This window comes from Zosterops lateralis (genome assembly GCF_965231275.1).
Source record: "Zosterops lateralis genome assembly, chromosome: 1".
Classification (NCBI taxonomy): Eukaryota; Metazoa; Chordata; class Aves; order Passeriformes; family Zosteropidae; genus Zosterops; species Zosterops lateralis.
The window spans coordinates 76,132,754-76,204,842 of NC_139762.1; positions in this window are offsets into that span (position 1 = coordinate 76,132,754).

Below are 72,089 nucleotides of genomic sequence, written 5' to 3' on the forward strand. Positions count from 1 at the left end.
CAAATGCTGATCAAGTGATCTGTATGATATCAACTGAAATAACTCCCAAAAAAGCACATAGTAGCCCTAAGTTTAATTGTTGTTCCAAGTCTTGTTACCCTTTTTTAAGAGCTGCAAACAATCCATATTTTGTGTTCCAAGGTAAAGTGCCAGAAAGTAATCCTAATAAGGAAATTCCCACAAGTCCACATAAGCTTACTCTGGTGTTTCATCTTCCAGAAACATGAGGAGCTGTAAGTGGCATCTGTAACTGTCTAACATCTAATTAGACAGATATAAATCTGTTAGAATTTACATGAGATGCTAATTAATTAGAAAATTAATAGAAGCAGCTCTAGAGAGCTGTGGCCAGATATATCACTGATTTGACTAAAAATCTGCACTAAGTACCTTTTTCACTGGAATTAAGGACACATATTGCAGTGAAAAAAAAAAAAAGAGAGAGATTATGGTGGAAGGATTATGAGATTATGCTCTTCTTACCTACTTGAAGAGCAGAGGCTAAAGAGCCTTGTTATTATTATTACATAATAATAATAATAATAAAGTACAGCACATTTCTCTCCTCACCTTTATAGATTTTAATCTGTTCTTTGAATATTTTTACAATAAAGCAATATTCAATTTTATCAAACATTTTTGACATGAAAATGCTCAACAGTAGAAACTTTTCAATCAGCTAGATCTCTTCATTGAAATGAAACACTGAGAAATACTAAAGCAAATCCAGTTTTCATTATAACATTAGCTCCATATAAAACCTAAAATTCTGATTTTTTTCAGCATAAGAATGTACAGACTCTAAATAGTAGAGGTAAAATTTGCATGTCAATTGATATCTTCCAAAATAAAGTCCTATGAGATGTACAATGTTAATGTCAGTATTTCTATTTATTTTTGCATCCCTTGAGAAATTTTAAGAGAAATGTTAGTATTGTGAGGGTGAAATTTCTATTGCAACATGAAATTTATAGTTGCTAGGCAGTAGGACCATATGAACTAATGCAGTAACAGTAATGGATGATAAAACTGCTAAAAGTTTCTGAAAAAAAGATGGTTTTGTGATAGTCAGATTTATTACTCTATTGGCAATTATTCTCATAAGTACTTACAAACGTTTTTAACAAAAGAAAATGATCATGGTCCCTGAATCAATGTTTTATATTCGCTGCAAAAGTCTGCACAATGAGCCACGAATATCACTGGCAATTTGACTGTGTTTTAACCCTGCTGATTAAAGCAGTTAGAACCAAATTTTGCTGGCTCACCAGCAAAAATGCAAAACTGTTTGCTGATGTATCCCCTAAGCCCAAAGAGAAAATCAGTAGCACTTAAGGCATAGTGCTTTACCCCTATCCATGCACATTATAGGAATTCCTTGCACCACAAATTGCCATTATTTATACACAATAAAAACTGAATCTACTACACTTAGACATTCCATATAGAGACTCCAGATCCAGATTTCTTGCTTTAAACAGCACTAGAAGAAATACAGTTCTGTAGATAGTGCAGGAATATAAGTAAACAAAATACATATATGAGATATATTGTCCTCTATGAAGTATATTTTTTTGCATCTGTGCCATAGAAAGAACTTTCTTTTCCCAACCTGGAAATGAAACTTGAGACAATTTTAGTAAGGAGGTAATATAAAAGAAGATTTTTATTTGTAGACCTTCAAGGGCAGTTATGAAAGATATCCACAAAAGCCCATCCCCTCCAGGGTTAGTAAATTTTCCTAGATTTTAGGAAATTAACATGATTTATAAAAAAGCACCAATTAGGAGAAGTGGTGATGCGATTTCCCCCCCAGGTCAAGCCCTTTCTCTGTAGTCCCCCACTCAGCACTACCTGCAGTACTTTGTCCATGAGAATGTATCTCCAAGAGCTGTTCTCAGCCTTGGTTCCCAGGAAGAACCAAGATTGCAATGGAGCCTTGTATTCCCTGGGGCTTGGAGCTCTGGAATTTGTACTTCTTCTTAGGAAAAGGCCATGGAAAATTACTGGGAAAACTAGGGACTAAAACAATAGGCTACACGCTACAATAACATGAGTGAAGAATACAGAGATCAGATAACAAGCAAAACCCAAAGTGGCATCAGCATGGCTTAAGGCCATGGAGTTAATTAAAACCCTGGAGCATCTATCATACAGGAAGAGGCTGAGAGATCTGGGATTGCTTAGCATCTGAAAGAGAAGGTTCAAAAAGGATCTCTGTGTATTTATTCAGGTCAGAATGGGAGAGACTGATTGGTACCCAGTGAAAGAACAAGATGTAACAGATACAAACTGAAATAACAGAGAACTGCATCTAAAAACAAAAGAATAGAAAAAACACACAGCTTTTGTCTTGATGTTGATCAAACACTGGAACAAATTGTCCAGAGAATTTGTGGATCACCATCCTTAGAGATAGTAAAAACCTGACTAGACAAAGTTCTGAACAACTGACTCTAGCTGACCCTGCCTTGGAGCAAGGGCAAGAATTAGATAAGGTGTCCTCCAGAAATCTCTGCATACCTCAGCTGTTTTGTGACTTTGCAAAATGTGTCTGAAGGTGCTCCCAGAGGAGCAACGCATAAATGAAAAACAAACTAAATAAATTTAGTTGCAGAACGTTGCAGAAGCCCTCTTACTAGAGGGTAAAAATGAGCCAGGCACAGACTTCTTGTTAAACACAGCATAAGAAGAGTCCTGGTTTATTCCTCTTCACAGCTTAGTCATCTTAACTTCAACTATTCAGTGACTCAGGCTGCAGCAAGCTCTTACTGTAGGTTTCCCTTGCAGCATCTGACTGCTGGTTATTTCCTGCTAAATTATGACTGCATATATTAGTTTGCAGACCCTGAACACAGGGTTTACCTTGCTGTACCTATAGCTAGACTATAACTGCAGACCCAACGGCATGCTCTAACTGCAGCAGTGATTCTCTCTCCCCAGGATCCTTCTTCATGATTCTCTCCTTCATGCTCCTCAAGGTTCCTCCTCCATGATTATCCTCCCCTTACCAGCTAATCCCTTCTTTTTTCTCACTCATCCTTATTGGACATATCTGTTACTCATCAGGGGCAAGGCTGTATTTGGTAATTAACACAGCTGTTACTTATCCTAGGTGAGGTCACCCGTATTCCCTTCTCCTACAGCAGAAGGCTGGTATAATATAATATTTTTCTGTATTTTTCCATCAAAAATATGTTCAGTATATTCCAAAATATGTTTTATATGTATTTCACAATACAAAAAGGCATTACTTTATTCATTGCCACAATCACATTGGGAGAAAGAGCTGGTTATAGTCACATTTTTATGTACCTTCTTAAATTATAGAACCACCAACATCTATGTAAGAGTGCAGTAATACCGTACAGCAATGAAGAAAACAATGTTTGAGGTTTTTTTGATAATCCAAAAAGGTATTTGAAAAGGTCTAGCCAGTTCAGTGGGAAAAGCAAGGCACAATGAAATTACATTTCTAGTTTTGTTTGTACATGGAAAAAGTAAAAATGTCACTTTGGCAAAGTTAAAAATGATTTCGCGTATTGTAAAAATGTTATCAAACCAAAAGAATAAAAAAAAGGTCAAGTTCATGACTGGATGCTTCACTGCATCTGTTTCCACATGGACTTGCCATTTTATTGAAAATACCAAGCACATAGATCAAAGTTCCATAGAAGTGAATTACTAGACCTGATAAGAAAAAAAAAATCTTAAAAAGTTTGAAGGTTGTTTCAACACAGGTTAATTGTTCCATTACCCATGAAAAAGGGCAACAACATCCATGGAATTTTCCCCTCAAAAAGCATTATTGAGAGCACTGAACAAAAAGGTGACTTGAAAGCCACACAGGAATATAGAGAAATACTCAGAAAAACAATAATAAAATGGAGCAGTGTCAAATACAACAGTTGTTTATAAATATCAACCCTTTGGCTTGGGATGTTTAATTAGTGTACTCAGACCTCATTAGATTTTGCTTCTTTGGCTTTTTTTCCAGCAATATGGCCTGAAGTCAGTGTAAATTAAGTACACTGAGTGCCCCACGAGATTGGGCTCATAATTATTTCTCACCTTAACATCATCTAGTTCAGCTCAAAACAACTAAAACATGGGAAAGAGAAGAACATGTTTTAAACAGTCCCATTTGAATGCATTAAAAGTTTTTTATGGGCATGCCTAAAGTGTCAGGCACCTGGCTCACAAGCTGTCAATAACATATGCTCGTTATGCATTGTATCAGAAGCTCAATATAAGATAAGGCAGAAAAAAGAAAATTATGTTTGCCAAGGGCTTTTGTGTATACCAAGACTCAAACTATGCAAATATTTAACAATTAGGGAATTTAAGGAAAATAGAGTTCTGTTTCAAAGCTTTTTTGATTTGGATTTTTTGGGGAGAGTATTTTTATTGTTATAGTACTAGTATTACTATTGGTATTGGTACGTTTTAGTATTAGAATTAGTGTCTATTAGTACTGGTATTTATTAGTATTACTATTAACTGCAGCAAGTTATCATACATCACAGAATTTAGTAAAGTCTAAATGCATACAAGGGAAGTTTAAAATATGCATTTCTGTTTCCTAAGTCACTGTATCTTGTAAGTAGTGCTTTGTTCATGTCTTACCCTCTTGGAATACAAATGATGTTACAATGTTTCTTATAGTTTTACTTGTTCATGTTCTGCTACAGCCACTATAAATTTAAACACATTTTATATATATTTTTTTCCTTCAAAACCTATACATCTAATCCAAAATGCTTGGTATACTACCAAGATTGAACATGAATAGAAGACATTAACCTTCTGTGTTGTAGAGTGGAAGATCATAAACCTTGAGTTTGCTTCCAGAAAAGCACCTCAAAACACTATTCCACTCCAAGTTATTCTAAATGGGAATAGCCTAGAATTTGTCTTTTGGGAATAAAAAGGCCAAAACAGGAAAAGGACGTTTATGCCCACTTGAACAAGATGCATGAACAACTCCAGGATATGAGAGTGAAACTTAACTCATCTCTTAAGTTGTCTCTTGACATCAGGGGGCCGGGTCACCACAGTCTCTAAATCAGATATGTCTACATCAGATACCATGCTTGGAAAAGGAGTAGAAGAAATGTATTGTCTTAGATGTTGACATTTATTCTCTGCAAGGACATCCTAGTCAAATTGCATCCAATCATATGCTGTTGTCTGCTGCTGTTTTTCAAGATAGCACAGATAGCCACGCTACTTCTTCATACAAATGCACAGGCTGTACTTGAGGTCCACAAAACAGCATCTAAAGTCTAGCAATAAGATTTTCCCACCCCAACAGTTTTTTCCAGTTAATGGAGAACACCCTGATTTGCTAAATCTTACCTTGAAAACCTGAATAAAAATGTGCCAAACGTAACTATTTTAAAGGAAGAGAATTGAGGAGGTTTTTATACCTGGGTTTCTCATAATGGGGACAAAACCATGGGAAAAACAAAGTTCTTTCTCCTAAAACAGAATATAGTATAACTTGTCAAGGGAATTACAGATGCAAGTCATGCCTGTATCAGTCACAGAAGCACGGGCCTTGATGACAGAAGTTTGCATTGCTTAAATATTTAAGGTAGGATAAGAAGGACATAATAGTGAGAGATTAAGATCCACTAAATTCATCAGGAATTTGGGACAGAACAGCTTACAGGATCAACTCACCACACTTGACATGAATTGCAAGTGTCAGTGACAATATTATTGGTCATATTTACATCTTCTACAGTTGAGAAAGGTCACCACAGGGGAAAGATGCTCTAATGCACAAGTTTAGGTGAATAATGGACACTTATTATTTCTGGCCCATAAGGTTTCAGTAGCAAAGTACAACCACTTAATGGTCACACAGTCTTGCTAAAGTTGCTGAGCTGGAAAGCTGCCAGCCTGGAGAGCTGCTGATAAACAATTAATAGAACCTTTATTTAATGAGTGCTATAAAATTAGAAAGAAAAAAAAAAAAAAGCCAAACGCACACCTTCAGAGAACAAAGCTATGAGCAAGTTTAGGCCATGCAAATGAAAAGCTCTGTTGAAAAATTAGCCAAACCAAGGTCAGAGAACTAACTAGTTTCCTCTATGCATGCATGAGGGCACACACGTACACACATAATTAAAAGAATGATGTTACTTACCAAAAATGAGGGAAGTGCTTCCCTGAGACTCTCTTAAATTAGTGAGATGAAAAAAAAACCAAAACAGTGGAGAGCATACTGAAACAATTTTGAAAATACAAATAATGGATTTGTTTTCCACTATGTGTAATTCCTCCTGTATACCACACTGCAGAAAAAGTAACTGCTTTTTATTGCAAAAACATAACTAGGTGACAAAGGGAGAAGGGAAATTCTTCACAATTATTTTTTCTTTTCTAAAGAAACAATAAAAGAAACCTTAAAATTCTTGCCTATCATTTGAGCTAGAAGTTTGCCAGCACATTTTCTGAGAAAACCCTAACAGTCATCCCGAAATAGCAGAAAACCCTTAATAAACACCAAAGTTTATCTCAGCTTTACTAGCTTCTGTCATAATGTATGATATATTTCTTGTATTACAGAGACTAGTGAATGTACAGAAAATTACTTACATTTCATTTTTATCTCTCTGTTTTGTCAACATTAATCACTAATGTCTCTGTATAAATCAATAATGGATTGTTAATAGCATGAAAATTTCTCAGGTTGTAGGATGCAAAGTTTTGTTACAAATAAAAATACTTTTTTTTTTGATAGAAATAAAAATATGCAAAAATAAGTTACAATATCATATTAAAAATCAATGTCAATTAATAGATTAAACTATTTTAATAGATTAAACTATTAAACTATTAACTATTTTAATAGATTAAACTATTTATTCTAAACTATTTTAACTGAAACATGGTTCATAAAATTTTTCTTGTACTGATAGCACTTGTCGCGGTGCACGTTACCACAGCCAGCCCTCGCGCACCTGACAGCACCACGTTGTGGGGCCTTGACCCACGCTCCACCCTGGCAAGGAATTGCCACAGTGGCGGACGAACAGAAGAGAGGGGACTCTTTTGAGGGCGGAACAAGGAACAGGCTTTATTCCAAGCCCAGTGCCTCAAAAGAGACACTGAGCAACAGTGACAGGGGTTTTTAACGTGGTCTCTTTTGGGCGTTACCAGGGGTGGGTACAACAAGTTCAACTTATGAAGAAAAACTGGGGAGTGGCATTATGTGTGACAGAACAAATCATGGCAAGTGGGGAGGAGAGAGTACAAGGGCCCAGCCAATCACCCTGCTCAGGCCTCAGGGTGATGGACATGGTGGGGATAGGGTGATGGACAGGAGGGAAGGCGGGAAAAGGCAGCCAATGGAGGGCTGTCTCCATGGCAGAGCAGACAAAGTGTAACAAGCAGGGAGCTAAAAATACTTGTGAGGGGACAAACAACAAGATGGAGAACAGGGTACAAAAACTTGAAAGCCATTTTGAATCAACATATTAAACTGTAAAACATACATAATAAATTGGGTCAAACTTAGAACACCCACAAGCACTGACAATTTAACCTTTACTTCAGAATACCACTCCAGAATAAATGCTCTAACATTTTTATATATACCAAAAAAATGAAGTAATAAAATTTTTTCTTGAATTCACCAATTAAAAAATCAGATGGTTGGACTTTTCCATGACATATAACCCAAAAATAATTGAGACCACCAACAAAGTACCTCAGACTCAAGTGAGAAGATAATTAGGAATGTTTTTGTTTCTAAAAGTCTAAGCTAATTTTTTAATTTCAATTTTTCTGTGAGCTGCATCCTATGCAGAGTTAAAAATGAACCTTAAGATTGACTTGTAAACAATCTATGAAAAGACATACCATAAGTACAAGTTATATGGCTAAATTAAGTATCATTTATATAACAGGAAAAAAAAATAACCCCCAAACAAATAAAATCTGGATAAATGAAAGTTTAGTGGATTTATTTGCATTGCTTTGATGGAATAGTTCCTGGTCCAGGCTGGAGACCTAACTTATCTATTCACATCAGCACCTGGGCAGAAGAAAAGGCAGAGCTGAATTTAATGTGGTTATCATGAAATGCAGACACGAGCATAATCCCTATGGATGTACATCCTGCATTGGAGAACTTGGCAACCTGGGCCTGGTCCAGCACAGCCACCTATATGGTAACACTACTTGTACACCACATAAGAAAGACTGGATTGTGTAAGACCTTACAAGGACCAGGCCCTTTATGGCTTGCTGTAAAGAGAGATGGGATTTCTAAGTGAGTCAGACTCATCCTGGGTCAGGTCCTCAGTAGATTTAACAAAACAAAAAAAAAAAAGCGCCATTAGCAAATTTCAATAAATAAGCTACTATTCATTTATTCACCTCTGAATTTTAGCAAATATCTTTAGTGATAATAACAAGTTTTTGGTATTTATAGACAAACAGAACTCCATAAATATTCAATTTTACTGTTTAGCATAAGTATCCCTAGTTCATATACAATACATGTAGCAGTCTGGCAATCACTAGACTGTTTTACAGTCAACAATGTTCAGAGAAACAGTTGTTTACCCATTAAAATGCAAGCAGCTAAACCTCTTTATATTTTATTCTTTACATCCTTCCAACATGTTAATAGAAGAACAAAAATTATTGGTTAATTCCAGTTCTAATTGGAGAATCAGATCACATTTAAGGGCAATAAAAATATTTTTAAATAACATTTCTCCATCACAAATTAACAGTAAGAGACTACCAGTCTCTTACAATAGGAAAGTAATTCAGCAAGAGACTGCCAGTTTCAGAATTTCATAATTAAGATTAAAAAAACATAGTTTTACTGTATGGCATCCAAAGGGAAAGGCTGGACTCCCTTTATAGTGAAGGAATTTCAGATCCTCAGCAGGACACTTCAGACCCTCAAGCCAGGAAACTGTCTCCTTCACCAATGACACCACAAGGAGTTCTCCTGCCTCCTTTAGGCTCCTAGGTAGCCAAAAGGAGGTACTTGAAAGTACCTTGAAAGAATTTGGTGCTTTCAAGGTATCTGAGAAATCAGATACCTTGAAAGTACCAAACCTACCAAAGCTAAAAATGTCCTTCTAGATAAACTAAGGGATGTCCACTCCTGGGCATCATTCAGCTGTCTCCTGAATTTGAATTCAAACTGAAAACTTCCCTTCAAGTGTTTTGGAAAAAAAAAAAAAAAAAAAAAAAAAAAAAAAAAAAATAAAAAAATAAAAAAAATAAAGGTTTGTTATGAAGCAAGATAGAGTATTTCACTAGAGTGTGTTAGACATTCATGCATTTGAAGATGATATATGAAACTACAACCACTATGTTCTTTGATACACATCACAAGAGACTACTGTGTAATAGAGAGTTGGTCTCTTAAATCATTAATTTCATTTCAGTCTAAATGAAACAATATTTGATTTGAGAGAAAACTCTGGAAGATTTTCTTCTCCTGTTGTTTCTTCCCCGATTTTTGAATTTAGTGAAACCAACTTAATTTACAACAGCCAAAGCCTGTAACATTAGAGACAAATAAAGGAGAATAAACTGCATTTTAAAATAGGAATATTTTCGTATTTGACAATAGAATTAAAAAAAAATCTTATATTTGCAGGAGCAAGAGATAAAGCTCTGAGTTTTTCTTTTAAAGAAATTTGTAATTTTATGACCTCCATTATAAGAAAGAAATATAAATGCAGCACGTTATATTTTTCTTGTAAATCTCTTGCCTTAAATAAAATCCCTATCTTCCAAGACACTATTGCTTTAGTGTAGATACAAAATATATGCAATAAAAGGTCTAGTTTATGGCACTGGATTACAGTAACTGGATTAGGTTTTCTGGTGAGCCAAAAAATAATACAAGGGTTGTTCTTTTTCACGATATGATTATCCAGTTTAAGCAATAATCCAAATCAAGCAAATAACACTAATTTTTCAGGATGAATAGCTTTCAGTGACATGAATAGCTATTTTCTAGTTGCATAACAATTGGCACAATCTAAAAAATACTGTTTGAAATAATATTGAGTTAGTTTCTTCCTATCTTGGTTTAAAATAGACCTCACTCTTTTCTGCTTCTTCAGTCTACAATTGAAAGAGGAAAACAGAGGAAAGAAATGCTGAAGCCCAAAGTGGTCAAGAAAACAAGGATTTTTAACAAATGGTTTTGGATTCATGTTGCTCATAGGTTTTTATTTTATAGAAATTTACATGTTTAGACAGAAGAATACCTGATATCACTTTGTTTTTACCCACTTAAAAGGCTTTGGTTTCAATTTTGAGCTACACTTTATACAAATGAACCCAAACATTGCATGGTTTGGAATTAAAATATTCTCCATTTTTCCTAGAAAAGTAGCCTCTCTCCTTCATTATGATATCAAGTATATTTAATCTCTTCAATATGTCAGGTTCTTAAAAGGCCAATGGCAGTTCCATGAAGAAAATAAAAAGCACCTATATTTCTGCATAAGAGTCAAATGATCACGTAGTAGGTGCCATTTTCCCCACAGTGAACACGCTGTTGTGATGGTTATGATCACAGAAGGAGCAAAGGTGGAGTGTGCCCTCCACAGAATCCTTAGTTTTTCCCTTCCACTCTCAGTGCAGACTTGCTTTACAGAACTGACAGCTAGTAGAAACAAAAGTCCAATCAATGAGCTGATTTCAGTTGTTCCCACACTTGAGAAAACTTTCATGTCTTCCATTTGTAATTTTAACTCCTTTGCTATGTTCTTCTCATGCAACTTGTCAACTGCACTGTCATCAGAAAATGATGAATTAGATACTGTGGGATACAGGACTTGAGGCCCAGTAAAGAAGTCTCTCTTGAAGAGCTGAATCTGTCACAAGAGTCCAGTCATTATCACAAACTCTCAAGTAAAATTTCATGACTCTTGTATTATATGGAAGAACACAAAATAAATGTGGTTAGGTGATCTATTTGTACTTAAAATTTCTGTTGAATTTTTGAATACTGGTGTTTTTATGCTTCTTACAGAAAAGAATTTTGAGTATTTTAAATGTGTCATTAATCTGAGGAAATACATATTGATATTTATCAAAAGCTGAAAAACAAGGAAATAACAAAATTTCTAGAGTACTACTTTAATCAGTGGTCTCACTGTGCACTGAATCACTGAAAATTAGACCTTTGTATGTAGTTTATCAGATGATCAAAGGCATATTTGCATTGAAAGAAAAAAAATTCAAAACATAACACTATACAAAACCATATTTCTTTTAGCAGCTTCAGAGGTGACATGCAAGCAACCATCAGACACAATGTAACATTTCAATGTTTTCCAAATGTGACTGGATGTGATGAAACCTTGCAGTCAGTTTACAATGTAGACCTCAGAAGATTTAGTACATATTTCAAAAGAAAAGAAGTTGCAAAGCTTAATAACAATGATCAAAAAAGAAAGGAAAGCTATAATTGAATTGGATATTATTTCCACTAAATCTAAGTATATATGACAAAGGTCCATTTTTCATGCCTACCTATATTTAGTGGAAACACACATGCCAAAATTTCAAAAAAGTCTTAATAGCATTGACGAGCATTATCAGCTTGTTGGGAACATATTATCCCCTCGTTTTCAGTTTTCCAGTGTGTAGTCATTAGCAGCAGACTTTCACATTCTTAATCTCTTAGTTCCTCAATTAGTCATCAAAATTTCCTGCCCAATTTCCTTCCCATGCTGACTCTTCCTATTAATTAACCTAATTTTCTTTCCTGATATAAATGCTGTGAAATAAATATTCCTACAGCATTTGCCTCCAAAAGAATTGAGCAAAAATTTCAGTATGGACTACATACCAAATGGCATGCATGTGTTTCTGAAAATAAATATATGAAATTGCAGAAGCTAAAAAAATTTCAAACATGAAAACCTTATCTTCCCGATGTTAAGAAAGTCATTTGGGTGGGTGTTTTTAGTTGGTGTATATTTGTTTGTGTTTGTAGGGGGTTTTTTTATGATACAGGAATATAAAAAAAGAAATCATTCATACCTCAGAAAATCATAGTACTTTCACAATACACGAAGAAAAATTTTAAAAATTACAGTTTAAAGAGCTTGATTTAGGTATTGTATTTAATCTTCTAAAAGCAACCTTGTTTTAATGTTCTTAAGGCACTTTTCAAAAACAGGATGAAAATTACAAAGATTATATATCGAAAAAGCTAAGTTAAAAGTTCTGTTCAATTTCAGTAGAGTTTTCTGCACTGCCTCTCACAGTATCCTTCTGGACAAAATATTATAGTAAATGGAGTTACATCAGGTTGGCTACTAGTAGGGTTCCACAGGGCTGATTTTAGGGCCAGGTCTCTTCAATATCTTAATCTGCAGTGGTCATAGCACCAGCCTGAGCTCAAGGAGCATTTGTACAGCAATGTCAGGCACATGATATGATCTTTGGGGTTGTCCTGTGCATGGTCAGGAGTTGAACTCTGATCTCTATGGATTTCCTTCAACTCAGAATATTCCATGATTCTATAATGGATTATGAGTTATATATGATCTCTGTAACAAAAAGCCCATTGATGAATTATTTGGAGCCAAATTCAAAGCTTGTGGCTCTGTTGAGAAATGATGAGAAAGTTTGTTTCCACTTTTCAATTGTTCTAATGTAGGTTTGCTATAGCCTTGTGGACTTGCTCATAACAAGCTTCCATTTCATATTCATCAGGCCACTTTGAAGAAAAAAAAAAAACAAAACAACTAAACGGCTTTTTAGCTACTCAGCATTCTGAACAACCACCTCTAATCTTTCATCCTTTTTTTATATTGACATATAGTAAGATAACATTTGTTGTGATAAACTATCCTTGCATAGTACTACTTTTGTGATTATAAAAAAAACTTCAGCATTTTATCACTAATAACAGTGATTTATTGTTCCCAGTACTCTAAGGGTGAAGTAATTCATGTAACAACACTAATGTCACTCCCCATCGTTTTAATTTAATCAGCTGTAAAATAGTAATAATAAATTATGTTGTCTTGCAGATTATAAGATTATGTATGTCCAACAGTCCATGAAAAATTCTAAGCAGTATATTTGGGTCTTTTCATTAACCATATAACACATTTATATTGTTAAATATTAATCCAGGAGACCAAAGCTCTATTTGCTTTACTCTGCAAGAACCTAGTTATAGCGATATAAAACTTAGCTATAATTAATGCAAACACAGCTTGAATGTTAAACAATTTCCTACTCCTTGTTCAGGAGAGAGTTTGTAGTCCTAAATTTCACTGGGATTTTTAACTTGCTAGTTAGAGATAAAAGGTTGCTTTGCTCTGCTTTCATCCTAATTTTTCCAAGAACAATGAGAGAAGGAAGAGAAAGACAGATTGTTCGAATACTTGTAAACCAATGAAAATCTAACACAGAAAATCTGTTAATATTAACAAACTTTTTTTACTTTAGGACAGCTGGCCATCCACCTCACACTAGTCACTAAGGAGTATTTACTAAATCAGGAACCTTGCTAATACTAATTATAACTTATAGCTACAAGGAGACAACAAATCAGAAAAATCCAAACATTTTTACTAGGGAAATGAAGATTAGGCAAACTCTATTAGGCATTAGCAAAATTCTGTAAAAATTCATATTACTCTTAAATAGTAAATATTCAGAGGCAGAAAAATCATATTCTAACAGCATCAACCACTTAAGAGAGGCCTTTACATTTCCACTCTTCTTTTTTGGGATAGTATCTATTTTCCATTCCAAGTTTAGCTGTAACAGTTCACTCACCTATTTGTCACATTTTACAGAGTTTTTCACCTTGCCAGTATTTCCCGACAAGTCCTTCCACCAGTGTTTCTAACTTACACATTTGATGTGCTCATTCAAAACCCTTCTCCTCCCATATCAAGGACAACAGTCTTAACTGTGTTTCCATGATAGAGACAACCACAGCAGTAACATTATGATGACATAACAATGCAATAAGGCAAGAGAGGGACAGATTTTAAGTTTTGTTATACTCGGATATCAGGTGTGTGTTTACAGCAAGACAAGTTATAATGAGCCATAGCTGAACTACCTGAGATGATCTTCCTTCCTCCTTATGGATGGCTATTTTTTATAAATCTAACTTAAAATAATTAGCAGCTATTTCCTTTTCTCTGAAGGAAAAATCCAATGTGTACCAAGGGCTTGCTATCAGTTTGAGTATTTGGTAGATGAGGTCAAAAAGGCTACACCTATTTCTAGGTCATCTGAATACAGTGAGTGGAGACTTTTATCTGTAGAAATGACAATACATGTTGAAAACAATTCCTGCACTGCCAGGCTATTTAAAGAATTTTGGATTAAAGTTTGTTGTATCATGCATCACATCACTTCATCTGCTTAAACTAAATAGTTGACCAGAATGTAGAAAAATACTCCTGAATTAAATGTGGCAACCAGTTTATTCCCATTTTTTTAGTTACAAAAAGATTTTATCAACATTGTAAAAGTCAACATTTTCTGTAATAGATGTATTGGTAAACTTGCATACAGTCAGCTATACACTCCAGAGCTGCTTGATAACCTTGTTCAAATGAACTGTGAACAACAGAAATATCCCCAATAGAAAATTGTGAAGTTATTTCAAGTGTATCACAAGAAAAATCTGCATTAATCTTCATTCATTTTTATGTTCAGGTGACTTATGTGGCAGGATCATTTTGAATTAATTAAAGCAGACAAAAATATGGCCTAAAACTCTGCACAGGTTCTCATTGAAAAGATTGAAAAGGCTTCTTCATGGTATCTCATATTTTCTTTATATGGTGTAAATATTTAAAGGTATCAAAAAACTACCCACACCAACAGCAGTAGATTTTTTTATTTAAAGGATCCTTCTTGATGGTCTGTGATGACTTTATTAGTCTGATCCAATAATAAGGGAGGTCTGGTAAAATTTGGATTCTGTCATAGGCAAGAACTCTAAATTCCTTGGATTTACATCGAGTGAAAACAGCAAGAACTAAGACATTATATACAGAATCCTTTTCCTAATAGACAAACCTAAGTGATTTTAAAAAAAATCTAGTGTAATATCTGAGTACAACTGCTATAATTTTGTGAATATCATTAAATCTTTTTATGTTAAATAAATAGCTGTCATACTATGCTCTCACTACACACTGTATCAATAGAAACTAAAATCCAGTTATATACTGATTAAATAAATCTAACAAAATTAAAAATGTTTTGATATTTATTATGAAGTTATATTTAGCTTTATGAAGCTCAGGATAAAACTCCCAAGATTTAGTGTATTTTTGAATGTGAAATTAATATTTCAGGTTCATTGAAGGTCAGAGTTCCTTCATGATACAGACTACTGTGATAGGAACCTGTGGCTCCTATGATATAGACTTCCATGATAGGAACTTGTGACTGTTCATCAAAGAGAACACTTTCTTTCACTTATTTGGCTTTAGCAGCCACTTTAACATTTCTTATCATACCCATAAATCTGAAGTGAATAGTTTATCTCTACAAATTAATTGTGCCTTGTCAAAGAATTTAATACTGAACTGTACATAGCAAGAAAAAAGATGGTTTGTAACTCTCAAGACATGGCAAAAAAAACCCCAAAAAGACAAAACTTTGAGTCTTCTTGCAATTACATCTTAATAAAATTTTTTGGGTCCTGCAGGACCTAAAAGAGAATTCTCTCAATTGCACTAATTATCTAAGAAATTAACGCTGCTTTTTCAAGTAAGTTCTTAAGTTGCCCAGATCATGTAATAGTGGCTGAGGTACTTCAATTTTCCTGGTAAGTTATTTGACAAATAAAATCACTATATTTATTCTTTGCTAGAATTTAGAAACAAATTATTCAGGATATACATTTTTGAAGAAATACAGTTCAACAAGGAGATACAGAATGACTGCCTAGATTTTTACATACTGCTGTGACTCTTTATTGCAGCTTCCTTCCTTGAGTGTTACAATTTTTTTTTTTTTTAATAACCACTCTATGTGATACTTGAAAGTAATTTTTACCAAATTTTTACCATTCAGGAATGCATGTCAAACAAAAACAAACAAAAAACCAAACAAGCACTACGAACAATGTAGTTTGCCATCCCAGTTTTTAATCCCAGGCACCCATGATATTAATACCCTTCTATAATAAGCTGTCAGGATCCATTTAAATACCATCAGTAATAGGATGACTTACTAGAAAATAAATGACCTTTCTTAATTTTCAGTTGTTATTAAGCAGGTCTTCTTCACAGCCTCTAAGTATCATATAAAAAGATGGGTTATTTCCCTTACTCCAGAGACTACATGCTCCTTTTCAGTCTCCAACTGTACTGAGCTCCAGATGGCATTTGCAAGACACAGATATGTTTCTGTCCCACGAGTACAACTGAAAAAGAGACTTTGTCATAGGCCCAAGGCTTCCTGGGACAGATCCTTTACATTTTTTCTATAACCCGACTGGCTTTCAGGGCATTGAGGAACTTTCCAAATTCTTCTGAGTCAAGGAAAACCCTTTACAATCTTCAAAACAGTAGAATAACTACTACTTACCTCTAGTAAATATTACTGCAATCCAAAATATACATAGTTTTGTAATGATTTTTAATGACTAGCTAGAGCCCGTTGAAAATTTCACATACATAGACAAAACTTTATGTATACATATGTATAACACTCATTCTTGGCTACTGTTTGTGAATCCCTTGAAGGTATGCTGTGAAATACAGGATGGAAGCCACTCATTTCCAAGATCTGCAAGTAGATGGACGTGGCTTGTCGGGATTAGTGTGCCCTGTATTTGAGATTCTCCTCCTGTATTTGGAAGTTATATTTTGCAGGTTTTGAGAATATGAGAGGAAACAGCACACCTTGGATTTGGGTAATACAACCATGTTTGCTAAGAGGCTTAATAAGCATATGCTGGGTATAGTTACATTCCCATCAGGAAATGTAAAACACTATTTAAAACAGTGAAATTACCATAATTGAAAGAACACAGATGCTCTTTAATAATGTAGTAGATTGCACTCTCAATGGAAATGCTCATTAATTCTATTTTAAGACAGTATGATTCACCTGTATGTCAGACAATTATCATTGAAAGCTAGGTTATCAGAAAGGTTACATATATATATTTGATGACTCCATCACAGAACATGCAACATTTTCCATCTGATAGCAGTATGCCTACTCGTTTACTTCTCCCATATCATGTAATTTATAAGCAGGGAAAAAAAATGTCAGAAACATTAAATTTCTCTTTCACAAAAAAAAAAACAACAAAAAAAAACAAAACCAAAAAAACCACAACTTCTTAGATCAGATTAACTTCAGAAACTTATAAGACCTAATACAGACTGAAGGAGAAGGTTATGATCCCCACAGAGATTTTCAACATCCAAAACTGAGTTACGTGAGTAGCAAAAATAAGTAAACATTTCTAAAAAGCTGCAAACTTGAGGAACATAAGAGTAGTGTGCAGTGAGTAACATACAGGGATAGAACTACATCACAGATTGTCACCAAGGTCATCCATGCTATTTTGTACAGGTTTACTATGTTCCTCTTCAGTATTCAAGATTCTTTAACAAAGCCTAATGCAACATGGTGTAGGTCCCTCTTTCAACATTGTTTAAGAAATTACTAAATTTTTGCCAGAGGCGTAATTTGACTTCTGTTCCTTTTATCTTGTATATGATTTCCAAATCCATACTAAAAAAAAACCTCCAAGTAACTCCTTACTTGTTGGCTCTCAAAGATTTGTGAAAACTCCACAAGCAAACTTCTGAAGTCATTGGAAGGGATATTTCAAACTCATTCATTGCTACTGACATGACCAAGCATTTTTCCAAATGCTAAATCGTTTTTTCTAACTTTATTTCACTTTTCTATATTTTCTGCTTCCTGAAAGGAGTATCTTAAGCCTATTTACAATATGCAGATATGTGCAACACACTTAACAAGCAGTAATTATTCAACTCACTCATGCTGTTTGTCGTAATCTATTAAAAAAAGTTAACTGCAAACACAGAAGAAAAAGAATTTTCCTAATTTTGTTTTGGCTTTTTTTTTTTTTTTTTTTTTTTTTTTTTTTTTTTTTTTTTGTTAATTTTAAAATATTCTTTAAAATGTCTCTTCTTTACATCTAGAGGCAAAGAACCCTGGACTAAAACATGTTCACAACTTACTGTGTGTGTCTAGATAGCATATGCTTTGATAAAATGCCAAAGATGAATGGGATGTCTCCACACAGCAAGGAGACTAAGACTCCTTCATCTGCTATTTCAACATTATAGATGTATGTAATACTTTACTTATCAAACCTTGCCTTGAAGACTCCTAGAGAAGAGGCTCAGGCTGTCTCAAGATAGCCTCCCACATTCCCACATTTATAAGGACATGCAGTCCTTATAAAGATCAAGGGGAATGGCTTAAACTGAAAGAGAGATTTAGATTAAACATTAGGAAGAAATTCTTTATTTTAAGGGTGATTAGGCACTGATATGGATTCCCCAGAGCAGTTGTGGATGCCCCATCCCTAGAAGTGTTCAAGGGCAGGTAGGATAGGACCTGGTCTAATGGAAGATGTCCCAGCCCCCAGCAGAGGCTTTGGAACTAAGTGATATTTAAGATCTCTTCCAATCCAAACTATTCTATGATTCCCATATGTCAGTTCAACAAAGATAAACTTATATGAGTTTATGCTTTTCCTCATTCCTTGATGGTGTCCAAATGAAAGAGAATACCTCTTGACGGTCAGGCATTTAATCCACCCCCACAGATTACCTTCCTAGCATCCTAATGAATCCAGGAAAATCCAGAGATTATTCAAGAAATAAAAACTTGCTTCATTGAGCTGTCACTATTCTTTATCTTCCCCTTTAAATGATATTGGCCTATGTCAACCTAAGAAAAGAACCAAGCACAGTGAGAATGGAGTAAGAATATGCTTTCTGCTTAGCTCAGTCTAATACAGAGCTGGGGATCCAACCATGAAAAGCTTTGCTATAGAAACTCAATGATGTGTTACAGTTGGTTTATGACAGTAAGTGCTCCCTTTAATTTTTCTTTTATAAAAGAGTATTTTTATTCAGGTGTTTCATTGCATCACAAGGTTAATGCTATACTTAAAAGGCATAAGCTACCCAGATTTAATAAATGTGAGAAGACAAAAACCACAGCACAGTTCCACAACATTACCCTTTCAGGTAAAATTAAAAGTAAAATTCAAGATGAAGTTTGACATATTCAGAAGCTGTAACTTTATTGATTTCATGAGTAATTGGAACTAGGACTTCAGACGGTTACTGGTAAAGGGTTTTAGTTATTTTATTTTAATCCTTACAGTAGTACACTAAAACAAAAAGAAGAATAAAACATAAATATCTTCTCTTTACATAGCAAAACCAAACAAGCAAGAAAATGGAATTGACCTGTTTTATGCTTTCATTATCACATTCAAGACATTTTAGTAACTTATAATAACTGAATATACATGTGTCATTTCTATGTTTCAAAATTCCACAGAAACAAAACTAAAGAGAAAAATAGGAAAGAAAGAAAGCAAGAAAGAAAGGAAAAAAATTTCTCTGGCAAAACAAAGACATTTGCTAAGATCTGCTGAAGAAAGGAGCTGCAGGGAAAAAAAAATCAGTGAAAAACAACTCAGATTCAAACCCCAAAACCCAAAGAGCAGTAATATCAAAGAACAGAATCTTACACAAAATCTCAAGACTATTCAATTGGCTTCTAAAGGTGTATATAATGTCCATGTTAAGGCTGGAGAAACATCAATTCTGTGCATGAAAAGATAATATTTATTCAAAGTACATCAATAAATAAAACACTTCAAAAGTAAAGGACATTGTGATTAGTTTCAATTGAATGAAAGAGTTTAAATTAAAAACCAAATTCTGAAAAGATTGTGTCATTCTCATTCGCCATGTGGAAATACAGCACAGAATGACATGCCTGAAATGACTGTCTTTTTGATGCCTCCTAATTTATTAAATATGTTAAGATGCAAATCAAAAGACTGAGTGAGCCAATTATTCTAGTATTCAGAACAAAGAAATAGCAGTTTTCAGTTTCTTTCAGTGATCATGCACAGTCTAAGCACATTTTGTCAAAGGAAAGAGGAACTAGAGAATATGTTATTACTCTAGGGAAAGGAAGTTATCTCTAGAGCTGCTCAAATATAGTGGAGCATTAACAACCAATGTGTAGGCCATTTTTAAATATATAGCTTTTTACAACATTCTATCTGAAATAAGAAAGGGTACAAAAGCCCAATAAATCCAAGCCACAGGAAACCCTTCTCTGAAATAAAGTAATCTGTATTCTTGTAGCTTTTATTGCACTTAGCTTCTCAAGATAAAAAATTAAAAATATTCAGAATCTTGATAAATCTTTGTAGCTTGAAATCTCTTTCTGAACCTCTTCCACTGCAGGAACAACATATTCAGAGTCCATATGTAGATATGATAGCCAGCAATAATTCTCTTTCTTTAACAGTGGAAAGAAAGAGTGTTTGGGGTAAACAACAACAACAACAACAGCAAGACATATCCTCACTTCACAAACAAACACTTTTTTTGTCTTGAGCCTCACAGGTGAAATTCCACTTTCCCATCATCTAGATGTGCCACTGGTGAGGGTCAAGGACAGATTAATTCTTAAGTACTACTTTGGTGCATGGAACCTGGAAAGAATCAGACAATTTTGATTAAAAATCTGACACTTTTTGCTGAACACAATACTACTGATGACTGCAAAACAATATATTAAATGGCCCCAAATAAGCACATTACTGAAAAATTCTACTGATAAAAATATTATAACCTTTTATTTTAAAACAACCAAACAAAAATATGCTGGATTTTTTTTTTAAATGAAGAACAAATCACATCTGGTAGTCTCCTGTCTAATTCTGATGCTTTCATTATTTCTAAAAACACCTAACAGAAATAGGAACAATTATTTTAGCCCCAATCCTGCTTTAGTAAAACAAACATAAAATCTATCAGCAGATACTAGAAAGAAGCTGAAGTATGTTTTGTTCTGCTTATTCCACGCATTTAGGTATATTGCATTAATTTTAAATTTCCTGGTTTGTTAAAAATGCTATTATTTTATAAGTGTAGCTAAATTGAAAAGCAGCCACAAATGTGAAGGCTCAGCTGGGTTAAAAAAAAAAAAAAAAAAAAAAAAAAAAAAAAAAGTTAATCACATGTATTTGTTTATTTTTCAGCATTACACTTCTCTTAAGACTGTCAACAACAGCTCAATTTCAGACCTCCATTGTCTATTGTTCCTGAAAGTTACAGTTTCAGGCTGTTTGTTTCAAGAGAAAGGTTAACAACTCTCATCTCTTCAGCAATGGAATGACTACATGTCAAATGGCAATGAAGTTCTTCACATCAAACAGAAAGCTGACATACTTATAAAACACCAAGATCTGCTAAAATTAATAGTGAAACTAAATAAATGGATTATGCAAGAACTCTATGCCAATAGATTTCTAGCACCCCAGGGTATACACCAAACTAGTGTAGCCCTCTCAGGTACACGATAGCTAATATAATAAATGCATGTAAAATGAGATTACTCATTTAACAATTCTCTACTATGTGTTCATTTTTCACATATCAACTATCTGCAAATATAAAAAGGAGAATTATAGAAAATTGAGTTTAAATTGCACTATATAGAAAAAAAAACCAGTTAATTCATTATTATAAACAGATCCTTGATCTCTAAATAAATTAGCTTCTTCTGTTGTATAGAGGAAAAGTACCACAACTATTAGTTCTTCTCCCCCCAATGTATGGAAGAGAATACAAAGATGTCATGTGAAAACCCTCTCTGTAAATGAATGCCCTCTTCAATTTTAGAAAGACTGTCAGGAAAAGATGAGCTAAAATGTGAATTATAACAAAGTGATGACAAATTCAAATAGAAATAACAGGGAATGATGAGTGCTGTATTGTGTGAATTAGATGATTTGACAGTATAAAGAACCAAAAGAAGTACAATTTTGCATATCAGCAATGTGAAAACTCTGCACAACGCTTCTTCAGGCTATCTTCAAATAACTTCAGACTACCAAAAATGTTTCACTATTATTAATTGAAAAAATCAGTTAGGCCACTATGTGTTAGTGAGTCACTGTTACTTGACTTAAAACCCCAATAGTTACATCTTTTAAAATATATAGGAAAAAGATATAAAAGGAGTCATCTTACTACAATAAAAATTCCAAATAATGCTCAGTGTCTCTTTCTGTGAACCTTTGAGAGTAATCCTGGAAGAGAAATGCAAACAAAGCTGTTGGAAAAAAAGATGCTTGAGAAAGAGAGGCAAGAAAGTCTACAATGAATAAAATACTCAAGTACACCTAGTTTAAGACAGATGTCTAGACCAGGTTTTTCAGAATTTCTTCCAAAACCAAGTTAGGCACAGGCTATATGTGTATATGAGTTTGACTTAGTAAACAGCTAAAAACATGTTTTTCAAAGTTTAAGGTCTACTAGAAATACATACTGTGAAGCGTGCAAAAACTCTATAAATAGTTAGTGCATATGGTTAGTCTTTAAAAATTGATTCTCAAATTATAGCAATGATAATTAGTCTACTGATTCTGCTTTTTTCAAAGACTCTTTCTACCCTTCTCTATAATGATCAGCTTCAAAGGAGAATTAGGTCAGGAACAAAGGAGGTGCCAGTATGGGCGCTGTCATGCTAAGAGATAAAATACAGACCACATCTCTTTTTTTAAACAATTTAAGGAGATCTCTAAATCACAAAGACAGATTTTAAGGATGAATTTTCATCTTCCTGCAATCTATTGGAAGGACAACACAGCTAGAGCCAAGCAGTTGAGTTGTTGGGGAGGTGTCAGGGATAATTCTTTGATACAAGCAATGGATAGGGCAAATGCCCACTGGGTCCAATACTCACTAACATGGATAGACTGATTGGGAACATAATAATAATCAGTGGCAGCTTTGGCTGTAGTGACCATGAAATGGAAAAGGTCAAGATTCCCAGGGGAGAGACGAGAAGAGAATGTAGTAAGTAGCACACTATAGATTCAGGGCTCTACAAGTGAAAAATTTGGCTTAGTGAAGAAATTGGTATGAGTGATCTTATGAGAGGGGATAAGAGCTTGTAAAAGCTGACGTATCTTTAAGAGCAATCTTTTAATTCAAGAATGGTCCCTCAAAATAATGAAGAAAAGAAACAGATTAGCAGATCAGTTCAACAAGGAACTCATGACTGTGTTTCAAAGCAAAAACACAGTCCCCAGAATGGGGAAGCAGGAACAGTTTACAAGGGAGACTATATTGCTCAGACAAGCAAGGACTGAGGAAAAACAAGGCTCACCTAGAGTTGCTACTTGCAAGTGATGTCAAACACAGCTAAAGCTTCAAGTGATCTGTTAACAGGAAAAACCTGTCAAGAGAAAACATGGCTGGATTATTTTATAGGGCAGTTGGCTGAAGTGAGAGCAGACAAAAATAAGGCTGAATTACTTGCCTTGTTTGCAACAGCAGCCTGCCCATAGCTGTGTGCTGGTTACTGAGAAGGCAGAAGTTGCCTCTTCATACCCACACCTGGCAGAAGCACATGAATCATGGCTGCTAAAGTGTGGACATAAGAAAAAAAAATTCACCTGAGGAAAATGGAGTTGTTGACCAGAGAGTCTGTGTAGTCTCTGTCCTTGAAGGTTTTCAAGACTCTACTGCATGAAGTCCTGAGCATCCCTGCCTGATCTTGTAGCAAGCCCAGCTTTGGATGGGAAGTTGGACTAGAGAACTCTTGAGTCCTTTCCAGCCTAAATTGTTCTGCAATTATCTTACAGGAAGAATAAGTTTGATGAAGGCTTTACAACACAACAGACCGAACACTGTGCAAATGAAATTACTTTATTTTAAGACTTTTTGTGTGTACTACTAGATGAAAAGGAGTTTTGATCAGTGCCACAGCTGGGAAAAAAAAAAATTAGAGCTGAAGATTTCGAGCTCTAAAGAGATACCCTTCAAAGTAATTTTTGAACTTAAATGGGAGAAAGTGAATAATTGCACATAATATTTAGAGTTGTGGTATACATTTTTAAAGTAGTTCAAAAAATATAATAGCTTGTGAACAACTTATATGACATAAGCACAGTTAGTTATCATAGGTGTGTTTAATCAGAGACTTTTGAATCAGACACCTAAGCACCTAGTTCCTCAAATAGATGCAATTCTTCTAATACTCAAGCTAAAAATCGAACAATGACTGTAAGACCTGACCTAGATAAATCATTCTTTTCTTCTCCCTGAAGACATTGTACAACACACATACTATTGTGGCTACTGAGAAATTTAATAGTATGGTAAATACCACTAAAACCTTGCTATGCCTTCAGGAAAAGCTGTAAATAACAGCTTAAAAGGTATTGATAGTGAGCTGTCAGGAACATCTAAATAATTTTAACTAATAACATCAATTTGTAAAATAATTGCTAGAATGACAGTGATTAAATTCTCAGTGAAACTGGCCAGAAGTCCTTGCATGGTATTAGTGGCAAACTTTTCCAAAAGAATAGAGGAGAAAGAAAAAGAGGCAAAAAAGGTAAAATAAAGTGTCACAGAGGAAATAATTTATTAAATCTTACTGAAGACATTAATTCTACATATAAACATCATATTAAGGTGGAAAAACATCTACAATTGAAAGAAAATTCATCAAACGCAGAGTGACCCAAGTGTATATTGCTTCTCTGGAGCAGATATTCAAGAGCCAGGGAGTGGCTGTGTATAGTACGTGATGTTGCTCTGTGGATTTGCCAAAGAGAGGAAAGGATTGATGGAAGAAACACTAGGTGAGATGTCTGAAGCTGGTGTTTTCAGAAATAACAACCTTCAAGCTTCAGCATCAGTTATTTATACAAATGGGATCATTGTCTGTTTACAGGCAATATTTTAACATTTAAATCAACATTTTCAAACCCTAAGAAAGCTAACTGCCTGTCAGGAGAGAACACGAACAAACAAGCTATCCAGGTTCATGATTTCTCTGCTCTATTGTGACATGACAAGTAAGCTTACCTGGAACAGAGACAGCAGCAGCAGAGATACAAATGAATAGGTAAATGTAAAGTGAAGCACAAGGGAAGTGTGCATAGGCAAATGATTTACACATGAAATGATGAGCCCTGAGCCAACTAGGTGGGCACTGTGGGATTATCATAGCTCTGTAAAATCAGCAGTTCACTCCTCAGTACTCAGTAGTAGTCAAAAACCCAAACAAAAATTATTAGAAAAGACATAATGAATGAAGTAGAAACGTTATTATGCTGCTTTTTAAGTCCTGCAAAGTAAGATCTGGTAAGACAGGAAAAGGTCCAGAGCATGTTGGTAAGGACTTTCAGTGGCATTGGACTATTCCCACATGAAAAGCAACAGACTGGCTTGGCATCTTCAAAAGACTCCTGTCTCTCGAAAAGAGAGATAGAGATAACAGAGAACTGTAAAATCAAACAGACAAAGACACAGCAGACATGGAGAAATTGCACACTGTCTCTTCCAATATAAGAACTGGGGGCATAAAATGAAACTAGTATAAGCCAGATTCTAAACAAAGGAGGCAGTTCCTCAGGCAAAGCAAGAGTGGCACAAGATGTTCCAAATGCTGAGTTTACAGAGCCTCTGGGGTAGCTGTAACATTACATGGAAGCAAAACACTCTGAAATCACGTTTGGTTCAGAATGTCTTTTGAGAAAAAACTAGCTCAAAATTGAAAACAGCTCAAATTAAAAACCTTATTTGCCCTGTCCTCATTAATTAGACATTTGATCTATATGCTCTGATGGGCACAGGTTAGTAGGACAGATAAATCTTTGTCCTGACCCACAACAACCTTCTTTCTATTATAATAATGCCCTTTTCTGAACCTTAGGCAATGCATCTCCTTTGTGCTCTTAAATTGTAGTCTAACAAAATCAACATTAAGAATTCAAAGTTCATATTATATCTGTCATGTGAAAATTTCTTCTCTGTACCATTGCATTAATGAAATGAAGCAAGAAATTCCCCCATATCCACAGGAAAAAAAATACTGTTTTACTAGATACACTATCTAATGAGTGTGGGATTGACATAGTATACTTTTTGAACCTTTATAATTTTTCCTTACTCAAACACAATGGAATCCTATTTTACTATATAATATGCATATATATACTAAAGGATAGTTCCTTACGTGAAAGGGCTTGCCAGCTGAAATGAATTATGCAGCAGGTGTGGGTAAGTATAGAAGAGAAATCCCTATCTGCATAGAGATAGAAAGCAGATAGAGAACACAGGATCTAATGTATTACAAAGCAGATGAGGTAATCAAGCTGAACCTAGCTCTAGATGAAATGTCAAACCATTGTGGAATATAAAGTGCTCTTTTTTATTTTCTTGCTTCTCCCCAAGTGGTCCACGAGGTTCATCTATGAGGAATTTTATATAAATTCATCTATCTATAGCTTATTAAGGTTACTTCTTTGTGAAGAACAGAGCAGGAGCTAATTTCCTTATCTGTGGCAAATAAATTTCCTTATGATAACAATATGTTTCCTGAACCCATTCAATCCATGCTAAAGACAGTCAAATTCTGAACTATCATCTTATCCTGTGTGGGCTACACATACCACATAAAGCAAAACCTGAATTTTAGTGGATTAATTCTTAGCAGGTTTTTCTCTATCTGCCCCATAAAGCATATAGAGAAGAGTTTGATAATGCAGAGAGAGTCAAGACTTTTTCCCAGCATAACAGATGATTTGAAAATGAATAATTTATAGAGACCACACATGCATTGTTTTTTACAGTTTGGTTTGCAGTTTTCTTAGTGCAGAGAGTGCACAAACAAGCATTGTGTGTTTGGGATGAATGAGAATGACAGAATGGTTGGGGGTGGAAGGGACTTCTGGAGATCATCCTTTCCAACCATTCATGCAAGGCAATTTCATCTAGAACAAGTTGCACAGGATTGCATCCAGATGGGCTTCAAACCCCTACAAGGAAGGACATTCCAGAGGAGGCCTGTGCCTCTCTTCTGTCACCTTCACAGTAAAGAAGTTATTCCTCATGTTCAGATGGACTTCTCTGTGTTTCAGTTGTGCCCATTGTCCCTCCTCCTCTCTCTGGGTGCATTAAGTGAGATACAATATACATAGTGTTTCAGAAATGTTTTTTGCAACTTTGTTTAAAAAAGATACTCTAGTCCTTGGAAACTGAATTTCAAGGCACATGGTTAATTTGATCTGTTATTGATCTGTCAGATATCTGGAATCTTACCTTAAATAAAGACCATTACTGATACATACAGTGGAAAGGGAAGTTTACTACCAAGAAGATAAACTAAATTGCACTAACTACGTGTCTTGGTTTAGAAAGACAGGTGTCTCCAGGGAAAGCCAGAGCTCCCCTTGAAATGGAGAATGTAAACCCTCTCCTTCCAAATTATTAAAATTTTGCAATTAGGGGCTTTCAGGCCAAAATATGGGGAAAAGGAGTTCTTTACTAAGAATATTAAAAATACAAATGTAGTAGTACAAAAAACCAAGCAAACAAGCGAAAATCCTAGAAAACCCTGAAAGAGTCAGAGATACGACCTGACGCCCTGTTGGTCAGGGTGTTGGGAGCAGTCCAAATAAATCTGCCTGGAGTAACAGATGTGTTTCTGTTGGAATAGAGATGATCCTGTAGAAAGGGTCCAGCAGTGGTGAGATGGGTCTAGTCTTCCTCCAGAACCCAGTGGAAAACAGGCTGCCCTGGGGTTCTGAATCTCAGCTTTTATCTAGGTAGGAATGCTTGGCTCCTCCCACTGGGTGGAGCATCTCAAAACAGGATGATGTAATTTTATCAGTCACGTGGTGAGCCTTAATGGCCCATTAACAGAAGATACTCCCCTGGAGAAAGGATGGGTCATGGAAGAGATAAGAAACATTACTCGATCTGTTTTTATCAGCTGGCCCATTAACAGAAGGCACTCACCCCTCCCCTGTGGAGTTATGAGGAATGGGTTATACAAGAAATAAAGAAAACACGTCCCCAACTGGTTTCAACAGATGGCAATATAATACACATTTTTGGTTACATATTGCAAACCAAGACACTATGATTGACTGAGATAAAATTTAATATCCATTTAGGGATTCAGGTTAAAGGGATGTGTACTTTTGCATGGGCATGGATAACCAGAGTCTCAACTGAACCAGAATAAAGGAGTTTGGGAAAATAGGGCATAAATATCTGTCACAAGGTATTTTTTAATAGCTCCTAACCAAAGTTTGACCTACAAACATTTTTAGTTTGTTTTCCCATGGAAAGATTGCACCATTTGCCAAAAGCTCTTAGATTTCACTGGCATTATGTTCCTAGCAGCTGCATGCAAACAGGAAGCCTGGCAGAGAAGAGAGAATATACAGCTGCTTATACTCAGAAGATGACTGAACTCACATGCTAGTTTCCTTCAGACATCAAGTACCCAGTCAGGAAAGAGCAGAATTGCTCCAGAACATGTTTAATATAGTATTACACCTTATCAAGCATCAGGACAACTAATCATGCTTTATTTCTAAAGAATAGTAGTGGGCCTAGTAAGCCCATTCAATAGAATTTCTTACTTATAGATATTCTTTTTCACATTTTGAAGGTCGTGCCATAAAATTGTGATAATACACAGTTCTCTCATTAAAATTTAGAATGTGTGAGTAAATATTTTTAAGCTTGAAGAAAAAGGAGGAGGGACAAGAATATTTTTCCTTCCCAAAGATTTTTTATTTCCCTCAGTTCTGAAGATAAAAATAAAGAGGATAAAGATACTTAAGGGTTGACAAGGACTTTCCAAGAAGACTATCATCACAGTCCTTTTTATTTTTCTAATACACTGTATGATGTAATGAAGAATTAGCTGAGAAAAGAATTACACTGATGAAGAATTAGCTGAGAAAATTTAAGACATCCTTCCTCAGGTATTTGACACCTGATACTTCCTCAGGTGTCAAAAGTAATACAATGATATAGCTATGCCTTTGTGGAGATCTGCACACTAATTCACCATGTTTCTGGCTTGGATATCTACAGCTGGTGACAGGAAGGAGTATCTGCCTCAGTGTCTTATTGATCCCACTAGCTACTAGACAGTACTTCCCAAATGTTTAGAAAGAAAGAAGACACCCACTGATGTCCAATGACTTTCATAATTTTGTGAGATGTAGGAATTGCCTCATTCATTAGTACATTATGTTGGCGCATCTCTCCAAAGGTGTTCATAGTTCTCAAAGGAATTGGTGCAGAGAAACCTGAAGAAAAGGGCCTTATGTTATAAAAGAATTCCATTTAAACCTCAAATGAAAAAATGTGTTTCATTTGATAGCATTCCACCTGTAAAGGTCTCTGCCAAGCCAAACTATTGTGTGATTTTATGATTACACAGTATTTACCGTATTATTTTGCTCTTTGTTTGTTTGTTTGTTTGTTTTCATATCTGAATTCAAAACAAAGAGTTTTATATATTAGATGCTATATTAGGAGCATCTAAAGAGATAATAAATTCTGGAGGTCTATCATATGTTAATTAACAAATCACCTATTCAAGTCAACCAGCTCACCTTTGATCCTAGTGAGCAAAACTATTATAACTAAAAAAAGTCATAAAATGCAGAGTTTTATATAATCTAAGACAGTATACCAATTCTAACCACTTCCATGTAAGTGTTCCATGTCAAATGGAAAGAAAGACTGTAATTTTCCTATTGAAATTAAAAGAACAATAAAAAACAAGACAAGTCAACACTGAAAAATATTTTTATTCTTTATTCTTCTTACAGAGAGAGATGAGAAATATCTAGAGAATTAAAACCAATGCAAGCAAAGTAGTGGAGAAAAAAATGCATAGGTAATCTTAATGAATCATAAAGTAGGGCAATATACCTTGAGAGATCATCCAACTCATACACTTCCTCAAGCCAGGATCAGTGAAAAAAATAAGAGAAAAATCACTTCAAAATTTATGAAAACTGTCTTGATGGACTTGCATTAACAAATATGTTTTCTAAAAGACCAAACTGTCAAGATTAACAGTTCTGAGAGAGCAAACAGGAAAGCTGAAGAAGAAAAGTGTGACAAAGATTTTTGTAAATGGGATTTTTCCAAACATCTGGGACTTATATCTTATTTTTGTCATTGTCTGACTGGATATCAAGTATCCCTGAAATAGCATGTCAGAGCATTGATAGGAAAACTATTTATTTTTTCTTTTCCCTGTGCATTGTGCAGGTAGGAATATTTGATTTCATACATCATTTGCAAATTGCTGTGGGGATTCCAGAAAGCCAATTTGATTTCATAAAATTGATGAATGGATGAAAAATAATACTGCTGGTTTTGTGTCTGTTGCTTTCGCAAGCTTCATGCCTGAGACTTTGGCAAACTGGGCATTACTAATGATTCATTGCCATAGTGCTGCAGTGAAAGTGCTGAAGCTTCTTTTAACCCTTAATGAACTTGTTAATCAGAATGCATAAATTAGTTACATTTTACTGTTTTTTTTACTGGCCACCCTTAATGACAGGAAAAAAAAACAACACCAAAAAAACCCCTACAAAATTAATCTTTTCAATCTAATAAAGCTTTAAAATGAAAATGCTAAAGCAGCAAAACCTAAGAACTCAATACAGGGAATAAGGAAATAAACAAGTGCAAGAGGGGGCAGTATGTGCAACAACTGCTGCATCAGACATAGGGAGCTTGTGTGCACAGCACTGTACCCAGTCCTGATGTGAAAGGGGACAGTCATTTTTAATGATTTTAACATCAAATCTAAATTGAGAAGGAACTTGAAAGATCATCTGAGCTGTTACATGCACAATACCTGGAATCTAATCCAGTTATATTTTGTTTGAACTGTAGTGATCATCATTTAGCACACTAAATGAAACCGACTTCCGTGAAATAGTCAGAGAACTACAAAGCAATCATTCTCAATGCAAAAGAGCAAAAATGATAGGCATGCTAAATCAAAAAATATTACATAAATGTTTGAAAAAATATTACATAAGAGTTTATATGGGCTAAAAATACTGAGATAAATTTTTAAAACAGAGAGAGGAATGTTATTTTGTATAGAAGCATGTGTGGTTTTACCACTTCCTTATATATAATTACTAATCTGTGTTCTCTAGACAATGACCTTCAGAAGTTAGCAAAAATAATTAAATACAATCTAAATGTTTAATAGATGTCAGCTATTAAACTTTAAAGCTATCAAAGCCATGGAGAGTGGTGATCATCATAAAGTTGCCACTGCTGCCTCCAGCTCAGAGGGAGCTGGTATTATCCTGCTAAGTGACATCAGGCAGATACACCTTATGAGGAAGATGATCCTGAGACTGCTATTTCTCCCTCACACCAAGATGAGAAAGGAGTTTCTATTTTACACACCCATGGGGAAGCCCATTCTACGGACCTGAACAATCCCAGTTATCACCTGGATTAGCCAGAATAAAGAAAGGATTCCTTTCCGTAAAATGTACAGACTACTCCATAGCCTCCATGGAACAGTCAGATAACCTGAGGGTTAATATTGTAACACTGCATCATCTCAGACACACCATGCCTCAGTCCCAGGTCAGCATTCAAGACTTAGTTCAGTGAAAAAGGGAACAAGGTAAAAAGGAGCTCGTATGTGAACAAGTGGGGCTGAGCCTTCACTGAAGATCTTACCAGATTAACCAGTCTCACTGCTCAGTGAGGGACAGAACAGATGCTTCTTGCTCACATCGACCACACTTCCTTCCCTGTCTCTAGTAAATCTGCAGTTGGACTGAAAAATTATCTTGGAGTAAAAAAAACATTCTTCATCACATACAGTGTGTAAAATGTAGGCCCACCTTTTCAACACATACATCTCTAATTGAAGAGATGAGCCCTGTGTAGTAGGGCTGTGTCGTGTACCTGCAAATCAACAAGTATAACTCCATCGACCTTTAGAGAGAAAAACGGGAGTGTAGCATTGCCTAACCCTGTGCACTTCAGTCCAAAAACCAATCCTGACATAAATGTAGTGACATTTGAATACCACTATTAAAACTTATCAAAATATCTATGACAAATTAATAATTCTGTAAAAGATGAAGAAAAACATTCAGATGCCTGTTATGGAAGTTAATGCAGACCTGAGGATATATCAAATATAATGTCAAAAGAAAATATCACGTTACTTTTCAAAAGTGATGTCATTTATATTTTAAATTTGGACGCTACATTAGAAATGATTACAGAATTACTGCATCTAAAGATATCCATCATGATATATATGCATTAGCAATAATATTTACAACTACTTTGTGATCCTTGAAATCAACAAAAAAATGAGTGAAAGAATACCACACATTCTTGCTGCATAAACACTTAATTAACAAATACATTAAAAAAAAAAAAAAAAATAGACAAACATCCCCTAGGCCTCAGATATCAAAAAAAGGCTCATTGTTCAATCTTTATTTATCTAAGACAACGCTCTCCAGAGTGCTAAAAGGTGAAAATTATAGGAAAACACGTTGTCACTCATTATTTTACCAGCTTTCTGTTAAGTCACAGGGTAGCAGAAAATCAAACAGGACCCTGCAAGACACAAAAAGACAGTGTCCCCATTGATTTTGCTTCCCCCAACATCAACCCTTTATCTAAAAACTACCAAAAATCTCCCATATAAGCAAGAATAATTATGTGCAGGGAATGTGTATTGGGTCTGAGTGGCCAAGTTTTGGTAGCAGGGGGGCATCAAGGGTGGTTTCTCTGAGAAGTTGCCAGAAAATTCCTACATTTCTGACAGGGCCAATTCCAGCCAGCTCCAGGATGGACCTGCTCCTGGCCAAGACCACACTCATCAGTGATGGTGGTAGCAAGCCTGGGATAAAGTGTTTCAGAAAGTGGGAAAAAAAACTGCACAACAGCATTTGCAGCTGGAGAGGGGAAACTGCAACCCTGTGGGAAAACAACACCATAGCAGGCTTCTGGAAAGACTTGTGGACCTGAGGGTAGAGGAGTCAGTGATGGAACAGGTTTTCTGGTAGGACTTGTGACCCTGCAGGAGACTCAGATTGGAGCAGGTGAGGAGTATGAGGAGGAAACATGACAGAGACAATGGTGGACTGCTTACAACCCCCATTTCCCTTCACCTGCACCACCATCTGGTAAGGACATTGAGAAAATCTGGAGAAAAGTTAAGCTTGGGAAGAAGAGAGGGAGAGTGGGGGGGAAGGTGTTTTGAGATTTGGGTTTATTTACCTTCATCCTACTGTCATTTGATTTGAAATAAATTAATTTTTCTAAGTCTGTTTTGCCTATGATTCTGATGAGATCTGTTCCTGTCTTTATCTCATTCCACAAGACTGTCTTATTCCCTCTGACAAATGAGGAGGGAAGAAATAGAGCAGTTTGTTGGACATCTGACTCCAGCCAAGGTCAACCTACCACAGAGTGAAACCTAAGTTCCCATTTTAAATACAGACTAATGTGACTGGAACAAATCCTTCATATAAATCCGAAATTTGCATTTCCAGGAATAAATGCTTAATATGCATAAGAACCCAAGCAATATCTGTTACAGGCTAGCGCCACACCAATACCCAAAGCACAGCAACTGAGAAAGAAGGGGTATTCAGCTTCACAAGTCACCTCAAGCAGGCATCAAACATGTTTTCCACTTCAAAGGATGACAGGACCAAGAACTAAATTAAAATGAAAACACAATTCACCCAGGCATATCCCTTCACACATGCAATATTTTCCCCCAGACTAAGCAGAAGCAGAAGCTCCCACCCCTGACTAGCAGAGCAAATAACAGAACACCTTAATACTCAGTAGACCTGACTGGCATCTGAAATGTCAACATAAACGTTTCTGGGAAGAACAAATCTAAGAAAGCAATAGAAATGCTCCAGGACCCCACCACAATATTAGCACAGATACAGGCTACTTTAGCACAACCAAACGTACAAAATTAATTCTGACCATATGCCAACTGACCTATCTCAAAATAGGTGAGGACATAAACAGGCAGAAAATACTGGATAAATAACTTGTGCTCCATTCTTAGCATAAATAAAAGGTGTTAAATCTTGATACTACATTAATAGCCTTAATAGCACCTATACACAAAGATAAACAGGAGAGACAAGTGATAGTCCAGTTTTGATTCTTTGGGGAAATTGGATGGATTTGTAGCATTTTCATCTTTAGTATTTTCATGATCAATCAGTCTAGACACAAGAAATTTCACTTCCCAAGAAATTCTGTTGTTTCACCTTTGATCTTATACTGAACTGTAAAAGCAGATGACGTATGAAACTTACCAATAATCTAAGTTTTAGAAACAGTGTTTTATATGAATACATCTCTTCCTAATTAAACATTTTTCTTAGATTTATTCCACAGTACTTTAACCAAGTAGCAATAATTATTAAAATAAATTCCTGCAAAAATAATTTCACATTGTAACATTAAAATGCCTGTAATATTTAACTTCTTTTTTTCCCTTAATTTCTGCCTTCTCAGTTCTGTTCTCTGCTGCAAAAGAAACATCAACAAACCAATGGACAAACCAAACAACCAAACAAAAATCTCCAAGACAAAACAAACAAAAAAATAGCCCCCACCAAAAGTTCAACAGATTTTAATACTTTTTAATTTGCATATTTTATTTGCCAGATAACTTACCAATCTTACTAATGACAGGCAAGAAAGGAAGTGTATTAAAAATCTTTATTAAAAAGAAGCTCTTGAATTTAGACTTTCAGGAAAAATATTATTACTGAGTTACAACTCAATGTTTGACACTGATATTATTGATGAAAGAAGTATAAGAAGACTCTTGTCTGAACACAATGTTATTATAGATACATACAACTTGGAATATGGCTTTAATTAAATAATTTGTGGTAATTTTAAATCATAGCCTTTACATTAGAGGGTATGACTCATCAGTCAGAACAGCAATCATTTCTTCTATCACACTGTCATCTTAAGGGTTACGAAGAACATTTGCAAAATTCAGGATTTCACTTTATCTCATATATTTTTTAATAATATTTGATTAGATTAAATTTGTACTGAACTCTGAGGATAAAATACAGAAGCATTAATGATGGAGAAGGCAAAAAATAAAAGTGTAGACCTCCACCAGCAGAATGCACTAAACAAAACAATATATTTGAAGGAATAATATGATTTAAATCAAAAAAAAGATTAAAATTATTATATTGCTCTGAATTACCAGTACTTCATAATGGTTTTCTAAACCATTGTGTAATTTCAAAAAGCCTCTTATTTTAAAATTAAAAATGCTTTTATATCTTAGACTACATGCTAATTAGCAATTACATTTTTTCTCCTCAAATGTAACAACAACTACATTTTTGAATGAACAGATGAAAAGAAGTTGGATTAAATAAACTAGCAAAACTTCTCTCCCAAGTAAATCAATACTTCCCCAATTGTTTCTTTTATTTGGTTCTATTTGGGCTGTATTTCTTGCCTCTTTCTAGAGGCTGAACTTCAAAAGTTTGCAAGCGAAGTTTAGTTTACTCACTGTTCATCAGAATCCTTATTCAGATTTTTTACAATCTTATTGTGTTTGAGAAGGATTATGAAGAAAGACTTCAATACACACTACATAGAAAATGCAGACCTCAGAACATTATTTTTTTTTCCAAGGGAAATTCAAATTGAAAAATATCACCATATTTATTAGGCAGTTGACAAAAATTAATTGTTGGAATTCTCACCTAGCCAGAAGTTTTTAGCTCCAGGAGAGTCCAACACACTCTGAAGGCTGTCCAGCACCTTCTCAAAAATGGCTTATTAATAATTAGCAGTATGGCATGGTCGGAAGTGTCTTGTAAAAGCAAGGTTTTAATTTAATGAGAACATAATAAACTATACAAAGGAATAAAAGCCACGCACAGTGCAGGGGAGCCCCCTTTTGCACCTGCTACAACACTCCGAGAATGCCCCAGGAATCCTCATGCTCTTCCTCAAGTATTGAACTGTTTAGGTGGGTTTTTTGGCAAACAGTCCAACAGAAAATAGCTATGTTTCTGAGGAACAGCTAAAGGCATCCATCAGTGTTTTTGTCTTGGCATTGAGCTAATTACTGCCAGGAGAGCAAAGACGTTTCTGGCGTTCTTTCCTTAAATGGTCTTGGAGTGAATCTGGAACCCTTTTCCTTATGTAGAAAACATCTACCTGGTCATGGGGGGTGCAGTGCAAAAGTTAATAACAATGGTTTCTGTACTATATTTAAATTTAGATTATCAGGACTGTTAACATATCCAAAATGCAGCCAGATGATTGCATACACTTTTCTTCTGCATGTGCTCTTTGAAGGAGAAACTTGCAGGGAAAAAAAAAACCCAAACATTTTTTTGGTTACCTTAGAAAGTCTAATAATTTACAGAAGTTTATCATAAACAATTTTAAAGAGCAAACAATTTGCAAAGCTTTATTCTCAATGCCCACTTCAAATCTTATTTAGAAAATTAATTGTACGTTTCAAATCAGAGTTCAGTACTCAAACCACTCTGAATAGCTAATGAGCTATATATGTTTAGCTTGTTTTAAAATCACTTAATTTAGTTTGAATGCCAGAAACCAAAAACCACATTAGGGAAAGTTTTGTAATTGTATATAGTTCTTGCCTTAGATCTTTGTATATTTTTAGGAGCCCCAATGTGTCGTGACTGCTGGTTCCATTGTCAAACTAACCAATACAAGAAGAGTTGTTTTGTTTACTGTGAATGTGACTCTTCTTGGTTTAAAATGGTAGCCAAGTTCTTATAAGAGAGAAGGCAAAATCATTCCTTTCTACTCTTCCTATATAACTCATATGGAAACTCAATAAATCTCTTGGTCATGTCATTTCTAAGACGTATTTTTTGAAGACTGAAGATTCTTGAAAAGAGTAGCCTACTTATTTCTCAGGCGTAAACGTTTTTCCATATCTTTGATTACCATTGTTGTAGTTCCCTAAATATTTTCACTTTGTGTCATTCCTTTATCTCAAGCTAAAGGAAAACTGTACAAAGTATACATCCTCCAGAAAAGCGTGCAATTATACAATGGTTTGATGATTTTCTTTGCTCTGATCTCTATTGACTTCCTAATAAACCCTAATTCTTTTGTGACTTCCAGTGATGAAGAAGTTTACATTTTTGAGGCTCCCTCCTTTGTAATTCAAATCTACCATCTGGCTGCAATGATTGTGAATCTATTTTAAATGATGGTTTAAGGTTTGTCCCCTCCCTTTGCCATCAGAATCACTTTAAGTTTATCTATGTTGAATTCCATGCTCTTAGCTGGTCACTGAATCTCGTAAGACTTTGTATAATTTATCACAGTTGGTCCTTGTCGCATGACCAAGGTTAAATTTTAGGCAGATTCACAAAACTCTTCTGCTGCACACCACAAGTTGCAATGTACTTCACATACCCTATGGGATGTGGTGTTATTCACACAGCCCTTCAGCATCAAAAACACCACAGGTATCCAGTCTCATGTAGTTTAAAAAGCACCCATTAGCTTATAAAAATCTTCATGGGGTAAGCAGAGTGGAGAGAGCATTTAAATGTTTTGATCTACTTGAATTCAGGAAGGGCCTCCAGAACTCAAGAAATAACATAGTCTTCAGTCCCCTGCCTGGTGTATAAATTGGATCAGACCTTATCTAACTATACTGTTATTTGTAACAGATTTTATTTTCACATATGTAATATATTCTGTAGCTGCTGGTAATAAATTGCACATTAGGTGACTAGTGACATGACGAGTCGTATTTGTACTTGGGATTGTCATGGAATGTTATACTGGAATTGCTATTCACTGCCATTGTAGGGATTTTTTTGCCTATCTTATTGTCATGCAGTTTCCCTTTTTGAAACTGAGCAGAGATTCAGTGATTTCTGATTGAATCTGCAGGGACACTGAATAGAAACTCCTCATGCTCTTTATTGTGGAGAGGCTGTGTAACTGAAAATTTCAGAGCTGTTACATTTTTGCTTAAGGATAGAGAATCCCTGTGATTTCAGTAGCAACAGATACCTCTACACTGAACAATGGTCTCTTTCAGCAGGGCTGACTTTAAAGTGTTCATAAATTTATATATAAGCTAGTCAGTCTTCAAAATCAAAAGCCCTAGCTCTTAAATCAAATTAAGTACACCTCTATTGTATAGACCTTCTATAGAATTTACAGTCTCTGAAGTATGTGAATTCCTGCTTACACCCCATTAAAACAAGGGACTAAAAAAACTGACTTCCTTAGGATATACAAAATAACACTTAGTATTATAAGAACTTAAGAGGATGATGCTACAGGTGTCCTGGTCTTCAAGTGCCCACCTTAAAAGGCCCTATTATGTTTCTATAATAAAATGACTCATGAAATGAATTGTAGACAATGGGAAAGCTAAGGATGGCAACTGTCTTGACTGTAACAAGGCTTTTAACTCTCCCACATTAAGGTCTGGATGGTTGAACTGTTAGATTGACAAATAAATGGTGAATGATTAGAATCAGAGGACAATGGCTAATGGTTTGTACTCCAATTGGAAGTTTTTAACAAGTGAAATTCGACTTTGTACTGCACTGGGGTCTGCACTGAATCCAAAGCATTTGACCAAAATTGAGCATAATTCATTGCAACCGGTCAAGTCTGGGAAACCCGCTCTCTTAATGCCTGAAAGGAGAAAAGAAAATCCAAAATGAAGAAACATGCTTGGCAATTTAAGTAAGTGTTGTCATACCTGCTTTTCTTAGTTCTTTTTCTCTTACCTTTTAATTATTTGAATTGCATTTACTTTTCTGTGATTACTGTTTTTGTTCTTTAAGCTACCTATTATTTCTTGCTTCACATTTGAGTCTCTCCTCACTCTATTGCTTTCGAGAAAAAAAGGTATAATTTGAATCCTTTTTTAAAATTTCAATAAAGTAGTTAGAAAAACAACTCTCTAGCAAAATGGTCAATATATGACATCTTGTACTAATATCATGCAGTTCAAGCACTTTGAAAAAACCCTACTTAGTTTTTTATTGTTGGAATATTTGATTTGATTATATTTTTTATGGCAAGACTGTGTTAAGACTTATTGATAATTTAATTATCTTGTTGCTGATAAACAGTTACATTGATAAAAATTAATTTTTGGCAATCTTCTGTTATAGAAAGATTCTATTGTCTCAGTAGCACTGGACTGAATGAGAGGAAGTTCTTTCCATACAAGAATAAAAGTCTAGTTTTAAAATTTGCTGATTTGAATATACATGTTTTTACTTCTGCAAATTTCTACTAGTTCCAGTCACATTTTAAAATGTAAATCAACATTATGAAAAAGAGATATTGTTATATTTTCAAGGATTTTAAAACACAGTAGAATGAAACCTTCACACAGTAGTACTGGAACCTTCTATTTTCTGGGTATTTTTCCATGGCACACTCTGAGAATCCCTCTGGAGTTTTACACTATTTTATGACCAAGCACAGGGCTATACTGGTCACTTTGATGTTGTCCATTTGACAGGTTATCTGTCTTATTTTCTGATAAAAATGTTTGTAACAAAGTACTTCCAAGGCTTTCACTGAAGTCTTTTTGTTAAGTACAACCTACAAGACTAGTAAAGCAGATTTTAGAAATTATTTTACATACTGTAACATTTTTCTCGCTGAACCTCCCCCTCTTTCCCTAGTTGTTAAGCATATCTATTTTCCAGTTTGCTGTATTACTAATAAATCATGTTCAGTCATAGCTGCTACAAAGTAGGTAGTGTTATGTGGCTACTGTACAGGGTCCCTCTGTAATTTCAAGCTGTGGTAGATGATGTGGATGGCAAATTATTTTGACAAAAGTTACAGAAAATGTAGAAGTTTAAAAAACAAATTTAAAATAATTTTACTGATGGACTCTAGATAAGGCAGCATTACAGAATAAAGTGCCATTGGTCACAAGAACACAAACAGAAACCAGTTGTCCCTCGCTGAAATACAATGCCACAACAGAGAAGCAAAATCAAGCATTTCTCCTATTACATGTTCAAATCACATTCTCTGCAGTGTGAATGGGCTCACTATTGCCAGCAGCTCTCTCACCAGTGCATCCTGAGTCTCCTGGGCTTGCTTTATAAAATATGGATTTGTCAATAGACAACTGCAAACAGTTTTGGTGCAACTGTTCCCAGAAGCGCTCTTAGTGCAGATAGCCTGAAGACCCTTCTAACCTCCCAGCATGAATTTTCCTTCAGCTACAGCACCCTCGGGAGGTTCAGCAGCTGGAGTAAGTTTGGATCACAACTGGCAGCAAATTGCAGACTCTTGGGGATCACCTTTCCCACACATCTAAGTTTCTGGAATGTCCACCTCTTACCTTACAGTCACTTTGGTCTTGAGTCGGATATTCAGGTCACACTTTTGATAAGAAAGGACAGAGTTTCTAGAACTGTGGTCACACCCTTTTTATTGTTTTGTTTTGTTTTGTTCTTAGTAACAGACATACACTTGCTGAGAAAAACTTTTTCAGTAAGATTTGGCAAATACATTACTAGCTAAATGTGAAGTTTCATACCTATATGAAAAGTTGACAACATAATTTTTGATGAATTCTATTTAAATGCGAAACTGAAAATGCCTATATTAGGATATTTTGTAAATATATTTCTTCAAAAAATTATTGATCCTGAAATTGTTTATGTTTGACATTGTTTAAAGTTTAAATGGCAACAATGAAATGGATATTTGAAACAAGTACAATGTTTTATTTCAAGTGAAAAATAATACTTTTCCCCCGATTTGGTCATGCACCACAAAAAACTTCTGGTTTTCATCTAGAAAACACAATATTTCTTTCTCTTCCACTACATCCTACTTCACCCTTTGAAAAAAACACCTATTGTTGCATATCTTTTTCTACATATGAAGTGTCACAGGCCAGCACTCCATATTTCAATAAATAAATACAAGTAAGTGGTAATGTCTCCTTCTTCTGTCATGTCCTCCACAGCCGTGCTGTTACACAACCAGCACTTCACAGCATTTCCTTTCTCTATAAAGGCACACTCTATGTACAATACATAACTTAAAAGTAATGCTGCTGGCTGCAGTGTTCATGAATAAAACAGTCCAAAACACACATGCTGTTAGATCAGAGGGTGATTATCTATTGTGTAGGAACACAGCAAAGTAATCAAAGAAATAATTATATAGGCCCTTATAAAGTTCCTTAAAAATAAAGTCTGCATAAGTTCTGATGATGTTTCTTAATCATATCCATTTAATTGTGGACAATTAGATGTGTATTATGTGTAAATAACAGAGTCTATATAAAGAATTTCTGTTGCTGAAGACAGCATGAGAACTTTTTAAGGCCTTACTAGGAATATTCCATTTATTTTAAAATAATTTTTAAAAAAGTAATTATAATAGATTGTTATCAGACTTGCCTACCCAAGTTGGGAAGCTTTTTCCACATTCCCTAGATTTCTTGAAATTTTTTTTCAGAGTAATCCTTATAAATAAAAAAAGTCAGCTAAATAAAAGTTGTTATGAAAGAGCATGACAAATTATTTTTTTTTGTTTGCACTGTCTTAGCAGATTAGAAATCTAATTTAAACTTCACCTGGCAGTTCTTTGTTCCACTCAGTAATCATCACTCTCTGCTTGAATATAGAATACTATATTTTTAAAATTCTGTAGATCTTTACTTAATATCAATGGAAAAAATTGCACAAAGTTTTCATGAACAAACACAATTTATAGTGTTTATACTTTGAATGTGTCTCATCTTAGTTGATCCAATAGCATGGAAAAAGCAGTATCCCTACTCTGTATTTAACAAGCTCAATCAATATCTTTTTAGTTGAATATAATGTCACTTTATTTCTTTATCTATTAGTGGAATAAAGGAGAAATCTAATATATGTCTAGATTAGTGATGAAACTCCTTCTGAAATAACTTTGATAAAAAACTTGCAGTGTTTGTATTTTTCTGCAGTCTCTCCTATCTCCCAAAGTAATTTTCTTCAAGAGACATTATGGAACTCTAGATTAATCTAACTGGTTTTAGTCTTCATTTATTAAAGTAGCATATACAGTTACTCAACAACTCAACTTGTATGAATGTGTTCATATCTCTGCACCTAAGTAAAGATTTCTAATTTATAATATGGTTTTGCACATTGTTACCAGGTCAGAGACAGATTCAGCTTTATGGAAGTGATTACCACTTTCAAAGTGTTGTATATAAGTTATGGTTATCTTCAAAATAACTCCAGGTCGACCTCTCTACTTTAAAGATAAGGAAAGAAGAAATAAGAAATTACAGAGGTTTTCTCCAGATCCCACAGAAAACATGTATGTCAGAGCACGTTGCACATTCAGTTCTCCTGTCTCCATCTTGCAACCTTACAACTAGGCTTCCTGTCACTGCTGCAGATAAAACTGTAAGGTTTTGAGAAGAAAAGTTCTCTAAGGTCTGGAACATAGCCCTGCACCGCTAAGAGTTAGAAACAAATACTCATGTATGAAATAAGCAAAGTTGGAGGGAAAACAGAGTGAGAAAGGAAAAAAAAAAATCAAGCCTAAGAATTTAATTTAGAATGGAACACTTTCAGAAACAAATATTCAGTCTGTAAAATCAAGCCAAACAAGATTGAAAAACCTTAGCTTAATCAAGCGCTTTTCCACAAATGAAATTCAAACCCGAACAAACTGCTCCATCCGCAGAAGACCCATGAGGCAGATGATCCTCGGGCTGGATCATCTTTTATAAAGCACATGGAGAAACTCCTGCTAACTCATAGCTTCTTTGAGAATGCTTCTGTTGAGCTTTGCTGTACAGATGAGACAACAAGCTTTGCTGTCCCCATAGTCAGATGCAGGAGGAAAGTACACTGATGCACTTAAGAAACATTCCATGTCCTGCACTGAATTCAGGCTGGAATCTTGGATAAGATCATGCCTACAATCTTCAGCTTCTCTTCAAGTGATGCTGGGGTTTTTGCTATGCTTCTCCTAAGGGCAATGCTGGATACTTAGCTTCCCCCAGACAAATGTTAAGAACTGAATATTTTTAGATGAGGAAGTAAAAATAAGTATGTAGAGCAAATATGGTGATATACACTCATGCCTGCACCAATAGCACATATTAAACCTTACAGGCTGGTAACACTGTTTTTACAACACACTATTAAGATTAATGAGATTTGCTAACATAAAATATTTGAAAACAAAAAAAAAATACTTTTATTAAAATCAAGATATATTTCTGAACTCTTTTCCTAGCTGCCATTCTTTCATCTTATTAGTGAAAAACATGTAGGTCCCAGCTGTGTTTATATTTTCAAGGTTTGAAAATAAATTTTTTAAAATCAAGCTTTCTTCAGCCCACTGCTTAATCCCCAGCACTGCTGAACATGAACAAATAAATAAATGAGTTGAGGCACTCAATCACTATTTGAACACACTGACTATGCAAAACTAAGATGACAAGAATCAACTTTTTTCTATTATGTTAAAACTTAAAATCTGAGAAGATCCTTATTTCACTAAGGTTTAAATTGTACTGAATCTACACACAAATGTATCAGCAATGAAGCAATAGAGGTTCTAAATGCAGTTTTTCCAGGATATATCACTAAATAACATAACTTTTATGACAGTTACATAAAATATCCTAACAGGATAAATGCTAATGGCTAACTAATGACTGAATGGCTGAAAACAGTTTATTGCAGTTATTAAGTAAATAATATTTTTTTAAAAAAATTCAAACATAGATGATCAACATGACCTTCAGATTAAGAGAATAAAATATTCACTGAGAATGTTCAAGAGGCTTCAAATTCTAATTGAAATTTTGCTCTTTTTTTGTGTGTGTTTTTGGTTTTTTGTTTGTTTGTTTGTTTTGTTTGTTTGGGTTTTTTTGTTTATTTGTTTTGGGGTTTTTTTGTTTTTGTTTTTTTGTTTTTTGTTTTGTTTTGTTTTGTTTTGTTTACTTATTTTCGCCCAGGAGCTCTGAAATAAAACTGAATAAATGAAAGTTAGTATAGTATAGTTATAATTAAAAAGTATAATTAGAAAGCAAAGTTATAATTAAATTGCAAGCCCAAATCATATAATTTCTTTTCAGTGTACCATACAGTAATATAGCAAATTGTTAGTATCTAGTATGTCACAACATAACTTAGAAAAAAAAAACAGATTTAGGGGTGGGGGAAGAAGTAAAGTCAATTTTGTGGTCTAATTGAACTCAGAAAAGAATGATGTTATGTAAAGCACTTTGAAGGTAATCATCAGTAAGTCTGAATCTTAAAAAATATGTCTCTCAAGAATAAATACAGGAATACTGTATTCAGAAGAACGTATGACAGAAAAAAAGTAGCCGTAAGTGTAAAAGCTATGCTTATCAGGAAGGACATACAAGTGCTTCTAAGGAAGAGGGTCCCAAAGTGTGAATTCTAGGTAGTCTCTAAGACAGTTTTGATGAAGAAAACAGAATAGTGTTCTGTAATATTACACTGGAAAAACAGGATTGAAATACTGCTTACTGAACCAAGACAAAAGTCAGATGTCTTTAATCTAGAAGAAGGGAAGAACTTGATCCCAAGGAACTTAAACCAAGAGAAATTCCTAGCAGAAGTGCATTCACTTTACCAGATTAATGTGATAAACAGGTGTTTTTTTATCAAAAAGAGGTCATTTCTAAGCAGGAAGAGCTACTGTCTAATCCCAGGAAATCAACATCCTGGAACTTGGATGATGATCACTGAAATTTTAGTGAAGTAGTTTCCTGGTGTCCCAAATGAACGCCCTTAAAAAGATATTTATCTGTTACAGGCTTAGACATTGATCTCAGTGTTTAAGAAATTGAACAATCAGATCATTTCCGTGCTTCAAAATACCTACTAGACTGATTTTCTACAGCAATACATGTTACCAGTGCATAGTTCCTATTCATTATCAATCATTATCAATATGTATTCAAAGCAACTATTAATTGAAAATGGATATTAGAGCCAGAAAAATATATAATATAATTTTATGGACTCTGATGTGGAGAGTGTGATTTCAGTGATATTCTCATCTACTGGTGTTCAGCACATTTGTCCATGTATCATTTATTGGAGTCTGCAATAGCTGATTTGTGCTGTTAAAGAAGTAGATTTGGATGATGGATTATATGGCCCATGCACAAATTCTAAAGACTGGCTCTTCAATTGAAAAATAAGGGGATACCTCCTGCACTGCTGCAGTAACAGATAACACTACAACTAATTCTCATGAGTACTTGAAATTGCAATGTCTGGAGAAAAGGTGGGATACATGTCCCTGACCAGACTGAGTTTCTGAATACTACCATCATATGATTGCCAAGTCTTCACAATACAGACAGTTTGGGTTACACATTCCAACTATGCTCCCTGCACAAGTATGGATGAACGGAAGATGAGCCTGTGACTGGAGGAGATTCCACAAAAGGACATATTTTCCATACACTGTTAAGGTCTTTTCTTCCATTGTATAGATTTATGCATGGATTCACATCTCTGAGGAGCAAACATCTAACTAGATGATATCTACAGAGCACCAGATTTGAACGTCAACTTCCTGCACCAATGGGTGATGAGAATACATATTCTCATGTCAACAAGAAACAAAAGTGTATTTTGTCAGTATATGAGGGCTGTTGTATAGAGAGGAGATGAGTCTAACCAAAATCTTTGCTGCTGTAGACTTTAATAGTACTCTTAGAAGTTCTACCTGTTGACCATCCTAGATGCCAGAAAACAGAGAATTCCTGTGGTTTTGTGCATGCAATTAGCTGTTTGGAGAAAAAAAAAAAAAAAAAAAAAAAAAAAAAAAAAGGTCATCCTTTACCAGTCAGTTACCAAGACATGGATCTGACAGAGAGGAATCAGAACCTTTACCAGTGTAACAATTTATTCAGGCATTTTTCACATCATGCAGCAAAATTCTGCTATCAGGTTGTATATAGTGTCCCTGATGGCCAGCCAGTCCTACAAAATCAGGAAAAGGTGGGCTCCACCTCTTCTCAGAATAGACAAATCCCATGCTTACCAAATTGCTATCTGCAGGCCGACTCCCTTTTCCTTGGTATCTCATAGACTCTTATTTTCTCTTGAATCCTTGAGCTGCTGTCACCATCTCAACAATTTTGTTTCTGTCTGTGTTCTCCCTTTTATTGTCATACATGGCTTTAGCTCATGTCCTCTCTCATTCCTTAGCAACAGACTTCCTAATAAAATTGAATCAAGATCACACCACTGTGTTGTGGCAAATGAGGTCTGAAGTGACAGACTGAAGGTTACAGCTTGCTATGACTGCAACTAGGAATATCATTGAAGAGCTGCTCATTAAATACATTCACTGCCACGTGAAAACCAAAGGCCAGAAGCAAGAAAGGATAATGATTCCGGTCTATTGTGAATCTAAGCCATTTAGAGTACAAAGAAATGGTAGAGACCTGGAAAAAAGCTTTAGACTGAGAATTGGGAATCAGCCTTTTTTTTCTTCAACAAGAGGATTATCCCCACCAAGTCAGTATGCTGTAACTGAATTTTTCAGAACATGTGTTTCAGGTTGCTTGAATCTAAAAATGTCCTTTAGTAACAGAAAGTAACTAACATAAGACTTATACTCAAAACATTGTTATAGACAGCTCTTTGGAAAAAAAGCCCATCCCCACTTATCTTATGTTAGTCAAGATTTAGTTATTATATATTGTTATACATTATTATAACTGAAATTGTAACTGACCAGTGAATTAGAGAGCTCCAGATCTAATTATAGAGGAAGAAAAACTCTAAGAAAAGAATGCTATTCAATTAAAAATATCAATAGAATTAATAATAATATAGTTTTAATTACTCACATTTCTCAGTTACTGCCTCTTTTTAATGTTATAGTTACTTTTCTGCTCTCCAGCCAGGCCCTAAGGTTGATGTCTTCAGCCTGGACTGTTGGGGGTGAGGGGGAAGGTAAAGCAAAACTACAGTATTTCCTTCATCCTTTCCTGGGAAGTTAATGTTTGTTTATTATTGATGGTTTCCTCCTCCTCACTCTGGATCTATTTGGAGTAATTTTATGTATTTTCTGACACGTTTTACACCTTGTTTTCTTCACTGTTGGCAAGTCCATGTTTCACTGAAATTTTGCAGTTCCTTTTTGTATTCCCTACCCTCACTGCAATTGGAACTGGTGGAAGCTTGGTCATGTGTAGAGAGAAAGTACTTGGAAAATTGATTTTCTGGTCTGGCCTAGTAAGAATTTCATTGCATTGTCAGTAATTTGGAGCCTGTGTGTGAACTTGAAAAAGTGTGGTGCCTTTATGAGACGAGCTGTTTCTAGAAGCCACTCTTAACAGGAAGCCGTTTGTAAAAGATATAGTTTAGCCCAATGCACAGCTATGATGAAAGAAACTATATATATATAAAAAAAAAAGATATCTGTTTTACAAAATTACCAGAAAGGCATAGTCTGCCCAAACTGTGAGGATAGAAACTGACAAGAAAAAAATATGATAGCAATAATTGCTATAAGTCTCCAGGGCTCAATAAGGAAACTGGTCAGAGATTTGGAACTGACTTATGAAGATAGAAGTTAAAACATTTATCATAGCAAATTTCATTTAGTTTGACAGTCAGAAGCAAATATGAAATGTGGAAATGTTAAGAGATAGAACATAATATACTGTCTTCATGTTCCAGGAGAGTATGCCCAGGAATTCAGTCATTCTTGGTTCTTGTGATAGGGACACCCAGGTACATTTTTTTATAATACATCAAAGTTTATGAATCTTTGCATTTAATAATAATTGAAGCTTTATTTGTATGAAATGCTGGCAAAGCATACTTATTGTTTCCAGGCTTTTCAAATGAGAAACTGGTTTAGAGGATAAGATGTATTCTTCCCATGTAACAATGTAACATGTAACAATACACCATTGAAAGATGGTGCGTTACACCAAAATCAGAAAAAAATTCATAAACATACAATTATAGTAAAGGACTTAAAGAGAATTCATAAAACTTGCTTTACTGATTTTGATTCATGACGTGATTACTAAAGCAAATTTGTTTGTGAATTAATTGCATGTAAATACAATGCTGACTAAAATTTCTTTCAAAATCTTGGTAAAATATTCATTTATTAAAAAAAAAAAGGGAAAAAAAACAGTCATATAAAAATATAGCTTTGAAAGAATTTGGAGAAAGTGATACTTACATGATCTGATAATTTAAAAGGTAATCTAAAACAAAGGTAAAATGCAAAAACAGGACAATAATAAAGGGGCATGAGGCTGTAAAAAATTAAAAAGGAGAGGGAAAAAGGAATCACTGGGAAAATATTAAAAAAATGAGAAAAAAATGGTGTGCTCTCATCTATATATAAAAAAATGCTGTGGAAACAGAGAAGGAAATACAGACATAACTGAGATGCAGTAGATGTGGCATCCCCTTTTTTGCAAGAAAATTGAAATACCAAGGTGTTACAAAATAAATTCCAATAAACTATTTTAACATTAGAAAAATAAGAAAGAATGGAAAGGTGAGAGTGGGGCAAATACTGAAATTCATCTGAGAGAGAATAATGCAAGAGGTGTTTCTGCAGAAGAGAGAAGGAAGAATATTAAAGTGTGATATATAATCAGTGTGAGAATTCTGGGAATGATACATCCTTATACACTTAGATAAAATATGTTAATTTTGAGAACATAGCAGTGACATCATAATAAGTAGTATATACTTAGACTGAACTGTTAATGACTTTGGAACAAGGGAATGTGTGTGACTAAATTTGCCTACGACTCTACTAGCTCCCATCAGGAGACCACACCTGGAACACTGTGTTCAGCTTTGGTGCCTGACATGCAAAACAGATATGGGCAGTCTGGAAAGGGTCCAGAGATGGGCAATAGAGATGATCAAAGCTCTAGGAAGCATGCCAGATGATGAAAGGCTGTGAGAACTTGATTTGTACAAAGTGGAAAAAAGAAGGTTTAGGAGAACCTTCGTTGCTGTCTTACAGTGTTTAAAGGGTGGCTACAGAAGAGATGGAGACTCCCTTTTGACAAGGAGTCACAAGTACAAGTTACTCCTGGGGTGATTCCTATCAGACAAAAAATTCTTCTCAATGAGGAAATGATCCATTGGAATAATTTTCCCAAGGAAGTGGTGGATTCCCCAATGCAGAACCTTTCCAAGATTCAGCGGGAATCAGCTGAAAGAGTGCTGGGTCACCTTGTCTGGATCATGCTCTTGCCAAGAAAGGTTGGACCATATGATCCCTGAAGTCCTCTTCCAGCCTGGTATTCTATGACTCAAAGATAATGCAGTCCTATTCACACTTAAACAAACAAAAATAAAATTTATTTATATTTCTTGGCAGGATAATTCATTAGACTGGACAATAATGTACATTAGTTAACATTTTAAAATGTCAAGCACATCTGTTTAATTGCATTAATACCTTTGCAGATAGGAATATATAATTTTGACCGTCTGAATCATCACATTAACAGTTAAGACAAATCTACATATATCAAGTAACCTGGAATATTTGTTGTAAAGTTCAAAATACTTTGAATCAATTCATGCAAGATCAGATAAGAACATGCAAAGGACAGAAGGAAGATGCAGAACTGCATATTCAGCTAGATGTTGATAACCACAGATATAAAAGTTTCAACCTGTATTTGAAATCACAAAAAAAGTATTTATCTGTTGTGTCAAAAAAATTTACATGCAAGCATAAACCCAAATATAAACTGAAACCAAAACTGTTATAAAGAGGTGTCTCATTACTCACTGTGATCTGTTAAAATAATCCCAGACTTAACATTAGGTAATGCTAAAATTGGACTGGTAGTTGTTTTAAGGATTGCCTTTTGAAAAATAAACTATTAACATCAGTATGAATTCTTAATTTGTCTTTGTCCATGAAACTATACATAATACACCTTGAAACTGCAACAAATAATATGTATTTTTATAGTATGTTTATCCACCAAAGAAGCATATTAAACAAATTGATGAAGCCAGGCTTCAAAATAGACCCTGTTCTAATACTACTATTAGAAAAATATTTTTTCCTTAAAAGTGTAAAATTGTTCATCTGGTTTGTGTTTCCATTTCTGAAGATTTTATTTTCACTCCAGCTCATATATTCTCAATATCAGGTTAGAAGTAGATAAAAGTGACTTTATCTGTGCCTACAACTGCCTAAATTGTCCATGAACTCAGTTAAAACCAGAATAATTCCCTTCCTCCCAAAACTCTCATTTCACTCTTTTCTGTTTAAAACATAATAAGTTATTTAAACATCTGGAAAAGTGTACAAAAACAAATGTTTTGTCCTCACTTTTCCCATAGAAAATAATGACAATCCCAATCTGGCCAGCCCAAAGAAACCATATACTATTAGCATCATAATTTAAACTTTTAGAAATATCCTTTGTAATGGAAAATTTCTATGCTAGCATTATATTTAAGAACATCTAGGGAAGAATTCAGATTTAGGTTTTGCATACTAGCTAAACAAATTGTACAGTATTTCAAGTAACATTTTTTTATTCTCCTGCCTTCTCCTTGATTCCATCTACATGATAAAAACTGCTTAGGGAAAGAGCAGGTCTTCAATTTTACTTTGTATTTACATCATTCAGTATGCACAACCAGATCTTACTGTTTTCCATACTAATGCAGGGCCAAGAATAAAATAATTTCCTGTTGGTCTTTTCTATATTACTGCTTATTACTCCATCTGGACAATAATTCAAGGACTTTAATATTCACAAAGCAGATATTAAGCAAGAAAAGATTATTGTTCACAGTTCACAGATGGGTTCTTGTTGCACTTAGTTGAAAATACTTCATCTAAATTCCATAAAGATTGAATTCCAAATGCAAAAAGTATAGATTTTTTTAGAATTACTGGTCATTCACAGGTCTCACTCTCAGTGGAAGCTGTGACTACTACTCCATACTTATGCAAATTAATCACAGGAAGAATCATGTGAAGAAAGGTTTTCAATGTCTGCTTGGTCAAGGAGAAGGAGTCTGCTTAAATGATGCAGGGTTGAGTCCAATACAAGGGAAGCAAATATTACGTCCCTATATTAAATCTGGATTTAAGCAGCTTCTTTTAATATTCAGTGGAATTACAGAATATTTTAAATTCGAGAGCTCCACTAGAAGCCGTCTATTATAATTCCTGGCTTGGTTGTCCATAGTCTTGCTCAGTCAGGTGCATCTCCATGGACAGACAGCCCAGTTTTTCCTAACAACCTATTCAATGTATTTGATTACCTTCATTGGAAGATTTCTCTCTATATATTTAATAAGAATTTCCCTTGCTGCAACTAGTGTTTGCTGACTCTTGCTCTGTTACTCCACTTCCAGGAAGCACACTCCAGACTGAGGTAGAACACTTGTAGAAAAATGTATAGGATGCTCTGATGAACAGCAAAGAAGGGGAAGACATTTGAGATAAGAAACTCTGATGCTGTTTTGCAGAAGAAATGAAGAGCAGATAACTGCTTTGTGACTTTTGTGTGAATTCTGGTATTGCCTGATTTATGATAAATTACAGGCAAGAGATTTAGATTTTTTGAGATAGCAAAGTTCCAGTTCAGCTGATTACATATCAAAAGACTACAAAAGACAAATATGCAGTCACTAGATGTAATTTACCCTTCCAATTTGTGAGACCTGGTAAACTAGTAGAACACAAGACCAGGAGCCAGAACCCCAACAGGAATGTGTTAATAATCTAGACAGAATAGAGAATAAAAAAAGCTGTCACTTACATTAATTGCATATTTATGTCATGAAGGCGAAGAGGCTTTAGTTAATAATTGTTGTATTAGACAATGTTTTAACTACATTATAGATATGATGGCTATAGTTACAGTAACACAATATCTAGAAAATTACAAAACAATTTAAAGAGTAGTCCTTTAGGCATCAATAGACAAGAAGTACAGTATTATTTCAAAATTCAAAATGCTGTCAGAAATAACCTGAGAGTTGCCATATGAGAACTCTACCATGGGAATGGAAAGCTTAAATTTAAACAATTTGCAGTATGATAGAAGACAATTCCCAGATATGGAATGTGACTTTTAAAGTTTTATTATTAAAATCTATGAAAAAAACCTTCTTTCTGTAAATACTACTCCCCAAACATGGAAATGCCATTTAATTAATAAAATTAAAAATAATAATAAAATAAATAAATAAATAAATAAAAAGGGGGCAGCAAAGCTTTTACAATAAGCATGCTTCTGGGAAAAAGAAGGGAAAATGAACGCTGATTTTTAAAGTGAACTATTATATGACACTATTAATACAAGACACTAACAACACTTACTCATATTGAACTGGGCAAAACAAAATCTTGGAAGATGTAATCTCTGTGAAATTGCTTTGACCTCCAATGCTTTTAGCTAATCTACATGGACAGATTAATTTTAGAAACATGTACTTAGTAATGGAGAAGCATAAAATCTAAGTTTGTGATTGCAATTTTAATCTTGAGTAACTAACTGCTCACTTGTGGTAGGTTGACCTCAGCTGGAGGCCAGGTGCCAATCAAGCAGCTCAATCACTCCCCCTTTTCAGCTGGACAGGGGAGAAAACAAAATGAAAAAAAAGTCTCTTAGTTTCCAATAAGGCAGTTTACCAAAGCACAAGGAAGGAAAAAACCCAAAGATTTCATTTTCTACTTCCTATCGGGAGGTGAGGTCCAGCCACCTCCAGGGAAGCAGGGCTCCAGCACACATAGTGTTTGCTCTGGAAGGCAAACATTGTAAATAATGAAGGTCCTTAGCCTTTTATATCTGATGTCATATGGGTGGAATATCCATTTCATTAATTTGGTCAGGTGGCTCGGTTCTGTCCACTTCCAGGATCTTGCTCATCTCCAGCCTACTAATGGAGGTGGGGGCAGGGGGGAATGTTGAAGAGACAGCACTGATGCTGTGCTGGCACTGCTCAGCATTACCCAAAACTCTGGTGTGTTATCAACACCTTTGCAGCCACCAACATAGAGCACAGCACTGTGAGGGTTGCTGTGGTGAAAATTATCTCGGTCAGATCCAACGCAATTTTCTCATCTGAGTGACAAAAAGATACTCCCTCACTTACCCTCTAACCATTTGCTGAAGTACAAACAGAAGCATTCTAAAAATGAGAGAACCGTTCCTGAAATAAAACTTCTTACAATATGAAAGTGGTAATCTGGAAAACCTACAAAAGAGCTCGGAAGTGAGGATTTTTCTGTGGATTCCATGTAATTTCTTGGTTTCAGGATCTCAGGGTCTAGGATCTCACATAGGATGAAGAGTTATGCTGAGATGTATGAACTCAGCCAAATTCTTAATACACAAGCACAGCTCTAGGTGCTGCTTGAACTAGAAAAAAGGCTGTGTTCATTTAATTATGGAAAGTTCTTTGTAAAGAGAGTCATTACATTTGCAGAGAAATGCCCCTTCTGATAGAATCACTTAGCCATCCAATACACTGTACCAGAAATATTTCTATTGGAAGTAGGATTTTTGTACAAAAAAAAAGGCAACACTGTTGATATCAGATACACAAACCTCTATAAAAAAAAAAAAAAAAAAAAAAAAAAAAAAAAAAAAAAAAAAAAAAAAAAAAAGTTTCCAAAACATCATTGTGGATATTTCTGTGGATGAGATGAAACCATTTCATTAAATGGCATTGCTGCAACTTTTAAGCCTTCCAATCAATGCTATTCCTAAGATTATTCCAGTGTTTAACACCTGGGGTATTATAAACACTACATTTCTTGAAATTTGTAATCTAATCTGTCTCATGAGGGTTCTGATTGTAACTCAAGCAACTGTAGCATATGCAAAACTTGAAAGGGCAAGCATAATTTTCAAGAAATTTGGAGTAGGTAATAATTTTGCATTTTCTATGTAGTGTTTATTAATGATGACAACAACTTATCATATCAAAGACCTTAGTAGAATTATATTATTTTACGTAGTATCTAATGGACTACTCAATAGATGCTAATCACATGCTACAATTCCTATGCTAAATGGGACCATAAATATTGTTTCAGCCGAGTAGTAAAGCAGAGTCAATTATACTGGTCACTGTATTGGCTTTATTTCATTGCATCTCATGATCAATGTGTTGTCCATATTTCCACAGCCTTTTAAAAATTATGGCTTAGATTAATTTTTTATTTATTTTTAATACTATTTACTGTAATTTCAGTATCCTAATTTTAGTTTGGTCTCTGAATTCCATTAACAAAATGTTTATTCTTTTTACTGAATCACCAAAATATTCAAATACGTATTTGATAGTCCCAAACTAAACCGATGCCCAAGTATTTTGTCAAAAAAAAAAAAAAAAAAAGTGGTTATGGGAAATATTTCATGTTCCTACTATGTATAAAGAATATATTTTAATAAAAATAACAAACTTTTTAAATTGAAAATAAATATATTAACAATTAATTTCTAGAAGAATGATTTCAGAAACTGAATGATTGATTGTTTTCAATTATAGATTTATTTTAATTGTCATTTTGCACAATTTAGGTTATTTCAAGAGATTGGATATTAAGAAAAAGGAATTAAAGTATTAAGCAGCTGTATTTACTTCTCTGGTCATAGTATAGTTCTCTATATGTATCTCTAGCCAAAATACTTTTTTTTTTTTTTTCTTGATATGTTTATTTTAGATTATTAGGATTTATACTAAGCAATTTTTCCATCTTTATAAAGCCTTCTGTATTGATATAGTTATGTGAGATTTCTTTTCTTTCATGTAGTTATATGAGATCTCTTTATTCCCGTAAGGTTCTAAAAATAATTGTCCTGGTTTTATCAAATTGTTCTGTCATTAAAATCAGTGCTCTCAACCGTCAACAACAATTGAAATTGGTTAGCATAAAGCGGTCTTTTTTTTCTTTTTTCTTTCTTCTTAAGTATCACCAATTTTATTCCATTTTTATCAATCAGGCCACCACATCTTACTAACTCCCTTAAGCCTTTTAGCTGTCACTCTGCTCTTTTGTTTCCTTTCCAACCATCTGTACATGCCACATTGGAGAATTAAATTAATTTGCCTGAACTTTTCCCATATTTCATGTAAAGCTGCAAAGCAAATACTTAAGAAGTAAAAACCTAAGGAGTTTTTGTTTGTTTCTTTTAAAGAGACTCAGAGTATCCTACACATCATTGTTAAACAGAGGGATTCAATTGATGTATCAGAAAGCCAAGTCCTGCCCAGGGCTGGTTCTGTGATCCCAGCAGTATGACACATAGGCCTTACTCCCTTGAATTACAAGTTGCATGACTGATTTTATGGTGGTAACTCAACTCTGATAAGATCTTTTTTCCTGAAACTAAATCTCCTTACACTGCTCAGAGCTTCTTGAGCCTGAAAAATTCAAGTCTTCAAAAAAAATGATGGTGTTTTTTATTTACCAGTAATTTTCTTAGTCCTATTAAGACTACATAGCCATTAAGGAAGGCTCATTTCCTTCTTTGGATCAAAAAAGGAATCATTCTGAATAAGCTCATATGTACTTTTCATCAGCTTGAAATATAAGGAGCCATATATCATCAGGCATAAAATATCAGGCAACAACAAGGGCAGGCTGCTTCTGGGAGGGACAAGGAGTTAAGCATGGCAAGGCAGGCAGAGCCTGTTGTCACACTGACAATTTATGATCTTTCAGCTAATGAAAAACAAAGGCCTGAAGCAACTATCTCAATTTCTTGGCTTCCAAATTGCTCTTCTGTGTAATTTTGGGTTATAGAATATAATAAGGAAAGGAGGCAGTATTTTAGTTCACAAAAGGATGGAGTGATTAAAAATGTAAAATGCAAGACTTCCATGCAGAAGTAGGTTTAAAACTTTCCCTTCAACAAAACCAATACACTTTTGTCTTATGGTGTAACCCATCACATTCTTTTTAGGAGTAATTTATACTGGATACTTTAAGTGAGATTCATATGCTGAATAAAGGCGCTGTTTCATCTTATATTCTAAGATGAATAGCACAGTTGAAGCTGTGTTGTACACATAGAAATGAACAGTACTGGTGTTATTTATGTAGTCTGATTCTTCTAGAACAACCTATGCTTGTATATATCCTTTTTTTTTCTCACTTGCATATCAATTGTACTTCTACTGTTTTTAAAATTTAAAATGTTTTTATTCCATCTCAGACAATCTGTCTTTGGGTTTTTGTTTTGTTTAGGCTTTATTACGTTGCTCTACTTCTATTTGTCCAGACACAAGTCAAAAAAACTCCTTTCAACAGACTGTCCCTGCTCCTGCATTTTGTTTAGAGGGAAGCTGGATGGCTGTGTGAACTAGAATTTTAGAACCAAGCTTTTATTGAAATTCTGTCTGCTCTTCCCTACACATTTGCATATATGCATTGATACCATGGCAAAAGAAAACACACTGAATCCATCTACCAAATTCATTCATTTCATATTCCTCATGCATGCACCATGTACCTCCAAGTTCCTAGGGGAAAATTCCATTAGAAGGGAAGGAAACTGTAGTCCGCTGCATGAGTTTGGTTATCCTTTGATGCTTTGTCCCTTTTAGAATCTTCTTAGTGTTGTGTAATTGACCAAAGGAAGCATAAAAGTGAGTCACTTCACTGACTGAAAAAATTTCTGCAGGTAGCACAGTTCAATTTCTTTCCATGTTTTCATTATTGTCAGTATTAATCTATGCCAACAAAATGCATAAGATTCATTTTCTTATTTTCACTTCAGGAGGCAGTGAAGAGATATTGAATATTCAGAATTTAACCTTTTATGCAATGCATTTCAGCTTAATGCATCAGCAAACAAAACTGATATTGACGCACTTAATCATTGCCAGTGCTATTTTTACCTATTTTCCATGTATTAACTTGTTGAAAAGACTTGTTGATTCTTACAGTTAGAGTTCACTCTTTCCTTCAAGAGCAATTCTACAGTTACAAACAAATGCAAGAAAAATGGTGAAGTTGTATGAGGGTAAGTCTGAGCTGTAGGTAAATTGAAAACTCCAAGTAGAAAGAATGCTAATCCCCATAAACTGCTCATTTTACTTACTCAAAGTTGAAATACACATAGCATGCCTAAAATACTTCCATCCATTTTCTGTGGGAAAAAATCCACATAATTTGAACCTTCACATTAGTCCTGAAACAGAGCATAAGGAAGACAAATTGGTTTTTGGCATCTATCTACTCTCCCTTGCAATCTGGACAGAGTAAGGGCGCAGGTTAGCTTTCAGTCTGCTATCCCTGATGCTCAGTACAAACCAAATAATTTTATAGACTTCACAATGAAAATACTTTTTATAGACCTGATAACGTACAGACACTTACTGTTTCAAAAATTTCTCTCCTTTTTTCCTCTCCAAATTAAGTTACTTTATCTCTATTTTCTCTAAATCTACACATTCTTCATTTATTCTGCCTCTCACCCCACAGACCATACACCTAGATGTGCAATAAAATCCATCTATAATAATCATGAAGACTTCTGTTGACTAAAGTTCAACTCAATACCTTAGCTGTATTTTCTGCATTTGACACAAACTATCCTTTTCATAATACATTATGTTCAATATGTATGTAATTTCTCAGAAAATCTTTTTACTTCCTTTTATTCCATTCTTTTCACTTGCTCTTGGATGCTGCCAAAATATCTACAAGTGTTATTTATTTAATTAATGGGGCTGTTGTTTTACTTTTAGAGCTGCTCATTCATATTCTTTTCCTATTTATCCAAATAAAATTTTCACAATGGAAACAGTGTAGAAATTATTTTGATTACCAGCTCTTCAGATTACTGTAGATATCAGGAGGTAAGGATCAGAGCATCAAGCTGTGCATCTTTGTCTCTACACAGCTTCTGAGCCATCCTGTTCATTATTTCTAGTTATGTGTAGAACTGAATGAGGCATTTGGATAGTATTTTTTTCTAAAGAGATGGTTTAATATTAAGCATGTAATGTCTGCATATCTACTGGCCTAAATGTAAACCAACTTTTGTAGGACTATTAGCTAGTTACCTCCCTTAGCTGCACAATTCTGTGAAAACACTGGGGAAAACAGGGAGACTTTTATACTCAAGTATATGAAGGTATACTTCATGTAGGAGGGAAAATTTTAAGGGTGTATTTAAGAAAGAAAAGGGGAACACATCTCCTGTATGCAGGAAAGCAAACATCTGGCGTATTCACACCATTGTCAGAGTTCTGGGACCAGCTAGGAGTCTTTCTCTTGCTATCTTGCACCTGTCCTCAACCTTGAATAATATTGGTCCAGTAAAACCTTGACTCATTAATTTTAAATGAATAAGCTTCTTTTTTTTTTTTTTTCAGTCAAATATCATAAATATGGAGTCTTCTCTGATATCATTGAAGAACTGCCATATAGCATCTCTATCAAAACAGAAACAAAGGGACAAGGACAAATAAATTAAATTAAAAAGTGTATTATTTAGTCATCAATGATGTATGACCACTGTATGACTCAATTGCATCTCATTCAGAAATGATTTTTTCTAATATTAAAATTCCATAAATAGTCCCATTTTGGCTGCTCTTCATGGAACTATGTTATCTTCTAGGAAGCTGACATTCATTTGATGAAAAGAGTTTGTAAAATAATATACTCCTCTATGACTGTTACAAGCACAAGCTTGGTAAAAGTAATGGAAAATTTCATTTTCTGCTACACTTAAAAACATGCACTCTCAATTCTTCACTTGCACATTAACTTTGCAACATAAAAACATTTTAAACTCTAAATCAGATCAATGTGGCAAGACCCTTTGAATTAAGCACAACTGAATCTTAAAATTCTGCTAGGGAAATTGTAGGAAAGTGCAAAGCCTCAAAAGACTTTAGAAATCCTATGGTTGTCTCAAAGGGAATATTTAGGATATATTTCTCCTTTGTGGTCTTTTCTCAGGATTGATACATCAGTGAGATAGTATGACCTGGAACAAGAAGATTATGGTAGCAGAATGCCTTCATTAGTCACAAATGCGCTCCTTGTTTAGAACTACTTGCCACCAAGGGCATCCTCAGAAACACATGACAGCACTTTAATTTCTCTATCATCTGGTCTACAGACAGTCTAGCAGATGGATGTGCACAAAGACAAGACAAAAACTCAGCACCCACATCAAGGTGAAGTGTTTTGTGTGGAGTCTGTATCCAGCTACATCAAATGTGGGCTTGTGATAAACTACAGCCTCAACATGTTTAGGATTATTATAGACTAAAATTAGTTTAATTCTCAACAATTCTAATAATTTAGAACTATAGTTTTTTAACAGTTTCATAAGGAAGAGAGCAATTCAGTGCATTCACACACCTATCGAGTTGTTCATAAGAGCCTTCTACAGATATGGAGACCTTCTCATTTGAAAAGAAATTTAAATGCAGAAAATCTAAGAGGTATAGGTAATTTTATACACATAGGAATATTGTGAAACTAACAGATATAGCAAAACTCTATGTAAGATCCTACAAGAGGGAAAGGTGACTTTGTTTTAACACAAAACAGTTTTATTCACTCATGCTCTCACATCACCATCAACCACTAAAACAATTGAGTCCAAATAGTCAGGCCTACAACACCAAGACATATACCCTGTGGTCTAGTAAAGATTTAAAATTAAAGTAATAACAAATGACAAGAGCTATTCAGTTCTGCTTATTTAAGTACCATCCATATATTCTTAAAATTTTGTCCATCTGATGATTATAAAACTAGACATATCCCTTATTTCTCCATGTATATCAATGTAACAAATTTCTCTGTCTCTTCTATTAAAAATCTCTACTTATAACATTGATGCTTGATATTTTAGAATTACGGTGCGCTTAAGAGGGTTCTAACTACCATGGCATGAAATCCACTTTGTTCCATTGTTCTGACAGTTGCTCGGCCCCACTTAAGAACACAGACATTCGCAGAATTCTGTGTTCTGTACAGGTGACGGCCTCACCTGTTATTTTAGAATCACTAGTAATTTCTAAATATTGCTTTATTTTGTGATTGATTTAGAATAGCCACAATTATAAAAAGCTCACACTTCTGACAGGCAGTCCTAAGCACTGTCATTAAAGGATTAAATGCAATTAGATTGTCTTATAGTTCAAAACGGAACCATAAAAAACACCATCAAAAGAGTGACAGTCAGATTATGTAGACTGACATATAAATTAAACAAACTCTGTTATCATTTGAGCTCAAAAAGTGTATTTGGTGGTTATGCTACTACACAGAATTTATGAAAATAAGTGACTGCACCTGTGCCAAAAAAATACTACATGTGCATTACGAAACAAGGAGTGTACTGAAGCTAACCTTTTAACTGGTGTAAATAGTTTCTAATACCTTTTTGTATGTGCATCTATAATTTTGAACTCATAAAAATGGGAAAGGGGAAAACTAACCCCCCAACAGAAATAATGACATGAATTTTACTTCCACGAGCTGATGACATTTCTGACATGAACACCAGCAGTGATGAAGCCTATCATTTAAGAGACCAGTGAAAACATATATGCAGATTTCCTTTTGGCTTTTTGAAGTTGTCACAGAGATCTGTGGAGCCATAGTGTGATTATATGACCACAAAAGGAGCTCCCAAGTGTAAGTGATTCAAAATGCCAAGTCCTATAATTCTGCTAAGAGCCAATCCTTATACTTGGATCAAATGCAGTCTTTAGTGTCTTCCTATCATTCATGCATTATGGCATTAGCACCACAAACCAACAGTACAATGTTGCTGAGGATTTTTGCTTTAAACAATTTTTGTACAGAAATCAAAAAGAAAACATTTTGAGGTAATAAATAGTTATATTAACTTCTGCATTTGTTAGTGGCATGAGCACTCATCTCCAGTTGGGTAAAGGGTTGTGCTGCTTGAATGACTTCTAATGAAACAGAAACTCGTAAATCTCTTGCTGTAATACGTGTTACTGTACACATTTCAAGATGGTTGATTCCTCCCTAAAGAATGCAGGCTGAATGGTAAAGCAACTACAACTCAGCTAGGTAGTGCATTACAGCAAATGTCAAAGTAGAATAATGAGCAGAGCTATTAAATACAGTATTGTTGGAATGCAGCTTGGCTAGGACTCATTCTGTATTTGGTATTCTGTGCAAACTACAGAAACACACATGTTATGATATACAAATTGCTCTGAATAGACCACTGTGTAAATGCAATCCATAAACACTGACTGCAAGAGGGTTTATTGTAAGCAATTTATTTTAAAATAATAATTTTAAAACATCCATTCGACTCTTGTTAACTTTTGACTATATTACTGTTGATAACCTTCACTTGTAAGTATATTGGTTATTTCCTTTACCATTTTCATTCTTTAGTAATGTAACTCAAAACATGGTTACAAGGGATCTGAGAAATGTAGTATAGCTTGGTTGTTGATATTTCCTGAGTATTTCACAAAAGTGCAGAGCCAGAAAACCCCTAAATTCTGAAATAGTTTCAACAAACATTTCTGTCTAGATGTATAAGCAAGACCTTCCAGGCTCTACACTTCTAACTGCTGTAGTTTGTCTCTCAGCAAGAAGCATTAGCTTCCTCTTAGTGCTGCTTTAAATTGCAGATTATATGAAGCTTATATATTTCACCAGCCGGTTCACAGAGGTTTGCTTCGGACAAAAGAAATTTAAGTGATTATAAAAGAGAATATTGTCAACCTCTTTTTGCACTGTACTCCTAGTTTAAACCTCATGAACAGGTTTGTAGGTTCACTCTTCCCTCTCCCAAGACAATTCTTTATTTTAATTTTTTTTTCTTTTTTTTTTTTTTTTTTTTTTGAGTCAGGAAAAATTGCACAATAGAAGTTATAGAGCGGTCTAGAAAGCCCAAATCACCTACACTAAGCTGGTTTTGAGGGAAAAAAACCTGCTTCACATAGATTTGAGCTTCAAATGGGATGATTGAGGTTCTGTGACCAACAACATTTGTATTTCTACTCTAATCATGCAGAGGAGACATGAACTAGCTAGCAAGCTTCAATGAACATCTGCAATTGTTTTGAAAACATTTTGTCTTTGGTTTCCACTGGGATTAGAGTTAATTTTCTTCTTAGTAGCTGATGTAGTGCTGTGTTTTGGATTTAGTATGAAAGCAGTGTTGCAGTTGTTGCTGAGTAGTCCTTACCCTAATTCAAGGACTTCTCAGTGTCTCAGGCTGTGCCAGTGAGCAGGTGCACAATAAGCCAGGAGGGAGCCTGGCCAGGACAGCTGAACTGAACTGGCCAAAGGGATATTCCATACCATAGAACATCATGCCCACTACATAAACTGGGGAGAGTTGGCCAGAACCTGCTGATTTCTGCTTCGGGATGGACTGGGCATTGATCAATGGGGTAGTGAGGAATCGTACTGTGAATTTCTTATTTCTTTGTGGTTTATTTCTCTCTCTCACTCTCTCTCCATTTCATTACAATTTGTGTTACTTTTATTGTTATTGCTGTTATTTTTATTTTTATTGTTATTGTTACTGTTGTTATTATTATGAATATTGTTTTCATTATTATTGTTGTTGTTATTACATTTTATGATGTTTCAATTATTAAACTGGTTTTATCTCAACTCATGAGATTTATGTTTTTCTTACTATTTTCCTCCCCACCAGCATGAGGGTAAGGATAATAAGAGGCTGTGTAATACTTAGTCAATGGCTGGGTTAAAACAATGACAGACTTTTACAATAGAATATTGCAAAATCTATTTTAAAAACCCCAAAACCTTCAAAACCATAATTAAAAGCTTATTTAAAATCTAACACATTTTAAAAATGCAAACATTTTCAAACTGAAATAGGTTCTTTTTCCTTTAACAGGAAGCAAGCTTTAATATGTTTAATAGGAAAAAATATTACTATGTAAATTGTTAATAGTCAATAAGAAATAAAGATTTTCTAAAAGGCTACTTTTGAATGATAGAAACATATCCATAACTATAGCATTAACTTCCTATGACTTAAAAACTAAAAGGGCTTATATAATACAAACATTGACCTACTTCAAATCTTTCAGAATAGGCCTTCAGTTATTTCAGTGTTCCATCATTCTCATACAGAAAACTCTGAATAAGAATATATCACATTTATTTAGGTTGTATATTTCCACAGGAGGAATGCTGCCCTCCATTCAATGGATTTGCTCTCTCCCCTACCCCCTATCTGAGGTAACAGACTGTAATTTAGTCACAGTAAGGTGCTAAGAGAGATGAAAAATTCCCCTACTGCTTTGTTCCACCACGAAATTGCACTAAATGTTCTCTTATTCTAACAGAGAGAGGTTTGGTCATAAAAGCACTTAAAGGACACAGGGAGAAAATGTGGTTTTCAGCTTTTTACATTTCTTATAACACTGAGGAAGTCATTCATCTCTGCTGAGATAACTGAATTTACCTATGTGTCAGGATGTATGTGATATTCCAAAAATGAAAGCAATGAAGAAAATAAAACCTCCAGATACTCACTTTTTAATTCAATATTCAGTCTATAGATTGCCCAAGAGATGAAGACTGTATTGAAATGTGAAGATGGATACTTCTCCAGGATACCCAGAGGTTTAAGGAACAAAAAAATCTAAATAAGCGCAGTTTGAATATATAACCACAGAAATACAAACTGGAAAAGATTACCAGGAGCTATTTGCCCCTTTAAAGCTGCTGGAAGCCAAAGTGGTATATTAGGTGAAGCTGACTTCTGGGAAGGTGATGAGAAAATTGCACTGAGAGTAGGAGTGAAAATCCCCACCATACTTATCAAAAGGAGTTTCAATCAAAGTTACTTTAATATGGATACAGAAGTATATGATATCTGCAATCTTAGATTTTTAAATAGATTTTGGGTGTTTTTTTTTTTTTTTTTTTTTTTTTTTTTTTTTTTTTTTTTTGGTGTCAGTCTCTTTTAATTTTCAATGACACCAAACAACACCCCAGAAATATGTAGGATTTTAGTGTTACTGCATGAAGCCTGCTTTCCAGTAGTTAAATAAGTCTCTTTACAATGCTTGCTAAGTCACTAAGTCAGGTTTTTTGCCTGTTGATTAAAAATATTCTGTAAATGTTTTTAGTTTTTCTAAGCAAGTACACAGTCATCACAGAATAGGCAGCAAAATAAATTTTGGATATATGAGTATAGTAAATTCAGAAGTTCAGTTTATTTACAGATTGCACAACTTTTAATTACAATTTAACCTTATAGGATACAGGCAAATTAATATTTTTTGAAAACAAAATCACTATATCCTCATCTGGTAACTAAGAGATTGACTATGTAAAACTGTTATTTTGTTTGAACTACGTGGTTTTAACTCCTCTTTGTCACTCAAACATCTGCCTTAGTAGATATGAAGGTAGACATGGCTAATAATTAGATCATTTGTATGACAGTTGCATTTGACCTAGATCTACTGGCCTCAGAAACAATTGCAAATTTCAATGTTCTCATTTATAAATTTTAAAGTTGTCAATCATGACTTATGTTACATTTAAAATATATTATTTTGATTTTGCATTCATTTGCAAAGATTAATATCTGAAAACTGCTATTTGCCAAAGGCAGCTAAGAAGGCAACATAAACTGGAACTATTTCTTGGCTGCTTAAACAAAGCTCTCTCATCTGAAGTAGTCTCATTTTCACAGTAATGGGAACCAATACTGTTAGTCATGTCCCATTACTAGATATCAAGTTAGACCTTTGAGTTATAATGAAACACACACAGAGAAAATTAATATACTCTGAGGTGTCATTTTAATGGAATGAATAAATAATTATAAAATCTTAGTAAGAAAACACCATTCCCATTCACATGATCTTGGTTCTTTTCCAAAGAAAAAAGTTTTTACAATTTCAGTAACATCCTGAAAAAAGAGAAACTACAGAAAAGTTCAAATATCTGTAAGCATTTTGCCATATCTTATTATATGTAATGGGAAAAAAAACCCCAAAAAAACCCATGTGCTTTTCTGATACAATCTATCAAAATCTCAAAATTCCATCATTTTAAACAGTTTTTAAGAATAAAACAGATCAATAAATTAGCATTACCCGGAAAAGAAACTGGATTCTTGCAGTAGGACAGTAAGACAGTGGTTCAGTTCCCCCTTTTTGAAACCTAAGATAGACCACACCGAACAAACTATTACTGACTGAGAAAACATTCCATTGTGACTTAACTTTTTCAAAGTCTAATTTGGTGTAATTTAGTTTGTGCTTTCCACACCTTCTCTTTACTCAACATTTTGGCCTTACTGACACACCTCATTCCTTTTTACTTTGGTAAAGCCTTCCATTTATTTTTTGATTCCTCTAATTTCTTACTTCTTTTCCAACATTGGAAAGAATCACTAATACTATATTTGATTTATTATTCAAACATTACCTTTACTGTTTCCACAAGGTCTTTCACTTACTCTCTGTACTCAGCTAGTCTTAGAAATCCCCTATTTGAAGTCCCATTTATCCATCTCTTACTCACTTGCACACACTATTTTCCCCAGGCATATAGGTGGTCTCATGATGTCAGAATTTGAGGTGAATTTACATCAGTTTACATGGGAAATACACATGGCAAACAAACAGGACTTATTTACATTGTTGTATATCACAACTGTCCCTTCTGATATTAATATTGTCCAATATAGAAAGGCATACTACAAATCTAGTACACAGAAACATATTTGATATATCAGTCACATCTTATACAGCACATTTCCTTCCCCTTTATTTCAATGTGATCAGGCCACTTTATGCTGGTTATTAACAAGTGCTATTTTTATCAGGTTTTTATTTTTCTACATTGCTCTGTTACAGTACAACTTTCAGCATTACATTGGTTTGCCTACAGAGAATAAGGCAGATTTGTGAAGGCAAATATGTCTCTGCTACAAAACATCTTGAGGTAGACTGCAGCAAGAGCTACCTCTCTTCTGATCCTTTTGCAAACTCTTCAAGGACCTGATGCATTTAAAAAATGCAAACTATGAATCCTTTTGTAACACACCAAAATGGTAAAGGCTGCCTAGCTACTTGATATACATATGTTTTTATGGGAAGATTTTCCTATTCTGGAAAGAAACCCGGCTGCAAGACTGCAGAAAGAAGCCATGAAGCAATAGAATGTTCTCACATAGTGAGCACCAAAACAGAGTGATTAAAATTAGAAATAAAAATAAAAGAGTATGAAAAAAGAAGGAAAGTACTTTTCAGGTTTTTGAAATGAGCCATTTGTCAAGCAGAACAGCATCCTGGTGTGTTCCTTTCAGTAAGTGTGACAACGAATATTTACTCTTGTTAAAAAAATTGTATTACATATTGTTATTGATGAAGGAGAACTTCAATGGGTATGGATTGACATGTGGACCCATACTAAATAAAGACAGATTAAACTTGTTCACATAAAATACAGTTTAAGGCTTTGAAATGTAACAACAGCAGTTTTAAATAATCAGTGAATCAAGAAATGCAAAAGAGCATGTCTGCATCATACTCACATGAGGTAGACAGAGCACATCACAGAGGGCACCTGCTTTGAAATTTAGACTTAATAGCCTAATTATAGCCTTTATAAGAGAGCCCGTGGAGTCATTATTTTGACAGCTTCCTCATCTGACAGATATTTTCTTGTATCTTTTCCCAGAAGTACTCCTTTGAACCAGTAGATTAACATGGCAACAATACAAAGCACTGGACAAGTTTCAAGAGTTATACCAACCTGTGTAAGGAATATACATTCTGTGCTCTGTAACCTATGTCTGTGTCTGTTTTTTGACCCATGCAATGAAGGAGTATGCTACTATATGTACCTAATCAAACCAGTGCGTCCTGGATGACCAGAAGCCTTTCTTTGTTTTCATCACAGGCACACATTACTTACCTCTTTGTCATGGATAACTTCCTTCACATTTCATTACCTCCTGTAACCTTCAAATCACTGAAAGCCACATTTCACTGACTACTCAGAGTCTACTTGCAGGTTGTCAAAATAAGGACAATAACAACACTAAAGACAGACTCTGCTCCCTCCTCCACACCAGTGTTTACATATCTTTTCTAAAAGAATCACACAGATAAAAAAACCACCCCAAAGTAAAAGTCTGTAAAGTCTTACAAACAGACCTTCTTTTAAAAGTTATAGATACAATGATTTTCATTCAGTACACTTGAAATACACTTCAATGCAATGCCTGATTTTCTGCAATGGACTTTTTATTTAATACGGTCTATTTAATACATAACTGCAATGTCTCTTCAAACCTTCCTCCTTGAAACAACCTGATTTCCACGCCATGGCATCCTGTAAGCCTCCAGCAGACTGAGTGTCTCAGCTGAAGTGCAGTCCCCTCCCAACTAAGAACACTACTCCATTGTTGTTTTGTGGGCCTCGAACAAAACCTTTCTATGTGTCCACTCTAGAAGAATGAGTAGCTTAAAGGGCAAAATTCAAACTCTTGAAATCTCAAGTGCTATACACAGTGCTAGCAAACTTTGCAAAAGTCTACAGACACGGAATTTTTGGACTCAAAGTCCCTATGCAATGGAAGACACACTGTTTCCAAAGAATGAAAATATAGGGAAATAAACCCTGTACATACTGAGGTTCCAGACCAGTGCAGAACTTCTGAGAAACTACATGTACAAAAGTCTCTACGTGTGAGGCTACCCAAAATCAGAATCATAGAATGGTTTTGGTTGGAAGGGACCTTAAAGATGAACAAATTCCAAACCACTTGCCATGGGCAGGGACACCTTTCACTAGGCCAAATTGCTCAAAGACTCCCTCAGCCTGACTTTGAACATTTTCAGGAATGGAGCATCCACAATCTTTGTAGGCAACATGTTCTAATGTCACCACCCTCACAGGAAAGAATTTCTTACTAATACCAAACATAAAGCCGCTGCCCCTTGTTCCTGTCATTACCTGGTGTTGTAAAATGTTCTTCTCCACCTTTCTTGTAGGCCCCCTTTAGTGCTGGAAAGTGGCTGGAAAGTTCTATAGGTGCTGGAAAGTTCTATAAGGCCTCTCCAGAGCCTTCTCTTCTCTAGGCTGCAAACCCCAGCTGTCTTAGCCTGTGCTCACAGGAGAGGTCCTTCAGCCCTTTGATTATCTTTGTGGCTCTCCTCTGGATGCACTCCAACAGGTCCATGGCCATATATTTTGGCCCCCAGAGTTGGATGCAGCACTCCAAGCCTCATCAGGGCAGAGCAAAGGGAAAGAACCACCTCCATGGACCTGCTGGCCATACCTCCCTTCGTGCAGCCTGGGATACAGTTGGCTCTCTGGGCTGCAGGCAAATACTGCCTGCTCATGTACAGCTTTTCTTCCATGAGATTGCCCAAATCCGTGTGCACAGGGCTGTTCTCAATCCATGCTCTGTTCCTGTGTCAGGTACAAGAGCATCTGCCCAATGAACTCCTTTATCACCTGAGTCAGGATAATCCTCATAAGGCCCAAAGGCTTACGAGCGCAAGGTTACTTCCATTTTTCTGAAGAAGGTCTCATACATCACTTCCTAATCTGGTGATTTTACAGCCTTACACATTAATCTACCCTTTAATCTTACCTACCAGTTCTTGTCTGGCTCATCACCAGTTCCCAGGCAGACCCCCATGCCTTCCAGTTTATCCCTCACAGAAACAGGAACCAAAGTTACTTCAGTTCAGAAAGCAGTGTACATATACACACATATATATAACACAAATACATCTACATTGTTCTGAAAAAAAAAAATAGTAAATGTGTGCATTTAGACTTCAACAGATCAAAAGTTTAAAGCATAACCCATTAATTGGTACTTTTGCATTGAATATACTTCCACAATGAATTATTCCTGAAGTGAAATACTCAATAAAAAGTCTTTCACTGAATAAGAATGTTAATAAAAAAAGAGTAAATACAAGTAAAAGTCTCATTGTTCTTGCCAACAGTGAATATAATTCTAAAAATAATTTCAATGGTTTCCAAACTACTGCACAAATGACTCTACACTGAGAGCCTTTATAATATTTGTAGCAGGTAGAACAACTATTCTTTCTGCACCATGAAACACTATTCAAAGCTAGTTTTCCTGCTTTGCTGGTTTGACAAGTGGGCCATGAAAGAGATTTGCAAGACAATACACAAAATCAGGGAACTGCAGAGTTATTTCAGTATCCCTAATTACAATGCAGAGTTGGAAGGGCAAGGACTGTCAATGTTTTTCTTCACAGAACTCAACTATCTAACAGCTAAAAAAAAAAGCCTTATTATAGCAAAAGTCAACTGGATAATTACGAGTGTCTCCAACACCTGACTAGCAAAATATCTTATGTATATTTCATATGGAAAATATACTCAATTATACCATTATTTCTGCTAAGTCTACACAAGAAAACAAGGTTTAAATTTCAAATTAAAGGACTGATCTAAAGCATGAAAACACACTGAAACTGATATAATGTCTGGGAACTTGGTGAGGTCCAATGAGAAGGCCATGCATTGAAAGCAGTTTGGCACATATTTCTTAAAGGAAAAAACCTAAAGGTTTCTCAGTTGTACTGCCTTAACAGCCAAACATATGCCCATTGTGCTTGCTCATAACAGATTATCACAAGTCTTTATGGTCAACTATTGCTGCAGGTAGGCCTGTGAACATTCCAAGGGATGGTATATTCTTCATGGCTGTGGAGAGTAGACAACTGTGAACTTTTTTCTGTACAGCACAACTCATTACACAAGTGTGGAGAGCTGTTTTGGAGCCTGTTGGAGCCAATCCACTTACTGACTGTCTGTGATCTCCATTTTTGCTGCCTAGTCCCTTGCCATGAATTTGGAAAAGGAGGTGGACAAAGCACAGTAATGCAAGTTTCGAAACAAAGTGCTTGGAAAAAAAGTCAGAAAAATGGTACAGCAAAGTTTTAGAGAGTCATATAGAGCAACAGAATTACAGTCATCTTAAAATGAGTGAAGGCCTTCTGCCAGGCTCTATAGTGAATGTACAAATATGTTTTAATATTTGTGAGGAATAATATTAGGTTCAGAGGACAACACAATCATTATGTTCCCGACTGTACTCTAAGGTTAATGCACAATTTATACATGAATATCACTTTTCAAAAGAGATACCGCTAAGTCATTATCAATAGAATGAAAAGTTGTAAACAATCTTCAGAAATAAATAAACAGATTAATTAATAGTTTCTGGGCAAAAAAAAAAAAAGAATTCTTGTTTATGCTTATTTTAAAAGCTTATTCTATTTTCATTTATCATGAGATTTTTCCCACTGCATGGCTATCAATGAACAACAAAGGAGACAGAGAGAGACACTGCAAACAGAAGTGGGGAAAGGTGGACCTAGATAAAGCTGAATCTCTCCCACTCCTCTTTATGAAAGGAAAAAGTTAAAATTTATATAAATATAAAATAATCTTTATCTCTAGACATTGTAAAAATTTTCTTGTACTAATTTTATTTCTTCCTTCTTGGTGCCGTGAGTTGTTGAACTACAGGAAAGCAGAAAACTACATGTGAACCCTTTGTAACATGCTTTTTAGAGTATTTATAAACAGATCATAGTTTTTTCGTCATCAGAGTGGAGAGACCTATAGTAAAATTGTTTTAAACAAAAAGGATGAAGGAGTTGCTAAGCTCTTACAAATACAAGGGGCAAGTAGAAAAGAGCTAAAAAATAAAAGTCCATTGTTCTTTCAGCCTTGAAGATGTAGCATAATCTAAATCACCGGGTACTGTACGATTGTTCCGCAATTCTCTTGTTCTTCAGGCATGTATTATCCCAGTTACTTCTCTTTGCAGTAAGAAAGATAATTAAGAGAGACCTTAATGCTGTATTACTCACAACAGTCTGGAACAATTTTTTGCCCCCTTTTGATTTTGAAATACTACTACTTCTAATCTCTATAGCATAGGCTGCAAAAGTTTTCTTATACTTTAGTGGACACAGAAAACTAGTAGGGTTCACTCAGACCTTCTTCAGGTCTTCTCTATCCACAGAAAATACTGAATTGAAGTACTTTTCCATTTGGCACAATATTTTTGTTGAGGTTTTTTAATGCAAAAAAAGAGAAGGAGAATAACTAAATTTCTATGAGAGAAGAAAATCCAAAATGTATTTTTTTTGTTCCTTTAAATTTAGTTTGAAGATCCTCTATTAAAATGTCCTGACTTAAGAGAAAAGTGTGTTAAGCTGAGAAAGAACTGATTGTCCAATATTCATTGCTGCTAGCTTATGCACACTAAGCATCAAATTCTACTTCATTCTAGTAGACTGTTAATGGCAACTGCTACAGTAGCAGAGATGTTGAGGCTGAATGGCCTGTAGCAGCACTCAGATCCTCTACAAGCAGTCAACTGTGCCGAAAGAACTATTCCTCACTTTAGAAAACTGATGTGCTATAGGAGTCTGGCTAACCATTTTTTTTTTTTTTTTTAGTTGATCTATATATTAAAATTATACTCCTTTTTCTGAGTTTTACCTGCTGTAGAGAAGAAAGGTTTAAATTTCCTCTCTTTTCTTAAGGTACCATCCCTTTGTGATAAATTTGGGGTAAAAATTCGTGTATGAAATAATAATCCGATGTATAATAAGAGCAATGTTAATAAAGTGTAAAGCAAACCGTTCCCCCCCCTCAGCCGGCACGGCTTCAGTTGTGAAACAGGATAAGAGTCATCAGACTAGACAAAGACTCTGGCCAACCTTGATAAGAATCACTTCCTCGCCAATGCAAGGAGAAATTCCTTCTTGACGACGATGCAGATTTCATCAACACCCTGGCATGACATGCAAACTGAAATCAACATAAGACTGACCTGTGAAATTGACATAAGAAAAGAACCTTCCCGGAATGGAACAATGGGACTTGACAAGATCCTGGAAGACCATCGAA